Source organism: Trichosurus vulpecula, chromosome 7 (genome assembly GCF_011100635.1).
Source record: "Trichosurus vulpecula isolate mTriVul1 chromosome 7, mTriVul1.pri, whole genome shotgun sequence".
NCBI classification, from domain to species: domain Eukaryota; kingdom Metazoa; phylum Chordata; class Mammalia; order Diprotodontia; family Phalangeridae; genus Trichosurus; species Trichosurus vulpecula.
The window spans coordinates 46,853,155-46,906,522 of NC_050579.1; the positions used below are offsets into that span (position 1 = coordinate 46,853,155).

Here is a 53,368-nt window from a genome sequence, read left to right on the forward strand (position 1 = left end):
AAATTACGAATTCATCAGGTGACTCTTGGTGTGGAGTCAGGATGACCTGAATTCAAATTTGGCCTCAGACACTTAACTAGCTGTGGGTGACCCTGGACAAGTCATTTAATCTCTGTTCACCTTAGTCCTCAAGAGTATCTTTCCCAAGATGACAGTATGGTCCACAGGGTCACAAGGAACTGGAAACAACTTAATAACCATGAATTTATTCTTGTTAGAACTGGGAATTTATCCAGCGATTCCCTACAGTATTTTGGAATGCCTGACCCAGCAATGCACGTCAGAGTAAGATATGTAGGAAAAAATATTTATGGGAACACTTTTTTAAAAAAGAACAACCAAATAATTAGAAACAAGGAAGGTGGATGTTCATTGATCCCACAATGGTTGGACAAATGCTACATGAATAAAAAGGAACGCTATTGTGCTGGAAGAAATGGCAAAAAGGATAGATTCAGAGAATCCTTGGGAAGACTTGTAGGTGCTGATGCAGAGTCAGTGAGCAAAATCAGGAGAGGAAGTTACACAATGACTACAGTATTGGAAAGAAAAACCAGTTTCGCAGATTTCTGAAAGGTGGCCACTGCATTGGCATCAGGTCTCCAGAATCTGATCATAAACGTTGCTTTCCACATCTTTGAACAGAGGCAGTGAATTAGAGGCTAATGACACATACCTTTTCAGAAGCAGCCAATATGTAAAGTTGTTTTGCTTGACTATATTTAGTTGTTAAAAGGCAGGACTTTTATTTCCTTTTCTTAGCTCCAATGTGAGTTACCAAAGGCCCAAAATCACCAACCTAAAGCAGAATCTGATGCTAAGGTTTTCTTCAGAGCCTATACTCTCAGTGAATATGTCTTAACCCCATTCTCTTTGCTTTCTTTGTCCTTGGATGATTGACCAGGGGAAAGGTGTGATAGAAATAGAGATAGAAAGAGAAATCCCATTCAAAACAACTACAAAAAGTATAAAATAGTTGGTAGAGTATCTAGCAAGATAGCCCCAGGAACTATATTGCAACTCTTGGCAGAAATGGAGGCAGACCTAAATAATTGTAAGAATATTAATTACTCATGGGTAGATCAAAACAATATAATAAAAATGACGATAACACCAAAATTAATTTGCTTATGCATTGCCATACCAGTCAAATTATAAAAGTGTATTTTATAGAGATAAAAATAATAAAATTCATATAGGGGAACAAAAAGTCAAGAACATATATATATAAAGGGTATTAATGAAAAAAAGTGGGAAGAATGTACGTCTGGTACTGATAAGTATCAAATCTCAAATTATAATAATAAGCAGTTCTGTAATCATTAAAATGACTTGATTAAAATGGAATAAAAATATGAAGTCTAACAGTGCAACAGATTAGGTATATAACACAGTCCTTTAGTGCTCCACAAATCCAAGTAAGCCAGTTACTGGGCTAAGGGCTCACTACTTGAAAAGACTGCCGGGAAAACTAGAAAACAGTCTCAAAGTTTCTCTAAGAATCAGAGAAACGCAAACTCAAGTAACTCTGAGGTGCTACTCCATACTTATCACACTGAAACATATAATAAAAGAGCAAAATGACAAATGTTGAAGGTAGTGTGCAAAACAGGCAGTGTAGTGTACTCTTGGTGGGGCTGCCAATTGGTCCAGCCATTCTGGAAAGCAATTTGGTACTATGCTCCAAAAGTTATCAAATTGTATGTACCCATTGACCCAGCTATACTGCTAGTAGGCCTATACAACAAAAATATCAAAGAAAGTGAAAAGGATCTATATGTACAACACTGTTTACAGCAGCTCTTTTTGTAGGGGTGAAGAACTAGAAATGAGTGAACCCACCTATTGGGGATGCCTAAAGAAATTATGATATATGAACTTAATGGAATATTACTGTGCCATAAGAAAACACCAAATGGGCAGTTTCAGAGAAAGCTGGGAGGACCTTTACAAATTGATGCTAACTGAATGAGCATAACTAGGAAAACAAATTATACAATGACAGAAACATTGCAGAGAAAAACAACTTTGAAAGACTTGAGAACTTTGATCAATGCAAGAGCAAAAGACTGCAAAAAAAAAAAAAAGACTGAGGATTTTGGGGATGGGGTGGTAGCCTGGAGAAGAGGGAGAGTGAAACTGGGGTGGTTGTTGTTTGACTTTTGCTGTTGACAGAAATAGATCATAAAATCAAGAACCTGGACCAGCAGAGGGGCAGGATCCCATATGGCTGTGCCTTCTTTGTTTAGTTTTGGTCTTGCTTAAATTCACTTTCATGACAGTCTGAAGAGAGACTTGGAGTGAAATTAGTTTCATAACTCTAGCTTCCATACAATTACTCTGGGGTTTCCTCAGAAGAGTCTCCTAAAGCAAATTTTGTGGGCAAAGGATGTCCACTAGAGGTAAAGTGAAAGTCAAGTTACGGGCATTCCAAACCTGGGGTCACCCCATCTGTCTTTGATAGTTTCCCTTAACTAGGTAGAGTGACTCATAACTATGGACTAAAAGAGCTGTCAGCCTGTCCTTATCATCACCACATTACAGGAGACATCAGGAGCTCTGAAGTACATGTCCTTTCCTTCTTTCTTTGTTCTCTTTGAGGTATAGACCTAGTAGCAGGCCGATCCTACTTAGCTCCTTGCACCCTTTGCATGGAATAGTGCAATATCATTCCAGAACAATCACTGGAGACTAGTAGTTGGTTGTATGCACCAGCCTGGCAGGCCAGTTGTCCCTCCTGGGGGCTCCAGGCTGGGGGTTCCTGCAAGGCAAAGGTTGAGCAGACTTAGAGGGGGCTGGGGCTCCTGCAAGACAAAGGATGGACGGAGTAGAGGGGGCTGGGTAGAGGGGGAGTGTCTCTTTCCAGGCTCGAGTCTGTCCAGGCCCCACCGTCTCCCCTCGTTGCTCTGAGAAGGTTTCTCTTCATTCCCACAGCATCTGGTAACTGTTCTCTGGGTCACTCCAGCCCCTGAAAAGCTAGATAGCTAGCTCTAGGTCTCCATCCAAGTCGGCGCTCTTGCTTGGAGTTAAAGGAGGACTAGAAAAATCCTTGCTGAGTTCCCAATCCTACCAACTTATCCTAAGGATGGTGTTCACTGCTGAGCAACTAGGACAATCCAGTTTCCGCCCATTTCCTAATTCCTTTGTAAAGGATTTCTCTCACTGCCCAGGCAATGCATTTGCGGAAGGATGTCAGCAAACGTGCTTCAGTGGCTACTCGGGGTAAGGAGACTTCCTGTGTTTCAACGAACGAGATGTGGATGCCCGTGGACTGGGAGGAAGAGCTAAACAAATTGTGGTTCGTGAGGGTCATGGGCCACGACGGTGCTGTAAGAAACAACGAAAAAGCACGAACAACTGCAGAGAAGCATGGAATGATTTCCACACTCTGAGGCAGAGCGAAGTAAGCAGAGACAAGAAAACAGTATTCACACGGACTAGCACAATGTCAGTGGAAAGAGTAACCGCAAGTGAATGTTGCAAAATTACAAAGAATGTGGCCCCAAAGAAGAGATCTAAGAAGACATCTTGGCCTTCACTCTTTTTGCGGAAGTGTCGGAGGTCCACGAGTATGGAACGTTGCACGTATTTTCAGAGTTCTTCAATGTATGTTCAATTTTGCTAGTGTTTTCCCATTCCTCCTCTTTTTTTTCTGTAATGACTACTGCACGTTTAATGGGTTGGTTTTGTGGAAGAGTGACTGGGGGGAGGAAAGAGGAAGAAATTCTGGTGACCTGAAAGGTATCAATAAAAAGTGTATTTTAAAAAGTGTAAGTAAGAGGGCGCTCTACGGCTTTTCTCACTCCCGCCCCCGCCCCACCTGCTACAGTGAGAGACACAGGTGATTCAGCAAGATTTGACCCTTACCCACCGTTGTGATTAGCTATCCCAGGTATCAAATTGTGTTGGTTGCGTTGACTCCCACGGGCTGTGGCAGTAGGGGGTTTACAGGTGAGTTCGCTGTGCTTCATTCAGGCCAGTAGAGAGTGGGATTTCTGCGAACGTCCCAGGTAAAAGAAGCTGGCCCGTACGGGGATCGAACCCGCGACCTTGGCGCTATTAGCACCACGCTCTAACCAACTGAGCCAACCGGCCCCTCGTGGCCCTTTTTTTCTTTTCAAATTTTTTTTTATACTGGAAAACTTTTTATTGTAGGTGGGGTGGTATAGCTGGACACAGTTTAGATGATTCCAATTTTGTTGGCAACATGTAAAGCATCGTAGTCTGGAGCAAGTCAGACATAGGCCTTCTTCTCTCCATCAGGCCGGATCAGTGTGTTGACCTTGGCCACATCGATGTCATACAGCTTCTTTACAATCTGCTTTATCTGATGCTTGTTGGCTTTGACGTCCACAATGAAGACTAGGGTGTTGTCCTCAATCCTCTTCATAGCAGACTCAGTGGTCAAGGGGAACTTAATGATGGCATAGTGATCCAGCTTATTTCTCCAAGGGGCACTTTTCCGAGGGTATTTGGGCTACCTTCGAAGTCTTAGTGTCTTGGGTCGCCGAAAGGTGGGGGATGTTCGGATCTTCTTCTTTTTGTGGCTGTGGACACCCTTCAACACCGCCTTCTTGGCCTTCAAGGCTTTGGACTTGGCCTCTGTCTTGGGGGGGACAACGGCTTCCTTCTTCGCCTTCGGCGCCATCTTGGGGGAAAGGGATGGCCCCTCTTTGACGCAAAGTCCCCAGCAACAAGACACCAAAGGCTTCTTGGATTTCTAGGATGGTTATTCCCTTGGCCAGATAAATCCACTGAAGCCGGCTTCAGACTGCTTGAGGACTCCTCCTCTACTTTTTGGCACTCCAGAACGTGCCTCCCATTAATTGATTGTTTTTTCAAAGCGCAGAGGCTGTGCAGAAAGGCGAAATTACGTATTCTCTTGGTATGGCGTCAGGATGACCTGAATTCAAATTTGGCCTCAGACACTCAACTGTGGCAGTAGGGGGTTTATAAGTGCGTTCCCTGTGTTTTATTCAGTCCAGTAGAGAGTGGGATTTCTGCGAACGTCCCAGGTAAAAGAAGCCGGCCCGTACGGGGATCGAACCCGCGACCTTGGCGTTATTAGCACCACGCTCTAACCAACTGAGCTAACCGGCCCGCAACGATACAACTTTTCGTCAAAGCATTCACGAGAACTACCATAAAGTCCTGTCCTGACTCTAAGATTGCTGTTTATTTTTAGTCGATAAGTTCACTACTTCAACATTTATGAAAAGGACTACTACAGGCCAATCATTCTCCTAAGCCTTGAGTATACAAAACAAGGCAAAAGACAAATAAACTCACAATCTAACAGAGCCGACAACAAGCAAACAAACATGCGCAACAAGTCCTATATGTTATAAATTAGAAATAATTAAGACGGGGAAAGTCCTAGAATTAAGAAGGATTGGGAAAGGCTTCCTGTACAATATGCGATTTTCGTTGGGAATGAAAGCCAGGGAAGCCAGTAGTCATACAGGAGGAGGGAAAGCATTCCAGGCATGGGGGCAGTTTGGTGGGAATTATCCAGTAGTGAGGCTTGAAAGGGCGAAATCTGCGATATGAGAAGGGGGTAGGGACTCAAGAGAAGAAGATAGTGAAGAGTAATATTGGTTCACCAAGGCAGTAAGATGGTCTGGAGAGGAGAGTGTAGCTAGAGCCAACAAGATCCCTGGGAGAAAACTGAGGAGTTGAAGGATTGAAGTGTGTAGAAACACCAGGGTTGTTAAGGGAAGGCAGAGGAAGAAGTGAAAAGCCAAGGGAGTGAGTTTAGATTAGGAATTTTAGAATTCGTGGAATCCAGAGGTGGTGCATTTGTGACTGATTACAAGATCAAGGGTATGAACATCTTTGTGCGTGGGTAAGGTAAGATGGAGGAGTAAGTCGTCAGAAGTGAGTAGATTCATGAACTGAGTGGTTAGAGTATTTGAAAGAGAAATGATATGTATTTTGAAGCCCACCCCTATCCCCCTCCAAGTATGAGGGCAGGAGTGGAAGAGGAAAGGAAAATTCACACCAGGTACCAAACTCATTGATGAAGACAAGTGAACAGGAGATCTATAAACAAGAGCTACCAGTATTTTGATTAGGTAGTAGGCATGAAATACATAACCCTCAAAGAAGGAGATGTTACTGAGTGGTAGAGACTGGGGGAGAATGTGGAAGTAGCAAAGAGGAAAACATAGTATTCTAACTCTGCTGTCTCAATCAGTGAGTCAAGGGAAATGAATAAAGATGTAGTCACTACTGAAAGGAAGGGGAGCCAGGTTTCAGTAACAGCTAGAACATTGAAAAAGTGGGAGAGGATTGTGCTTGATAACGCTACTTCTGCAGCCAGTTACCATTTGAGGACTTCTCTTGCCTGGCTCTTAACAACAGAAGCCTTTTCATTAACAGTTTTTCTTCCTGAGTGAATTGCCTTTTGAAATGCAGTGTGTGGGAGGACAGGCACAATCTTGAACTGATTTTTGGTGGTGCAAGGGAATAGTATTTGGGAACTTTGCACCAAAAATCAATAAAGTAACTGACCACTACTACCCACATACCTTAAAGTGGTCCAAGACAGAGAGACAATGGCACACATATGTAGGCAAATATTTATAGAAACACCTTTTGCAGTAATAAATAACTGGAAACAAAGAGGAAGGAACATCCATTGATTGCAGAACATGCTGAATGAGTAGAAGGGAATATTATTTTGCTATAAGAAATGGTGAAGGGGAAGAAATAATATACACATTCAATTGGGTATCTTACCCCACAGGAAAGAAGGAGGAAGGAGATAAAAAAGGGGGGATGATAGAAGGGAGGGCAGATAGGGGGAGGAGGTAATCAAAAGTAAACACTTTTGAAAAGGGACAGGGTGAAGGGAGAAAATTGGGTAAAAGGGGATAGGATAGGAAGGAGCAAAATATAGTTAGTCTTCCACAACATGAGGATTGTGGAAGGGTTTTGCATAATGGTACACATGTCCTATGTTGAATTGCTTGCCTTCTTAGGGAGGGTGGGTGAGGAGGGAAGATGGGAGAGAATTTGGATCTCAAAATTTTAAAAGAAGATGTTCATAAAACAAGTTTTTACATGCAACTAGGAAATAAGGTATACAGGCAATGGGGCATAAACATCTATCTTGCCCCACAAGAAAGTAAGGGAAAAGGGGATGGGGAGGAGTGGGGTGACAGAAGGGAGGGCTGACTGGGGAATGGGGCAATCAGAATATATCTTGGAGTGGGGGAGGGTAGAAATGGGGAGAAAATTTGTAATTCAAACTCTTGTGAAAATTAATGCTAAACATATTAAATAAATAAATAATTATTTAAAAAAAATTAAGAAATGGTGAAGGGGGATGGATTCAAAGAATCCTTGGGAAGACTTAGAGGAAATGAGGCAGAATTAGGGAGCAGAACTAGGAGAACAATTTATACAATGATTTAAATAATGGAAAGAAAAATAACTTTCAAAGATTTCATTAGATGGCCAAGATGCCAGAAGACTGATCATGAACCTTTCTTCCTACATCCTGGAACAGAGGCAGTGAATGACAGCCAGACTGAAACACACATTTTCAGAACCAGCCAAGCTTGTTTTACTATATTTAGTTATTAAAAGGGAGATCCTTTATTTCCTTTTTCTTTGCTGGAGGAAGGAGCTATGGGAGGTTAGGTATGAGGAATGATTTTGAAAAAGAAAAGAAAAAAAAGAGCAACATCGAAAAGGGTTGTTTTTTTTTTAACTCCAGAAGTGAGTAGAAGGAAGTTCAGAAGGGGACACAGACAAGCAGGGCAGTTTTGTTGCCATCATGTTAAATTTAATATACACTTTAAAATAGTAGATGTAATAAAATTCGATTTCATAGGCAATCATCTCTTTATGTCTTCCTCTTGAAATTTTCATGTTGTTAGTGTTTTTAAATTCATAATTTAAAGATAAGACTATGTCAACTTGAATCAATGCTGTATTCTCCATTGTGACTAAGTAATTCTTCTTTTGATAACTGTTCAAGGGACTGGAAGTGTTACATTCCTTTATAAACTCTAACCTGAACCATATTCAACCTACTCTTTGCAGAAACAGAGGCAAACCTAAATAATTAGAGAAATATTACTTACTCATAGGTAGATAAAGCCAATATACTAAAAATGACACTAACACCAAAATTAATTTACTTATTAATTTGGATGGCCTCATCTTTTTAAAACAATCAGATCAGAACATTGCTAGGCATATAACACAAGGAGACTATTTTTTTAATTTAAATTTATTTATTTAACATATTTGGTTTTCAGCATTGATTTTCACAACAGTTTGAATTACAAATTTTCTCCCCATTTCTACCCTCCCCCCCACTCCAAGATGGCTTATATTCTGGTTGCCCTATTCCCCAGTCAGCCCTCCCCTCTATCACCCCCCTCCCCTCTCATCCCCTTTTCCCTTCCTTTCTTGTAGGGCAAGATAAATTTCTACTCTCCATTGCCTGTGTATCTTATTTTTTAGTTGCATACAAAAACTTTTTTTGTTTTTGAACATCTGATTTTAAAACTTTGAGTTTCGGAGACTATTTTTTTTTTAAAAAAAGATTCCGTTTGCACCAAAATATTCATATGATTAAGCAATGCTTTTTTTTAATGATGCATAGAAATTAATCCAACTGTTTGCTTAAATTTTAAGAGACTAAACAATAGCTTTTACTCAGAGAATTCACCTAGTGACAATTTATATTTGTTTTGCTTTTGGTAGGGCAATTGCGGTTAAGTGACTTGCCCAAGGTCACACAGCTAGTACACATGTCAAGTGTCTGAGCCCAAATTTGAACTGAGGTCCCCCTGACTCCAGGGCTGGTGCTGTACTCACTGTGCCACCTAGATGTCCCTTGCACCAAAATATTCATAGTAATCATTTTTGCAGTAACAGGGAACTCTAATCACAGTGGAAGCCCATCCGGCGAATCAAGGTAGGCTATATCAATATCAGGGATTATGTCTGGGCTGTAAGAAATGTGGCCTACAATGACCATACAAAAGAATGAGAAGACATATATAAGCTGCTACAAAGTAAAACAGCAGAACCAAGAAATCAACACACACGATGTCTACAGCAACATAAATGGAACGAAAATAAGAATTTCATCACAAAGACACTTTGGACTGGTATGCTTAGCGTGTGTGTGTGTGTGTGTGAGCCTTTGGCAGTCTGGCAAAGCATAGAAACACTTTTTCAGAGTAGTATTTTAAAATGAATAAAATAAAAATAAATATTATTATCAAGGGAACTAATTAAATTGAAATATTTTCCTCAAAACGTTTTTTAAGTTCAAGAATTCATTAAATTCTGTTTCAAGCTGAATAAATATTCAGGGAATGTCATAGCTGAAATGGATCTTGGAAGTTATCATTTTGTACAGATGAGGAAAGAGACAGTTCTGCCCAAGCAGGGGTCCTAGGAAAGTATATAAAAAGCACAACTAACGAAAGCAATTTGACCAAAAGTAGCGACATTCTGAGCATAGATGACACTGATGCGTTTTGGGGTTGCAGGGACCCCAAAATATCGAGGTTCAGGGCGGAGTTGTCCGGAAAGAATACAAGGACTCAGGCAGTCTTCCGGTCAAATGGCAAAAAGTTGATTATAATGCTAATAAAGGTGGGCAAAGCCCCTTTGGGGAACTCTTATATAGAAAAAGTACAGGGAATGGTGTGCCAAGTATGCTAATTAGATGGTGAACGTACATTTTCTGTACCTTGGGCACAGGTGTCATTCACTACTGGCATGGGTGTGGGGGGGGAGGGTGGGTTCTAAGGGTCTGCAACAAGGTCTGTTACAAGGTAGCTCAGGGAGTTGATGTCTATGCCTTGACATCTGGATTGTGTACAGCAACTATGGGAATCAGTACATGATAGTTCTGCTGGTAAGTCCTGTTCATACAAGGGAAATTCTAGAGAGGTCAGCTTGTTCTTGTAACAGGGAGAGATAGTTTGCCTCAATGGAGCCCACTCATGAGTTATTGCAAGAGATAGGGTCTTTGGGCTGGGCAGAGAGAGACGGTCCTAGGGCTAGGGTCTTAGCACCGCATCAATACTGTGGTGCCTTTTCTTCTCTCCTCCTTCTTTTATGGTTATCTTTTGACTTTACATCACCTAGGTTTTCTCCTGTACTTTTCTCACTTCCCCTTGCAGAGAGCTATCCTTTATAACAAAGACTTGCTTTTTAAAAAAGAGGAGAAAAATGTCGAGATAAAGAATAAAACAACAAAAAAAAGGGAAGACAAGAAGTAAAGAAAAGGAAGAAGGGGGAAACTTCTTTAAGTTCGATGGAGAAGTTGAAAAACAATTTTGAATTGATATCCAATGTTCCACATCGGAACCCTTTATCTCTAAAGAAGCAGTGAGAAAGTGCATTCTTTTGACGCATCACCCCTTCTTAGGAGTTATCTGGTCTTCCTGATGCCTTTGAGGGGAAAGTGCCCGTGGTGCTGTAAGAGATTGAGTGGGGCATGTGAAGAAGAGAGCAGAAAGACTTTTATCTGGAAAGTTTTCGGGTTTCTCCAGAAGGTACCTCAGTTGTACTGGAATTGGCAGAGGGGGCATGAGAGGAGTGCCATAAGCCACATTTGCGAGTGAAGTTTGACTTGAGGGTCGTGGTTTCCAAGACTAGGGTGTGATAGGGTGCGTTCTGAGTTGTGTTAGATCTGAGCCTAAACCTAACCATGAATCACAAGAGAAGAGAGATCCCAAAATAGTAGGAAATGGGTAGAATGGAATCTACTTGAGGTCAACCGTTAAAGGTAGTACCGTGGGGAAGCAGAGTGGCGCAGCGGAAGCGTGCTGGGCCCATAACCCAGAGGTCGATGGATCGAAACCATCCTCTGCTAGTTCCTTTTTCAGAACATTTCTAAATGTATCGAGCTGCCGCAGTTTCACGAAAATATTACATAAATCTTTACTTTTGACAGCTACTGGCTGTGTACTATGAAAATATTCCTGAATCTCTCTTTCTCAGCCTTAGTTTCTCCATCTATAAAATGAAAGAGTTGGACTCCGTGATCTCCAAGGTCATTTCCAGCTCTAAATCTATGAGCCTATGGTCTGGAGGTTTCTCTAAGCCTCAGCTCAGTGTCCCACTCCATGCTCAACCTTTCTGTCCTGGAAATCCTTAATATTAGCTCTCTAGTGCTCTCTGAGCTGACCTTCCAGTTTGACTTGAGAAGGGGACTCCTTGAAAAGTTTCACCATCTCCCCCTCTCAGAAATCCTACTCCTTAATACTCTCAGAGAGGTGGAGGAGATATATAAGACCTCTGGAGACAAGAGCTGCTAAGTCGGTAAGTGATATTTTCTGAGCCAACCCAATGCAGTAGTGTAGGAGGAAGCCTTTGGCTGCTATGCTTCCCACCCACAGGATCAGTGGCATTGGGCATCCTGTTACATAGGGACTGAGCTTATGGGAACCAAATGGTCTGCACCTAAGGCTTAACAGGGCTAAAGGAAGGGCTTTGGGACAGAGGATACCTAGCCCTTCAGAGAATTTAGCAAGGGAGCTTTTAAGTATCCCATGAATGCTTTCAATCATTTCTGATGACTGGGGGTGATAGGCACAATGGAGGTGCTGAATAATTGGTCAAGATGAAAGTAGCTTAGCTAATGAAGCTCCTGTGAAATAGGTACCTCTGTCACCATATATCTTTTAGGACCGCCCCCACACAATAATGGAATGTTTGTTTTTTTTTCTAAAAGCATTTCTATTATCCCAGAAGCTGTGGCAGTATGAGAGAGGAACCCTTCCACCTACTGGGAAAACATACAGATCATAACCCAAACATAACTGTAACCAAGGGCAAGGGGCAATTGATTGAAGTCGATCTGCCAGGATTCAAAGGGTGTATCTGGGAGAGGAAACTGGCCACAAGCAGGTTTCAGAGGCTTGGATGCATTGTGCTTGGGGCAGGTGGGACACATCTCATAGGCAGTGACGGTGGCTCTGTGAAAACTCCCCAACCAATATTTTCAAGCTAGCTCCACTAGTTTGTCAGGTCCCCAAGGGCTGAATGAATGAAGGTCTTCCATCATAGAGAGAAATAAGTTCTTAGGGAGTACTATAAGTCCACTTGGTCCCATAGTCCTATCAAATTTACATGCCTCCTTTTGAAGCTTCTTTTATGTTAATAGGATTTTACTCAGCCAGTCTCTAACCTGAGAATGACAAAACAGCAGGCCAGATGCAAAGTGCCAGTTATCAGGAAGCCTTTTAATTAATTAGTTTCATCATAAGGAACAGGTTTGCAGATCAGGAATTCTCCTGATCAGAATTCCACCTTGCTGAAGTGAAGAAAGAGATTATATACATAAATCACCAGTGGGAAGGGAGGGGGGAAGGTGGATTACAAACAATCCTTCCCAAGGCCAGAGTGGTTTTCCATGACAAATCCACAAATGGAAGACAATACAACAGTTCTGGAGTCCTTATGGAGCAATACCGCTCAAGTCCTTGAGGGCCATTACTTAGTGGGTCACAGGACCAGAGTTCTGTGACGGGAACAGGTTCTACAATCTTTGATTTGCTTCACTTCAGGTACACAGGCAGAAGGATGCCAGTGATTGTGAGCTTTGTCAAGGTTTGACTGATCAGTTCAAGCTGCATTGTGAGTCTGACTCACAAGCTGGAAAAAGGCAATTCTGCAAAATCTAGTCTATTCGTATATTCATTACACATATCACGTTGATTAGTATAAAAATCAGAATTCCGTCTGCATCAATATATAACTTGCTTTCCCTCCACAAGCTGCAGTGAATGTCTATTACCTCTAGAATGCAATATAACATCCTCTATTTTGCATTTAAAATCCATAATTCCATAAGCTGGCCCCTTCTTGCCTTTCCCGATTCCCTTCCATCGCTCTAGGATCCAGCCAGCCACAGTGGTGTACTTGCACTTCCTGAAATAGCACACTCCCTCTCCCATTGCTGAACCCTTGCATTGCTCATCCCTTATGCTTGAAGTGCTCTGTTCCCATGCCCTCCACTTTTTTCCTGGCTTCCTTTGACTCTCCACTGAAAGCCTACCTCCTGTAGGCAGCCTTTCCTGGTCCCACCAGCTGCTGATGTCTTCCTGTTTTAGATAATTTTTCATCTGTTCTGTATCTCTCATATATTTACCTAGTTATGCACATATGGTCTCTACCATTATAATGAATGCTCCTTGATAGTAGAGAACAGTTTTGTTTTGTTTTTCCTTTCTTCCTATCCCCAGAGCCAGTCTCATAGTAAATGTTTAAAAAATGTCTTTTGACTGCCTATGCATATGATTCTCAGATTTATATATCTAGCCCTAGTCTCTAATGAGATGTAGTTGCTGCTATTTGTCCTTGGTTCTTGAAGGAGGACCATGACATCAGGGAGATGACATCATGGCTTGCAAATGACTTGGATTTAAATGAGGAAGAGCTGTGAAAGTCACCAGCCTCCCTTTCGGTGGTGTGGAAAAACTCTTTGCTTAATTTGTAATGAAGTTTTGGCTGAGGAGAGCAGGAAACCAGCCAAACTAAAATGACATCTTAATACCAAGCATGCAGTGTACTGAAATATATCAAAGGAATGTTTCTGTATGACCTTTAAAATATTCAAATAAAGAAAAACATTGTTGTGAGAAATTTGTTAGTCAACACAAAGTATTTACTTGTATCTTATGAAACTTCTTATTTAGTTGCAAAAACTAAAAATCCCTATGCTATAGGAGATCTCAGGTTACCTGCTGCTATTAAAATGTCAGAAATAGTTCATGGGAAAAAGTATGGGGATAAAATTCACAAAATTATTTTATTGAATGATATTTTTTCCAAAAGAATTTCTGAATTTAGTAATGACCAATTCCAGCAGCTTATTGCCAGACTTAAGGGAAGTGTCAGAAGATTTTTTTTCAGATTTTGAGAAATAATACCTTTCCTTGAAAAAAATAGAAAGGAAGCTTTCATTAACAGAAGAGCAGATAAGGAAAAAAAATGCTTATTCCAAGACCAGCTTGGTCTCAAAAGATGGTGAATCTTGGCAATAGAAAGTCATAACAATGTTCTTTATGATTTTCTTGCAGTTGGAATACAACAGCCTGAAATAGAATTGTATTGAAATTGAAACCCAGAAACCAAACTGGATTTCATATATACACAGGGAAAGAATCCACCACCAATTTGCCAGTGACAACCATCCACTGACTTTTTTCTGGAGTCCTTTAGATAAGGTTTCTATCATTTGCTTATACTTCAATGCTCTCACACCATGATCTTCCTAATGAATATGGAGAGCAGGGGGAGATGTCCAGTATAGATGGAGTGATTCTTGCTACTCTCATTTTGCTTTATTTTCAGCTTGTTCTCACAATAATCAGTCTCATCTTCCTCCTACAGGCAACCTTCCATGCCATAAATCCCCATGACCGGAAGGGCCCTTAGGGATCTTGGGAAGCAGCTGGTTGATTACTGTGCTGTGGGGCTGTGCCCCACAAACATCTACTTCTTTCGTACAACTACACTCAGGGAAATACAGATCCAATCTTGAAGCCAGGAAAACCTGAGCTGATGTCCCATTTAACAAATCCTAGTCATGAGATCCTGGGAAAATTACTTAATCTCTCAGTTCCCCAAGCAACTCTCTAAGATTATACATAGTAGAAAAAGGTTCACACTTGTATTGGTAGAGAGAAATAACTTACTTAGGGAATTTTGATTCCTGTGAAATCATAGGCCAAGTATAGATTACCTATATAGAAATCCTATTTCAGATATCTATTTTTAAAAGGCTATGTTCCAATTTTCCCACATCCTCTCCAGCATTTATCATTTTCCTGTTTTGTCATTTTAGCCAATCTGACAGGAGAGATGTGGTACCTAAGAGTTGTTTTGATTTGCATTTCTCTAATCAGTAGTGATTTCGAGCATTTTTTCATATGCCTATAAATACCTTTAATTTCTTCCTCTGAAAACTGCCTGTTCATATCCTTTGACCATTTCTCAATTGAGGAATACTACACAATATTTAAATGCTTCTGCAGGAACAAGATTAGTGCAAGCAGCTTATGAAGGGAGACTGTCAAGGATAGGAAAAAATTATGTCTATTACTTCCAAAAATTGACATACAGGAAATATGATAATTTATTCATCTATATAAGAGTAAGAGCCAATTCACTGGTTGACAAAATATGTCATTACATCAATGAGTAGGAACAGTTTGGTTTGGAAAAGAATTTCAAATGATCACCTACCTAATGAAATAGTGCTACAAATCCTAAACAAGAAGAGAAATACAAGTCAACATAGCTCTGAGAATTTTCCTTACTACCAGCAAATTGATAAAGATGGCAAAAGGTGGGAATAGTCACTATTGGGAAGACATGAACAATAATGCACTGGTGGTGGAACTGGAAATTGCTTGGATCATTCTGGAAAACAATTAGAAATTATGTATCAAAAGTCACTGAAGTATTCATACTCTCATTACATACAATGCAGCCATGGAAATCTTCCAAAACATCATTCCTTTTGGTTGGCTTTTTGAATAACTCTACTAGGGTAAATACACAGCAATATTGGGTTAAAAGACATCCTTTTATTTTTACTGAATACTGAGAGATTGCTCTCCAAAAGGATTCCAAGTTTGCAATTAGATCAGAAATCAATGGATATACCTGTATTTCTGCTATCTCAGCAGTACAGGATTTCATTGATTTTAGTTTTTGTTATTGTTGTGGTTATTATTATTAGCTAATTTAATGAGTGGGAAATCTATATACCTCAAGGTAGTTTTAATTTTCATTTCTTTGATTATGAAATGGATCTGAGCTGTCCCCCCACCCCCATTTATTATGAACGCTTTATATTTCCTTCTTTTAAATTGTGTTCTCATAATGTTGGGCCATTTATCCAGTTTGGACTCAAAATTACCACGGTAACTTTTTAATAGTCCGAGACAGCTAGAGCACTGGGTCTGGAGTCGGAAATATCTGAGTTCAAATTCAGCCTTAGACACTAGCTGTGTGACCCTGGGCAAGTCGGTTAAACTTTTTTGCCTCCATTTCCTCATCTGTAAAATGAGCTGGAGAAGGATATGGCTAACCACTCCAGTATCTTTGCCAAGAAAACCCCAGATAGGGTTGCAAAGAGTCTGAAATGACTGAAAAAACAAAAAGATAGACTAAGAAGTAGAGACCTTTCTTTTCCCAGCCTCTCCACTCAATATTCAGTGCCTCTTCCCTCTTAACCTTTCCCAGTCCATCTTAGACACTGTCTTTTATTCTGGAAAAACAGTATCCACTTTGGTTTGCCATTTTAACTCTAAAGAATGCCATCTCACTAGCTTATGCAGAGTTGCTAGCAGGAGGCACATGATTTAGATTAGACAACATTAGTGTGTAATAAACTCATAGAATAATATCCTCCATCAGTTGATTGGTTTTAGCAAAGTGTGATTGTCAGTAAGACAATTAGGATTCAACCTAAACACAAATCAGGAAATGCAGAAGAGGCTGGGATAAGGTGAGGGGAGGGTGATGTGGTTTGTCAAGGCTTCACTTAGGGTCCAGCACTTTGCTCTCAAAAAAAGAAAGTATTGTGAAAAGGGCAATCCAAGAGGGAAGGTATTTCAGGCACTAAAGAATTTTTGAGACAATGGGTGGACCAACTCTTCATAGAAATTACATTTCTTCATGCCTTGGAACAAAAAATAAAAGCATCTTCCCCACCATCCAAACTACCTCTCCATTAATGTCAAAGAGTAGAAAGCATGGCTGCTCAGATGGATGCAACAATAATAAAAGAAGACAGGAGAGAATTCTTCTGTTTTTCCTAACTGAGGGGAATGATCTTTGAATAGGAAAAGAGGGAGAGAAAATGGTTAACAGACAAGTGAGACCTAAGAGAAGTGAGAAGAGAGAACTTCTCATAACGGTCAACAGCCAAAGTCCATTTCAACGAAGAGAAATTAGGATCTTGCCTAGGAGCAGAGAACATCTTTTCCTTCCAGGGCCCCTGAAATCTACCCGGATTTCCATCACCTCTGGCTCTTATCAGCCTACCCTCATGCAAGGCCAAGCCCACATTGTGCAGCCATTTTGCACCTCCTGAGACTACAATTCTACTGGTCTTGGGCAACCCACAAGTCTTCCCACCCCCAAACTTCCACAGCTCTAGATTCCAGCAATTGGTTACACATCTACACATCCTGATCACAATCCAGCAGCTGACAAAATGATTTCCCCTTTCCATAGTTCCAACTGTCCACCTCCACAGGTCTGGTCTCAAACAGTTGGCAGGCAGGCAGGGCAAACATCTGCATCCAGTTTCCTACCTACAAGATGATCAGCTCTCATAAAAACGCTGCAGTCACCAAATCCCAGCTTCTTTGAAAGAGGAAGGGAACCCAGAGTTGGAGCAGTCTCCAGGTGGATAGTAAGCCCCTTCCTAGGCAATGAGACTATTTGTCTTCTGTAGGAGAGCAGAAACAAAAGGGGAATGTCCCTTGTCACCTGAGGAAGTAATGCGCCCCGGGATTCTGACTCCCAGATGACTCCTCTGGAAGTCACTTGTCCTGAAAGGAAGATCACCAAAGGATCTCCCCCTGGTCTGATGCAAGCAGAACAAAAGACATAACATTGTGTTGAAACACAAGGGGCAGACTATATTGACTTTGATGTTTGCGTTTTGGCAATCCTTCCCCGGGAAAGAATAGCTAAGCCATCTCCCAAGTGAAAGGGTCCAGGCCCCTTTGAGCAGAGGAGAGGGTGAAGACTTCTTACTGTAGCAAATGGAATCGCTGGTCTGTACGTAGTAAAGACAGAGAATGGCGCTGGGGAGGCGGGATGGTGCTGAAGCTAACCCTCTTTGGGTTGTAGCTAGGATCCTTGATTTCAGGACACATCGGAGAGGTCTGGTGACCACAAACGAAGTACTTTCGCTAGTGGGTTCTGCACAGTACTTTTGCAATCCGGTGCCCCCTGAGTCCCGTGGTCTTCAGGTCTGTGGAGTAGATGAATGCAACCTCGGACGGGAAGATCTGGGCATTCCTTGGTAATTTCCAGTATCAAATGCCTTACGACTCTCTTCCCTCTCTTTTAGGACTCAGTTCTTTTTAAAAGCCCTCGATGCTTCGCACTGCAAATTCCAGGTCTGTTTCTCGCTCAGTAGTCTGCCCTTCCCACAGAGACTTGGAGTGTTTCCCTGATATCACAGTGTTTTATTTCAGGAATCAAATATAACTTCAAAAGACTGGAATTACCTTACCCTGCCCCTCCCCACCAAAAGAAGTTGGGGGTGGCAATGAAGGAGGGGAAGAGTGTGTTTGGAAACAAAAGTCTAGCTCTGGGAACTTTCCAGTGGAAAGTGGTCCCACTGATCGTTGGACAGTGAAGCTATGTGACTCCTCAAACTATCCTGGTCCCTGGCCTCCAGGATCCAAGAAGAGTTGAGAGCAGAGGTGACCCCAGCTCATCTGGGCCAGGCTGTTGTTTTCTTTTTAGGATGGGCTTAGAGAGTACCAGCTGTTTTGTCCTGGAAAGTGTCTCCCGCGTTAAGATAAATTGTGTGCTCATCTTCGGCAGGTCGTGAGTTTGGAAATGGAGTTGAACTGAAATGTGAAGAGCGAAATGCGAAATTGCTTTTCCAAAGGTGCCGGGTGGGCCAGGGAAGTAGTAACCAAGTGAGGTCCAAGAGGCTGTCGCTACAGGAGGCACAGATGAAATGGCAAACCTTGAGTCCAGTTGTCTGACTGACTATCAGAAATATCAAAAAATTGCTGTCCCAGGGTACTTTGAGTTTCATGTCAACACTTACCAAAGCTTGATTAGTCAGCACTTTTTGTGTTGGGCCGGTTAGCTCAGTTGGTTAGAGCGTGGTGCTAATAACGCCAAGGTCGCGGGTTCGATCCCCGTACGGGCCACGTTTTGAAAGGAATCACAGAAATTCACGTGCGGCGTTTTGAATCTAGCTATCTAACTAATCCGAGATTGGATCCTAGATAAAAAATAGATGCAAGGTGAATTTGAGGGAGCATCTCCTGTAGAAAGGGGCGGTACAGCTGACTCTGGAAAGAGCTGGAATTCGGCGAGGTGGAGGTGAGGAGCTAGTGCATCCAGGAACAGAGTGACAAGTTCCAAGAAGAGGAGGGAGCCAGCGGCCTTGACTCACTCGCTGGTCAGTACTCACCCCGGCTGAAGCTAAATAAATGATTTTTGATTTGCTGTGCGGTGAATCTCGGGATACATTTAAGTCAACTTTCACTTTAGTTTTGTAACTAGGTTTTATCTTTTTGAGAAAATTGTCTTTGGCAACGCCGAAAACTGTGTGAGGAAATGGCTTTGCCGTTGAGGACTTTCATTGGCTCCCTATTACCTATTAGTCTAGGGTACGAACTCTTCAGCTTGGCTTTTCTATCACTGCCTGCACATTCTGCCCCCATGCGCCGCCCCCCACCCCTCCCCTTTGCAGACTAAGTACATAAGACGCTAAGTACATATGTACTCTATCTTCCGGCCCAGCTGGCCTACTTGCCGATCCCATTTGCCGTTTCCTTGCCTGGAAAGTATCCGACCTCCTCCGACCAGCCTCTTGCAAGCCTTCGTTCCCTTCAAAGCTCAGCTGAGACACTGCATGGCTCGGGAAGATTTTCCTGAGATTGTGCCCGCACCCCTCCTTCCACTTGTCAGGGGCCTCTCCCTCCCTAAATTAACTCGTTTTCACTTCTAGGTGTGTTTGTTCTTGTACGGAAGTTTTGTCTTCAGTGTTTGCATAGCAGTCGGCGCAGTCTCCCGTACCTAGGAGGCGCTTAATAAAAGTTCATCCAATCTTTGCTTTACCCCCCGAAAAGGGCCCAGTCCCCGAGAGTCCCACCCCATTAGCGCCGGCTCCTGCCACTCCGCTGCAGTGAAAGATAAAAACAACAGTTCAGAACGTCTGGGCTTCCTTTTCGCAAACCCTTTGGGGTAAAAAGAAAATGCTCCAGGTGAGGATCGAACTCACAACCTCGGCATTTCTCACACACTAGTACTGCTGTATAAGTACCGCGCGCTAACCGATTGCGCCACTGGAGCTACGAAAAGCTCTCACCTCGTGTCCCACTCCAGCAAGAAGCAGCACAAGCAGCTAGCTCTTCCAAATTAAATGTCGTCTCCTACTCCACGACTCCTGGCCAGAGCCTCAACCGAAGAATCTCCTACAGGATAGCTTCGCGTGACAGCACAACTACAAAGTCTTGAACAAAAGGACAGCCAAAGGGAAAACGGCCCGCATCCCAGGCCTTTAGTACCAACAGCCCCTCTACCGCCTACGCCCACACCGCTGCCACGCCTTGGACACCCAGAAACCCACCAAGAACCACGAAGGGAACGACTTCTCCATCACCAAGGGAAAAGTCTCACTTTCCAGATGGCTTCCACATCCATTGCGTTTGGTTCCTCAGGAAGATCGACGTTTTCCCTCCACGCACCAGACCAAAAGGTGCACTGAGCGCACATGCCGCGGTGTGCGGGGAAAGGGTAATGTCCGAGGGGCTTCTCCCAATCCTTTGCTTCTGAGAACGCCAGCGGCTCCGGGAGGGTAGGAGGATTCACTTGACCACGAATCTTTCCCTGATTTTGCATATTCCCCCCTTTTTTTTTTCTTTCAGAAAACAGAGCAAGCACATGAGGCTTAAAGCAAAAAGGGGTGTGAGCCAAGGCTCCTGACAGAATCAGCGCAATCGTGGGGCCCTTGTTGACAGCAACAACGAGACAAGCATGATTCATAGGGCTTCACGACCAGGACATGCATACAGCAGATGCTCGTCCGAGCTCAGAGAACACCTGGTGCTGACCAAAGCGATGCAATAATTACATGAAACAATTCTGGGATTTTGCTACGGCTAAGTTCATCCAGAGGGTGAGTGCAAAGGATTCTTGTTATGCCAAGCTCAGGGCACAACTGGCTTGCTGGACCTTAGCTCTGGAATACAGGGTGTCTCTCAGTATCTTAACAGGTTCCACCTGTGCCTTTTCTTCCACTAAGCACTAACGGCTGAGTCCCAGTCCCTCTCCCCAAATGATTGGAAGAGCTTCCTACCTGGTCTCCCTTGCTCGCATTATCCTTTCCCCAATTCGCTCCAGTCTCCTCCTCTCCCCACCCCTCATCCCCAATCACAGAATTTTAAAGAAGTGTGCTGTGCCCTGCTGATGAACTTACTTCATCAAAGCCCGATATCTTGGACCTGACTTCGAGCAGCATCCATGATCTGGTCCTACTCCATCTCGAAAACATTCACTTCGATCTACTCGGCTACCCTGGTATCCTGGCTTCCCTACCCCACCCCCAAGTACCCAACAAACGCTCCCTCCATGCACGCCAGGATAATGACATCCATGCCACCAACACCCCTTCCTCCCTTCAGCCTGGATGGATAGTCATCGATATTGTAGTTGGTTCGTTAGTTGGTTAGTTGTTGTCCTTGGTTCTGGAAGAGGTCAAAATGACATCTATGTTGGAGTCACAGTAGAGTGTGTCCCACGGTGGCCGACCAGACCAATTCAGGCTCAAAAGGCTCTACCACAGGTCAGGCACAAATAGTCCAAAGGAACACGAAGTAATTGGAAGCAACTAGGTTCTGGTTTTGGAACTAGGAGTGGAGACTGGGCCCAAGCTAGGCTCCAGAAAGGTGAATCCTTCTCATAGTTCCCTGAAGCTGGGGGGTTCTGGAGAGAAGGGGGCACTGTGAAGGAGATGGAAGGAAGCAATTCAGTTCAGTTCTAGTAAATAAACGTGTTAAGTGCCTATGTGCTAGACACTGTGGTAGGCTCTGGAATATAGAAAGAGGCCAAAGACAGTGCCTGCCCTCAAGAGAGCTTACAGTCGAAAAGGCTTGTGAGCAGAGCCAGGGATGAGGCCTTGATGTGCCAGGGTGTGCCCTCTACCTCTCCCAAGCCCGGAGGCTCAGTGTCCATTGCAGCTGGATGTTCCAGCATCAAATCAAATCAAGGGCAGAGTCCCCTCTTGCCACCTTCCTTTACCTCTTTCCTGGGCCTCCATAAAGAACATTTTCTTCTTTTGGGAATGTGAAGCTCACACTGGCCTATTTGTAGGTTTGTTGGCTTTTCTATAGAAAGGGGCTTTCGAGTTTATCGATTTTCCGTATTGTTACTGGATTCGTTTAAGAAACTTCCCTTTCACTCTTTTTTGTTTCTCAGTTTTTGTTTTTGTTCCTTGTTTTATTCTATTTCACATGCCCGGGACTTGACCCAGGTGCTTTGCACCCACTAAGTGCTTACTGGGCACTTATGAACATGCTGCTTGATACATATTTGTGTGAGTTCTCTTTAAAAATAGTCTTTTAGACAAACTTAAGTTTTGGCATTCGAAACAACGTGGCCAACGCATCTCCTCTCTCTGCAGTAGACTGAACACTTGACCATTCAGCTTAAGAAAAAGAACCTCAGTGTAGGGCAAACTTCTCTTGCCGGGTGATAGTAAATCAGCTTCGGGAAGGTAGTCGTGGCCGAGTGGTTAAGGCGATGGACTTGAAATCCATTGGGGGTTCCCCGCGCAGGTTCGAATCCTGCCGACTACGAAGTATAATTTTAATAATGGCCAAGCCTGTCAGGGTAGAAACATGAGACATAGCCTATAGTTTTCGGGTAGATACACTTAGGAAGCCTAAATCCGTCAAAAAAAGACGCATGCGCCCAACGTGGGGCTCGAACCCACGACCCTGAGATTAAGAGTCTCATGCTCTACCGACTGAGCTAGCCGGGCACTTCTGCTCTGTTTTTTTCCCACTTCATACTTCAAGAAGCTCCAAGAGTACAGGGCAGCAGGGCCACCTCAGCAAGTGAAATCAATCATTCGTTCAGCTGTAATGGGAAGTAAAAGCAAGCGCGCCACTCCGCACCCGCTGGCCCCCTCGCCTCTCCAACCCTAAGCAGGACTGACTCAGAGTTTCCTCCGCCCTGGTCCGCGGGAAAGAAAGACTGAAAGCGCGGTGAATTCTACAGTCTTCGGGGCACTATGATATGCCCACAAACACTCTCGGAGTAGGAGAGGGAAGTCCTTCTCTTTGTTCCAGTTCTTCCTTATTTCTCCCACTTTCCTTCTGGAAGAATTCGCTAATTAAGCTATTATTACCGGTCATTAGAATTGAATTTGAGTTACGTGCAATCATCTGTGACATCTATGTTTCACATTTTAAAACATTTTGCTTCACAAGAATGTTTTAATTATCGAGGATACTTCGAAGGACTCAGTTTCTTCTTCCTTTTCACTTTCTTAGTTTTTGGCAACTCCTCCATTCCCCTCTCTACTGCGAAACCTCCAAGAGTCAATTCAAAAACCAATTCTCTTATTTCGGTCACCTATTTGGGAGGGAAGAGGACAAGGCGATGACGGGAAATAGAGACAGTAATTATTTAATAGATACCAAAGGATTTTGCCTAATTTTTTTCCTTTTTGTGTGTCAAAATATTTTAATTTTTTTATTCATTTTTTTTTCAAATGCAAGTTCCTTCTCCCTCGCGCCGCTGCACCACGAACTGAATAGGGTAACGCTCCACTGCAAAGACCGTGGGGTGAATGGATGTACAGGCAGCCCTAGAGACTAGGTGCAGAGAGACCTTTCCTTTTTGTTTGCGGACATTTGTGGAACTCCTCGCGCTTGAGTCTTTCTTTCCTGTGGGGCAGGCCAAAGGGTGGAGGAAACACTAGGACGACCCTGGCTAAGGTTGGAGAGTAGGGGATAGCGGGTGCGGAGTGGCGTGCTTGGTTTTACTTCCTGTTAGATCTGAATGAATGATTAGTTTCACTTGCTGAGCTAGTCGTGGCACCCTGTATTCCTGTGACTTCTTGAAGTGTGCAGTGAGGGAAAAAATAGACAAATGGCGCCCGGCTAGCTTAGTTGGTAGAGCATGAGACCCTTAATCTCAGGGTCGTGGGTTCGAGCCCCACGTTGGGCGGGATTTTCTTTCTTGGAGACAAAAATCCGGAAGCTGTCTAGATACTACCCTGTCGAGACATTCTAGGAGAATTCGTATTTTCCGTCGTCACTCTATCACAACATGGCTTCATTAAAATTACACTTCGTAGTCAGCAGGACTCGAACCTGCGCGGGGAAACCCCAATGGATTTCAAGTCCATCGCCTTAACCACTCGGCCACGACTACATGTGAGGAAATCGTTGAGCATCACCTGGTAAGATAAGTTTGTCAGACACCGAGGTTCTTCTCATGCTAAACTGACAAGTATTCCTAGATAGAGTATGCAGAGAGAAAGCAACTCCGATGGGCTAGCCACGTTGTTCGAATGCCGAAACGTGTAAGTTTGTCTAAAAGACAATTTTTACAGAGAACCCACGCAAGGCAGACCCACTCGAAATATTCGCAGGGACTATTTGTGCCCGACCTGTGGTAGAGCCTTCGGAGCTCGAATTGGTCTGGTCGGCCACCGTGGGACACACTCTACTGTGACTCCAACATAGATGTCATTTTGACCTCTTCCAGAACCAAGGACAACAACTAACCAACTAACGAACCAACTACAATATCGATGACTATCCATCCAGGCTGAAGGGAGGAAGGGGTGTTGGTGGCATGGATGTCATTATCCTGGCGTGCATGGAGGGAGCGTTTGTTGGGTACTTGGGGGTGGGGTAGGGAAGCCAGGATACCAGGGTAGCCGAGTAGATCGAAGTGAATGTTTTCGAGATGGAGTAGGACCAGATCATGGATGCTGCTCGAAGTCAGGTCCAAGATATCGGGCTTTGATGAAGTAAGTTCATCAGCAGGGCACAGCACACTTCTTTAAAATTCTGTGATTGGGGATGAGGGGTGGGGAGAGGAGGAGACTGGAGCGAATTGGGGAAAGGATAATGCGAGCAAGGGAGACCAGGTAGGAAGCTCTTCCAATCATTTGGGGAGAGGGACTGGGACTCAGCCGTTAGTGCTTAGTGGAAGAAAAGGCACAGGTGGAACCTGTTAAGATACTGAGAGACACCCTGTATTCCAGAGCTAAGGTCCAGCAAGCCAGTTGTGCCCTGAGCTTGGCATAACAAGAATCCTTTGCACTCACCCTCTGGATGAACTTAGCCGTAGCAAAATCCCAGAATTGTTTCATGTAATTATTGCATCGCTTTGGTCAGCACCAGGTGTTCTCTGAGCTCGGACGAGCATCTGCTGTATGCATGTCCTGGTCGTGAAGCCCTATGAATCATGCTTGTCTCGTTGTTGCTGTCAACAAGGGCCCCACGATTGCGCTGATTCTGTCAGGAGCCTTGGCTCACACCCCTTTTTGCTTTAAGCCTCATGTGCTTGCTCTGTTTTCTGAAAGAAAAAAAAAAGGGGGAATATGCAAAATCAGGGAAAGATTCGTGGTCAAGTGAATCCTCCTACCCTCCCGGAGCCGCTGGCGTTCTCAGAAGCAAAGGATTGGGAGAAGCCCCTCGGACATTACCCTTTCCCCGCACACCGCGGCATGTGCGCTCAGTGCACCTTTTGGTCTGGTGCGTGGAGGGAAAACGTCGATCTTCCTGAGGAACCAAACGCAATGGATGTGGAAGCCATCTGGAAAGTGAGACTTTTCCCTTGGTGATGGAGAAGTCGTTCCCTTCGTGGTTCTTGGTGGGTTTCTGGGTGTCCAAGGCGTGGCAGCGGTGTGGGCGTAGGCGGTAGAGGGGCTGTTGGTACTAAAGGCCTGGGATGCGGGCCGTTTTCCCTTTGGCTGTCCTTTTGTTCAAGACTTTGTAGTTGTGCTGTCACGCGAAGCTATCCTGTAGGAGATTCTTCGGTTGAGGCTCTGGCCAGGAGTCGTGGAGTAGGAGACGACATTTAATTTGGAAGAGCTAGCTGCTTGTGCTGCTTCTTGCTGGAGTGGGACACGAGGTGAGAGCTTTCCGTAGCTCCAGTGGCGCAATCGGTTAGCGCGCGGTACTTATACAGCAGTACTAGTGTGTGAGAAATGCCGAGGTTGTGAGTTCGATCCTCACCTGGAGCATTTTCTTTTTACCCCAAAGGGTTTGCGAAAAGGAAGCCCAGACGTTCTGAACTGTTGTTTTTATCTTTCACTGCAGCGGTAGTGGCAGGAACTGGCGTCAATGGGGTACGACTTTCGGGCACTGGGTTTTTTTCGGGGGCGAAACAAAGATTTGACGAGTCTTTTTAAAGCGCCTACTAGGTTCTGGAGGCGGAGCCAACGGGAAGAACAGGTAACAGGCTGCTACGTTACTTTCGGTGAGATGGGTGATGTGGTCTAAACTAACTAGGACAGTCTGCATCCTTGAAAGATTGAGACCACCTCTATGAGGAGTTGGACTGTGTTTGCCAGAGAAATGCTCGTGTTTGATTTCTTTGGGATCGCAAACCTTCTGGAACCCAGCCGTCCCCAGGCAAAGAGAGAACTGAGACCATAGGCCTTGGCAGGAGCTGGTCGAAAGGTGTGGAGCTCAAGGAGCGAAAGGGCTCCCGGGTAAAGGTGGAAGCTTCTGGAAAGTTGAGAGACTTGGATTTTTGGTTGACCATTTTTGAGATGATATTCCTTTCTCAACTAGCTAACGGGCCCCGTTGTGATTCTCCGGGGCACCCTTCCCCCGGAGCAAGAAGGGAAAGCAAAGGTTAGCAGCCCCTGGTGACTCAAAGTGGAGAGGGAAGAGAGCCAGACCCGAGGCTGGAGTCTGGAGTCAACGGGAGATGAGCTGGGGAATTGTGTATCTCCCATTGAGGGAAAAAAAAAAAGACAAGAAAGAGCAGCGGACAACTGGAAAGTGGAGTGGGCTGGCTTCCCGCTATGGAGAAGGGGAAACATCCTCTGTCATCACATCACCACCTGCCCTTTCTTCGGGGTGAAAGCACCATGGCTCCTGACTAGAAGGGCTTCAGTTCTGACCCTTCACATCCTTCCTGGATGGAACGTTTTCCCTTCCCAGATGAAACCTATTGAGAAAGGAGAGGCCCTGGGGCCGAGTGGCAGTCTTCCTCTTTATCAATAATTTAGTGAGCAGGTACTGCTGAGTGCAAAACTAGAGGACTTTGACTCTAGGTGTGGCCACTGCTCAAGGAATTTGCTACGATTTGGCTGGTCAAGGGACACATACATAGGCAATAAAAAAATCTAAATGATCAGCCCACCTCCCAAGGCCTTGTCACTGCTCGGAAATGCACTATCTCCTCACTTCGGCCTGGCTGAACTCCAGCTCTTTCCAGAGTTAGCTCTAGCGCCCCTTTCTACAGGATATATTTCTTGTTTTCGCCTTGTGTCTAATCAGGTTCCCGGTGATCTCTTGGGGACAGCGCGACTGCTTTTCATTGCTACACTTTGTTGGCTTGCTTTGGAACGCCTGCATTTTCGTCCGGATGCTCCAATCGCTGATTTTTCGGCTAGAACGCCTCTGGACCCCCCGAGTTCAGCAGGCACCTATCAACCCTTTTAAAAGTGAAACCAGTGGCCCGTACGGGGATCGAACCCGCGACCTTGGCGTTATTAGCACCACGCTCTAACCAACTGAGCTAACCGGCCGACGAGTGGAAGTTTCTTAAAACCTTCATAAATGTTAAGAAATTTAGGATATCCTGGGATAGTCATTTATTTATTCCTGACAGTCAGCTGGACAACTGCTCTCAGGGTTTGTCATTCCTCCTGCACCTCCTGGAGCAACTGCCTCCTAGACAACACTTGGCTAACACTTCTCTGGTCCACAGACTACCTCTGTAAAAGCCACTTCTCACTTCTCATTTCGTTTCAACTCCATTTCCAGAGTGCTGTGAGGAACCGACCTGGAACTGGGAGTACGAAGCTCTGAGTCCTGAAGAGAAGGGAAAGAGTCCTAAAGGATCAGATACTGGAAATTACCAAGGAATGCCCAGATCCCGTCCGAGGTTGCATTCATCTACTCCAGAGACTTGAAGACCACGGGACTCAGAAGGCACTGGATTGCAAAAGCACTGTGTAGAACTCACAAGCGAAAGGACTTCGTTTGTGGTCACCAGACCTCTCCGATGTGTCCTGAAATCAAGGATCCTAGCAACAGTCCAAAGAAGGTTCGCTTCAGCACCATCCCGCCGCCCCAGGGCCATTCTCTGTCCTTGCTACGTACAGCCCAGAGATTCCATTGTTCAGTAAGAAGCCTTCACCTGCTCAAAGGGGCCCAGACCCTTTCACTTGGGAGATGGCTTAGCTATTCTTTCGCGGGGAAAATTTGCCAAAATGCATCAAAGTCAATAGTCTGCTCGCTGAATTTCAACACAGTGTTACGTCTTTCGCTCCGCTTGCATCAGACCTGAGGTGGAAGATCCTTTGGTGATCTTCCTTTCAGGACAAGTGACTTCCAGAGGAGTCATCTGGGAGTCAGAATCCTGGGGCGCATTACTTCCCCAGGTGACAAAGGGCGTTCCCCTTTTGTTTCTGCTCTCCTACAGACAACAAATAGTCTCATTGCCGAGGAAGGGGCTTATTATCCTCCCGGAGACTGCCGCAACTCTGGGTCCTCTCCCTCTCACAAAGCTGGGATTTGTAGACTGAAGGGTCTTGGGGGAGCTGACCAGCTTGCAGGTAGGAAGCTGTGGATGTGGACACTTGGCCTGCCTGCCTCACAACTGTTTGAGACCAAAGCTGTGGAGGTGGACAGTTAGCCTGGTAGGAGCTCCATTCTGAAGCTGTGGTTTTTGGAGCTATGGAAATGGGAAAGGTCAGAATGTCTTGTACCGTAAGGGAGAGTGGAAGTGGTTTTAAACTTTAGGAAGTGGAGGGCTGCTGGCTATTCGTAGCTTGTATGGAGCTGAGGCTTAAGTGAAGCTAGTCTTTGCTGGCAGTTACGAGGAATGCCTAAGTTAGGGTAAGGTGTGTGACCCCCAAACCCTTCCCTCACCAGCAAGTGGAGTTCAAAGTGGAGAATGAGGCTGAGGAAAAACAGCTGAAGAGGAATGAGTTTAGGCCTTTGGCAAAAAAAGCTCCTGGTGAGGATCAAAAACATTTTCTAGCCAAATACTCAAAGGACCAAACAATGCTTTTTCTGACAAAAAAAAAAGATAGGAAGGTTTTTGCCCCCCAAGATTGACTTTTGGCCCCACATGGCTCCTTTTTGTTTCTTTTTTCTTTTTCAATTAAAACCATGTATCTTCTCTCCCTTCCACTTTCCTGTCCTCCTAGTGAGAAAAGAGAGGGAAAGCAAGACCCTTGTAACAAATATTCAGAGTCAAGGAAAAGAAATTATTGCATTAGTTCTGTCCACAAATGTCTCAGTCTGCACTATGAGTCCATGTCCTCTCTGTCTGGAGATGGGTAGCATGCTTCATTGTCAATCTCCCTGGAATATTCAATGGTCATTAACTTCTGCTTTTCTTTTTTTTTTAAGTGATTTAAGTTTATTATGTTTCTTTTTCTTTTCTTATTATTATTTGTTTTAGTATTTGTCTAAAATAAAAAAAAATTAGAAAAATTAAAATTAAAATGATGATCTGATGCTAGGTGAACCATGCTTAGTTACATCCAGCCATGAACATGGATCCAGTGTAGCACTGTATGGCAAAAATTGTGCATTTAGCAGAGGTGATGGTGTCAGGCAGAGCATCAACATGGGGCGGGGGGGGGGGGGGGAGGAAGCTCAGGTGAGTGTCCATATATCAATATCAGAAGACAATGGGTATGCAATCAAATTAATCACAAAATAGTCGAGAAACATTTATTAAGTATCTACTATTCACCAGGCACTTCACTAAGTGCTAAAGATTCAAATGCAAAGAAAGGAAAGAAAGGAAGGAAGGAAGAAGGAGAGTGAGAGAGAGAGAGAGAGAGAGAGAGAGAGAGAGAGAGTGAGAGAGAAAGGAAGGAAGGAAGGAAGGAAGGAAGGAAGGAAGGAAGGAAGGAAGGAAGGAAGGAAGAAAAGGAACTGGAAAGTAGAGAGGGGAGGGAAGGCAAAGTAGTGCAGCCAGGTGAGAAATGAAGTCAGCTTTAGTCTTTTCCTACCCAAGGAGCTAGTTCACCTGACTGAGTGACTTGTACCTACTTGAGAACTGTTAGATTGTCTCCTACTATATCCTTGTTTCTCTTGAGTTTCAATTCCTTATTAATCATTTTTGTTCTAACTTCCCCAACTCTCTTACAAAAACAGAAGGATTCTCCCTTGTCTTCTATTCTCATCGTTCTATCCATCTGCACATCCTGCCCCCAACATAGTTAAGGAAATAAATGGATGGGTGAACAAATGAAGTCCCTTTTGTTGTTTTTAGCATTCATCACCAATGTTAGCTCTTTCGGAGCTTAAGCAATCTTGGCACTATTTTAAAAGGAGTACTCCCCAGACACTATTCTTACATAGCCATCATGTGGTTTGGTGGGAATGATGGGGGTGTCTGGGTGCCTGTGCCTGGACCCCAATTCCAAAACCACATCCAGCTCTGAAATCACATCTCTCCCTAGCCTCAAAATACTGTCTCAGGCAGTTCCTCTCCAGTTCAAGGGCAGCATGCCTTAGCAAAACACTTATCTCTCCTTCTGATACTGCGGCCAGCTGCACTGGTAGAATTTATTAGTTTGGACTCACTGCATACGTGCTAATTGGCTGTGCACTGGGCCATAATGATATTTACTACTTACTGACCTTACTGATATGTATCCTAGACATAGTCAAATGTATACTCCCTTACATTCATCTTGTCTAACAAGATATTTGATGGAAGCGACCTGGATATTTCCAGTCAGCTGTGATAGTCAGTTGACTTAGTGACATTTCAAAGCAAAAACCACACCTCCATGTTCCCCCCTTGGGCTATTTCCCAGTGAACTCTGGGTAAGATACCTACACAGTAGATACAAAAAGTGCTTGTTTCTTTAAGAACTGCCCAGCCCTTAACCACTCCCTAATCCCACCCCAAAACACCTAATTGACATGTTTTACCCCCAAATCTCCTATAAAAACTTTACTTGCACCCCTGTAAGGTTACAGGTTCCCTAAGAACTCCCTTACCTGCTGTAAAGTGTAATAAATCTTTGCCACCTTGACTTAAAGAATGCTTGGGTCCATGAATTCATTCCAGTCAGTCCCAACCCTCTCCAGTACTTGGGTCCTTGAGGGGTACTTCCCCTCAACTACTCTGTCTGGGAACTCCAGTCTTGGGATTCCTGGACCTCATCTCCCCAACCCTCAACAGGAAGACCAAGAGAACAGGATTCATACTCTCTGGGTTAGACACCTGCCTTCAACATTTACTACCTCTATGACTTTGGCAAGCCATTGAATCTCTCTATGCCTCACTTTTTTTCATCTGTGACACGAGGATAATAATACTTCTAGAACTTATCTCTCTGGATCTGGATGAGGATCAAATAAAGTTAATGTGTTGTACAAAGTGCTTTGCAACTTTGCTATATATGTAAGTGCAAGCTCTTGTGGTAATCACAGAAATATGGCACTTTTTTTGTATTCTTTCTCTATTTTCTGCCCTTGTCCCCATAATCAACACAAGTTCCAAGACACACACACACACACACACACACACACACACACATACACACACCCCTACACCCTTAAGCTGGTCCTGGTCAATATGGCTAGAGGAAAAGATCTTAATTAACAAGGTAAAGAAATGATCACAAAAAGTAAAATAGATAATATTAATTACATGAAATTCAAAAGCTTTTGTACCAACATAATCAATGCAACCAGGGTAATGATCTGAAATCCAAAATATTGGGTTGCATTGGTTTTGTGAGATTTTTTTCCCTCATCTTCATTATCTTTTCTTGATTTTTATTAGTTTTTGTCTTAGTTCCAACAAATAAATAGTACACAAAAAATGATTCAGGAATATAACTCTCACACCAGAGGATTCAGGCTCAGCACCAGGACCCCTATGGCCTCCAGCAGCAGACACGAGGCTCCCCACCATGAGTCTTACGGCAACCTTAGTAGAGCACTAGGTAATTATCCAGGGCTGCAACCACTAGCACGAGAAGTGGGAGACCATGCCTCTTCCACTCTTGGAGCAGAGCTCAAATTTGAAAGAAAGGAAAAAGGCCCCCCAAAGGGAGGGGATGAGAAGAAAACAACCAAAAAATAATCTAACCATAGAAAGTTATTGTGGTAACAGGGAGGACCAAGATGCATACTCAGAAGAGGACAATAATGTCTAGACACCTATGGGCAAAACCCCAAAGAAAAATGGGAAGTCATCTCAAGTCCAGAAAGAATTCATGGAAGAGCCCAAAAAGGAATTTAAAAATCATATAAGTGAGGTAGAAGAAGGAAGATGGCAGAGTAGGTCAGAAAATTCCAAGCTCTCAAGATTTTCCCCCACAAAAGAGTTAAAATAGCACCTTAGGGTGAACAGTGTGGATGGTGACAAAGAAGAATAGGGGCACAACAAGGATCTTCCTGGGACAGTTTGAGAAGATCTAAAGAAAAATCCCAAGGCCAGGTTTGGTCCCTGCAAAGAGTAAACACTTCCAGGCTAGGTTCCATTTTAACAACAAGCAGGGAAGCCGCTTAAACAACTAGAGGCAAGTCCCTGGGTAAGTTGGTTTGGGAGGCTGCCTCGGCCCAGCCACTGGAACTCCCCACCCCGGGATAGTGAGGGGAATCGTGCGTTTGAGCCAAGGAATATTTCAGTAACTTGTGCTGACGTGGAACGCCAGTCCCAGCTGTGCTGCAAAGAGCTGTGAGGGCAAGAAGGAACCAGCACACGCCAGGTGATGCAGAAGCAGTGGGGCAGAAAGCCCCAGCTGTGGGCACTTTCAGGCAGTTGGAGGTTTGGCTTTGGTTCCAGGCTAGAGGGAAGAACTGAAGATCTGGGGCAAGAGGCACCATTTCCCATACCCCAAAGCTAGAGGTGATTACAAAAATCAAGTTATTACCACACAAAAAAATGCACAGGCAAAGGAGAAAGAATCCAACCATAGAAACCTATTACGGGAATAGAGATGACTGGACTTCATCTTCAGAGGAGGATATTGAAGTAAAGAAACCCTCAAAGAGGAACGTCAAGTGGTCACTTGCCCAAAAAGAATTTGTAGAAGATCTTCAAAAAGAGTTTAAAAATCAAATGACAGAGATGGAGGAAAAACTAACAAAACTAAAAAAAAACGAGAAAAAGAAGGTCATGAAAGGAAAGTCAAGCAATTAGAAAAGGAGATCCAGAATCTCAAGGAGGAAAATGACAACTTGAAAATTAGAACTGGGCAAAGTGAAGCCAATGAAATTATAAGAGATCAAGAAATAATTAAACAAAACATGAATAATGAAAAAAAGAAGAGAAAGTGAAACATCTTATAAGAAAAATAACAGATTTGGGGAACAGATCAAGAAGAGGAAATATAAAAATAATTGGAATTACTGAAAGTTATGATCCAACAAAAATCTTGATACAATAATACAAGAAACAATTAAAGAAAATTGTCACGAAGCATTAGAACAAGGCAGGGAAGTAGAAATAGAAAAAATCCATCAAACATCACTTAAAAGAGATCCTGTGAGGAAAATTCATAGGAATATCACAGTCAAATTCTGAACCCCCCAGCTCAAGGATAAAATATTAAAAGCATCAAGATTAAAACAATTTAAATATGATGGTGCCACAATGAGAATTACACAAGACCTAGCAGCAAAGATGTTAAAGGACTGCAGTTCTTGGAACACAAATACATCAAAGAGCAAAAGATCTGGGGTTCTGGCTGAAAATATCGTACCCTTCAAATTTCAGTATTATCTTGAATGAAAAAAAATGGACATCTGACAAACCCTCAGACTTTCAAGACTTTGCTCAAAAAAAAAATCCTCAACTTAATAGAAGATTCAACATACAAGAACCAAGAGAAACATAAGGTGCATACCAAAGACTGACTACAAGGGATTCATAAGAACAGACTGCTAACCCTTTATATAATATATGTGGAACATTTTATACCATTTTATATCATTTTTGTAATTTCAATAAGATTCAGAGCCTGAACTAATTAACCAGAAGAAAAACCTGATCCTAGCAGTCTCTTTGTTCTCTGAGTAAGCTCAGAGATATCTCTATCTTATGTCAACAAACCCAGATGGAGCATTCCTTGCTCTGTCCATGGCCATTAAGGGTGAAAACCTTGACCCCAGACACTATCTTGAATTATGGGACTTTTCCTTATCTTAATATTTTATGGGCATATACTATGTTATGGAATGTTAATGGCAAACTAAACACAGAGATCCTGGGTTGTAATTCCAAACTGACACTTTGTCAACTATCTGATTTGCTGTATTTACAATCTATTCCATTAAGGAAAATCCTTATCTTGTATCATAATTAACATACACGGGGGTCATAAAAGTGATGTAATGCAGGCTGCTGTGTTGAGACCAAAAAAATGTATTTAAGCTTACTCATTTCTTTGTTCAGGGAGTCAGACTTAGTCTGGCCCCCATGCATGCATGTATCCGCTAAGTTTAAAGGGAATGAATGAATAAATATAAGTAATATGAATTTTTCTATCACCTAGTTTGTTGTTTCCTTCAACCAACTTTCAGGTTTAACACATAAAATGTAAAATGTATGTCTAACATTCTTATTAATAATTGTCACACTTATAAGAAAGAGGGGGATAAAACCTGACTATGATATGAATTTAAACAGTAAAACCATTTAGAAACAGCTAAAAAGAGTAACTATTTTATGCAAAAGAGATGAAAGAAGAAGAAAGGATACAGAGGATTTAGATGGGGGAGGAGGGCTAGTAGTTCTGGTAACCTACTTTCATCAGGAATGGGTTTAAAAGGGAACAATACATATATATATATATATATAAGAGTATAAAAGTCTTCTAAATTTAGAAGAAATAAAATGATAGGGGTATAGTGAGGGAGGAGAGGACAAGGGAGGAATTAGGACAAGAGAGGGATTTTTAGTGGGGAGAATGAGGGAATAGGTAAAGAGTGTTTAGATCAATGGGAATGGGAGGATAGGGGAGGGATCCTTGGAGAGGGGAAGGCAAGTAATAGGAGGGCAATGTAGTGGGTAGAAGTAAAGTAGAGGAGGCAGGACGGATAGGAAACAAGAGATATGTACAAACACAAAAACAAAGGTGAGGAGTAGAGTATGTTTGGGAAAGTATATGACTATATATGCATGTATATATGTATAAGTGTATGTATATATCTGTATGTGTATGTATGTATCGAGAAACATATCTAAACTATATTGTAGCCTTCTGGGGCTGAGGGAAGGGAAAAAAAGAACAAAGTTAATAAGTGTACAGCAGAGAACAAAAGAAAACACAAGGAAGCAAAGAAAAGATGGGCAATTCTCAACACAAGGTGTTTATCATACAGGCTTTCTTGAAATGAAAATTTATTATTGTATATTTTGAGTCCTCTCTCATGTTCTGCTATGTATATGATATGTTTTTTTCTTTCTTACTTTGTATTTAAGTTTCAATATTTAAGTTTATGATATGTTTTTTTCTTTATTCTGTATTTGTATTCTGATAAAATAAAAAAAATTAGAGAGGTAGAAGAAAAATAGGGAAAATAAATGAGAGTGATGCAAGAGAATTATGAAAAAAAGACTCAACAGCTTGCAAAGTTGCTTAAAAACTAGAACTGGCCCAATGGAAAAGGAGATACAAAAATCCACTGAAGAAAACAACTCCTTAAAGAGTACAATTGGCCAAATAGAAAAGAAAGTAAAAAAGGTAATTGAGAAAAACAACATCTTAAAAGTTAGAACTGGGTATATGGAAGGTAATGACTCTATGAGACATCATGAATCAATCAAATTCGAAAGAATAAGAAAATGGAAGAAAATGTAAATACCTCATGGGAAAAACAACTGACCTGGAAAATAGATCCTGGAGAGACAATATCAGAATCATTGGACCATCTGAAAGCCATAATCAAAAGGAGGACCTGGACAGCATCTTTCAAGAAATTATCAAGGAAAACTGCCCTGATGTCCTGGAAAGAGATCCCAAAATAAAAACCCCAAGGAACATTATAGCCAAATTTCAGAACTATCAGGTCAAGGAAAATATACTACAAGAGGCCAGAAAGAAACAAATATTCAAATACAGGAGAATCACAATCAGAATCACACAGGATTTGGCAGCCGCAGTATTAAAGGATCAGGCATCATGGAACATGGTATTCCAGAGGGCAAAGGAGCTAGGACTACAACCATGAATCACTTGCCTGGCAAAATTAAGCATAATATATTGGGGGTGGGGGGAGAGAAATGGTCATTCAACAAATAGAAGGATTTCAAGCCTTCATAAGGAGAATACCAGAACTAAACCAAAAATTTGACCTCCAATACCTGAGAGAAATAGAAACAGGTAAAAAGGGGGGGGGGCAGGAGGGAGGAGATTCAGTAGAGCTGAACTGTTTACATCCCTACGTGGGAAGATGGTACTTGTAACTCTTAAAAATTGTACCACTAACAGTACAGATAGAAGGAATAAACCTAGACAGAGGGTATGGGTATAAGGTGTATTTGAGGGAATGACATAAAAAATAAGGGATGAGAAAGAGGAATAGAATGGGTGCAGAAGGAAAGGAGAGGCAGAGTGGGGTAAATTATCTCACATGAAGAGTTGAGAAAGACCTATTACAGTGGAAGGGAAGATGAGGAGGGAGGACAATGGGCATTGCTTGAACCTTGCTCTCATCAGTATTGGCTCAAAGAGGGAATAGTATAATGAGATGAATATAGAAATGAATATAGATCAATACAGAAATCTATCTTCAGATGAATACAGAAGCAGATGAATATAAAAATCTATCTTATGTGAGAGGGAAGTTGGAGGGGAGGAGATTAAATAAAGGGTGGGGGGACTGACAGAAAGGAGGATGGATCAGGGGAGGTGGTAGACAGAAGCAAAACATTGTTGATGTGGGAAAGGGTGAAATGAGAGAGAGGACAAAGAGGAGGAAGTATAGGATGGAGAGAAGTACACAGATAGTAGTCATAATGGTGAATGGGAATGGGATGAACTCTCCCATAAAATGGAAGTGGATAGCAGAGTGGATAAAAAAGCAATATCCTACGATATGTTGCTCACAAGAAACACACTTGAAGCAGAGAAATACACACAGAGTAAAGGAAAATCTGGAAAGACTTGTACAAACTGATGCCAAGTGAAATGAGCAGAACCAGGAAAACACTGTACACAGTATCAGCAACATCATGTGATGATCAGCTATGAATGGCTCAGCTTTTCTCAACAACACGATGATCCAAGACAAATACAATGGACTCATGAAGAAAATGCTATCCATATTTAGATAAAGAACTGATGGACTCTGAATGCAGACTGAAGTATGGTTTGTTTTGGGTTTGTTTGGTTTTTTTTTTTGCTTACTTTATTCTTTCTCTTTTTTTTTACTTTTGATTTTTTTTCTTCCCAATTGTGATGAATATAGAAATGTTTTATGTGATTGTATATGTATAAACTACATCAAATGGCCTACCATTTTCAGAAGAAGGAAGAGGAGAGAGAGGGAAAAAATTTTGGAACTCAAAATCTTATAAAAAGGTATGCTAAAATTTTTCTTGATTTGTAATTATGGAAAAAATAAAATACTATTTTAGGCCCAAAATAACTCTCACATCAATTAGAAGTCTTTTCTTGTCTTGTCCTTACCCTATTTATCTAGTGCCTGCAAAATCTAGCAGTTAACAGCACTTACTTTTTTTAGAAGAAAGTGTTCATGATAAAAGCTAGAGGCTTTTGAGTAATTTACAAGAATTTGTTCCTGCCCTTGTACCTTCTCCATGAACTATGCTTTCCCATACAATGTCTCTCTATCCCCAACTTTGCATTGAAATCACCAAATATCATGGTGTGTGATTGATTTTGTTTGTAAGCTTTTACTGTGTTCTTCATAGAATTTGTCTATCTCTTCAGCCCCAACAATTAATGTTGATGCATAAGCTGCAAAGATTTCCATGATGCCTTTTTACAAATACATATTTTTGCAGCACATGAGAACCAAATATCCCATGAAGTAATGTCTCTTTTTACCTTTGAGTGTGTGATTAAATCCACTCTTCCCATTTCTTTCTTTTACCAACCCTCTCTCAAGCAAACATATGGAGCAATGGATAGAGCCAATCAGGAAAACCTGCATTCAAAACCTGTCTCAGATGCTTAACTAGCTATATAACCCTAGGTGTCTGACCTGCTAACCTTAACCTGCCTGAACCTAAGTTGGATTCAGTGGGCACTTTTCATCCCTTGTACCTCTAAACCCATGATCTTATATTCTTTCAGCAATACAGCCACCCATTTGTCATTGAATAAGAATTACACATGGGAACAATTCAATTCAGAATGATTTTTAACATGTAATTGATGCTCAGAATGAGAATTGAAAAATGAGATTGATACCCACTGAAAATAATCTTGTGGAGAAGTCTAACCAATGAAAGTCAGTTGCCACAGTCAGGAGGCCAGAAGATCTGAGAAAGCAAAAGAGCTTGCAAAAATCTGGTCTGACTTGCCAAATAAAGAGAATCAGCTATGAAAATCCACTCCTGGTTAGATATCAAATAAAAGCAGTGCATCCCTCACTCCTCTCATTCTCCCTGTCCCCCCCCCCACCCTCAATTCATGTACTCTCCCATGTTATAATGTAGTCCCACAACAGAAGCATTTACCTGTAGACAGAGTGTCATCAGGATTTGTCCATGATGTCCACTGTCTGCCTCTTCACTGTTACCTCAAGCATAGCCCCATATTCACCCTTGTCTCCTTGTGTTGTTGGAAAAATGATTCATTATAGTTTTCAGAAAAAAAAATACTTATACCATTTAAATCCATCCTTACGTGATTAAAGGTTGTCCACACCCAGAATGTCTCTTGACCCCAGTAACTCTCTAGGAATTCCAGAGATGGCTACAAGGTGTTTCCAATTCCTCCAGGCCCCAGATTCGCCCAAAGCATTCTTGTTTTGAATTATCACATCCAGGAACTCCTTAGCAGCCTACCCCAAGCCTCTGTTTTGGATTCCCTTGTGTTTTGGCTTCATCCAAACTTTATTGAATGTTTACAGTTGCTCATATCTATCTCAATCTATCTTCCCTTCAGGCTGCCCCCTTGACAAAATTGCTTAACTATGTACATGGGAATTTGTGTCTCTACACTGGTGGTCCCCCATGCCTGGAATTCAATCCCTCTTTACTTCTGCCTCTTAAAAATTCCTGAACTCAGCTCAAGCTCTTCCTTCTACATAAGGCCTTCCTTGATCCATCCTTCACTCCCCCAAGCCTCCAAGAGTCCTACCCTACCCAATATCAACTTGTATGTATTTTGTATCTACTTACTTAAAGCTGTGCATGATGTCTCTCTAGACTGATGTTAAACTCTTTAAGAGCTGAGAGTGTTTGTATTTTCAGTGCCTACCACAGAGCCTGCCACATTGTAGATTGATTTTTTTTTAATTATAGGCATGTTACAATCACCTACAAAACGTAGTTCTAGAAAGAAGCCTCTTTATAGGGTAAAACAGTAGTGGGGTACCTGTGTACCATAACCTGTAGGCATCTATTTCAAAAGAGAAGTGTACCAGAATGTGCAAATGAGAGTCAGGGAAGCTTCATTCAGCTGAATCATTTTGGAATGTCCTCTATGAAACCTTTGTTCAATGTCCTTTTCTTGTCATTGCTGAGGAAACTCCCTTTTTTAAACCTTTGAATGACCTATGGATGTCTTGTTTCATTCTAATAGTCAACGTAAACTATCAGGAGATGGGCTTGAATTAGGTTCAGTCCAGAACAAGGCTGTTAATACATACATTTCCTTACCATATAAACACTCCTCAGCTCTGCTATCTTCTTTACTTTGTTTAATCAACTAGCTAGGGGAGTTAGGAGGAAATGGGAAGATGCTAATTAAATACTCTTCCCCTTTTGTCCCATTTGGTGCACTAATGAATAAGAATACAGAAGATACTGTTCTAGGGTTATTTAATTAATTAGTAGCGACACACTGTTTCTTATAGATCTACAAGCTGTAGGTAGCAATAGGAACAGGCTGCTCTTGCTTAGACAAAAGCCAAAGCATCATGTGAGAAAACGATCAAGCATATAACATGTATGCACCAATCCTTACTCATTTTATATGTATTTTTAGGAGCCATCGCCACTCGTCCTAATCTAAATCTTGCCACTGGACCCAGATGTCTCCAGAGGAGAAAGTGAGGCTGGTGACTTTGCACAGCCAAGTCATGACATAACCTTCCTGATGTCATGGTCCTCTTTGAGAATGAAGGACAAACAATAACAGCAAAAACAACATTAACTTATTTTGTGTTGCCTGTTCTGTGTTTGCAGCCAATACAGTGTAAACACATCCATGGCGGGGTCTGTTTTGATTTCCTATTCATCTCCCCAGACCTAGCCCTGGATATCAAGAGTTGCATGGAGAAGAGTAGCAGGCCCTAGAAGCCCAGCTGAAGTGAGTTGAGGATTTACAAGAACTCCAGTGGGAGAAATGAGACTTGAATTCCCTATAATTCCAGAAGTGTGAATTGCCTTGGCCACATGTTCCCTACATGTCTGCCTCACTACTATTACTCTAAATGTATGCTCTCTCTGACTACAGACATGGCATATATTTGTGGAAGTATATTTGTGCCCCAGATTGGGCAAGGGAACAAGAGGAAGAGAAAATATTTAATAGCTACTGTCCTTACCTTACCTCGGTAAAGGCCTTTTTTGAGAATGAATTATGTCTGCTCACTGATTAAGGAAAGAAGGAAACATGCATTTATTAAAGTACCTACTATGTGCCACCTCATTTGATAAATAAAACAAGCTTAAGAGATAGGTACTATCACTATTCCCATTTTACAGTTAAGGGATTTACCTAGAGCCACACAGCTGGTGTCTGAGAGATTTTAACTTAGGTCATTCTAGCTTAGACAAGAGCCCAGTCCTCTATTCAAAGTGCCACCAAGCTGCCCAACAGGCCTTGTGGGAAAGTACAAAGAGATAGCGAACCAAAGTAGCAGAAGCTCAGACGCACAGAACATATAACCCTAATACCTTGTGGAGCCCTAACTTGCAGCCTGGGGGAGAAACTTGGAAGCATAGACCAGGAGGATACAATGAATACTGGGTACCATGTTCCTCAGGCTGATAATGTAAGTTATACGTCTAGAATTCAGAAGGGACCTTAAAGACCATATAATCCAACCCCACTCCTTTTACCCATAAGAAAACCTAGGGCCAGAGAGGATAAGTGAAATCCTTGACAGAGATCTCACAGGTACTAAGCATTGGATATGAGATTTAGACACAGGATGACATTACCTGATATTCTGACAACAACAGCAACTCTGCAAACAATGATTCCCCCAAATGAAAGTGGAACCTAAAATAAAGACACAGGTCCCCATAGTGAATACGTATGTGTGTGTGTGTGTGTGTGTGTGTGTGTATGCACACCTATACATATACACACACACATATGTTTATTCTCAAAGCAAAGATTGCAATGGGATTTCTTTTTAGGACACTGGAAAAAGAAGGATGAAGTGACTGTGGAGATGGGGTCTATATAAATCAATCCGCCCAGGATGCTACACTACAAATTGACACTCATTTTGGATTTTTATTCTTGGCTGGGCTCTTTTTCCCTTCTTACTGAATCTTACAGTCATCACTATCCCCTCACCCCTCTCCCTTCACGGTTAGTGAACCGTGCAGCTTCTTGGCTCCGGTACTTGTTCTTGGGAGAAGGGAAGCTGTATTGTGGTGTCTGACCTTGTTTGGGCTGTGGAAGATCTTCCCTGGGTGAGGGGTTCTAGACTCATCTGGACTCGGGGCATTCACTTCTCCCCTTTCTCCTAAATTCGCATTTATCTTCAACTCCAGTCAGAAGGAAGAAGAGGGAGTTGGGGATAATCGACAAGAAGAGATCTTTGACTTTTGGCTTGTTTCGAAAAGGACTTCACTTTCACGACTGTTGCCTTCTCTGGGGACACTAGGACTGGGACCTTCTTGGAGTGTCTCTCTGGCATTTATCCCAAACTGAATAATGGTGCCAGACCTCTCAGGTGGAAGCCTTGGAGGCGATGGATTTTGACTGCAGTTTCCGTGGTGCGGGTGATGCAAAAACTCTCATACTGCCGTGACTCGGATTCGAACCGAGGTTGCTGCGGCCACAACGCAGAGTACTAACCACTATACGATCACGGCTCGCCACGAAATGAGACGATGCAACCTTTCCACTCAACACTTATAACACCATTTAAACCCTCCTTCCCAAGGAAATTGTTTCTTTTTTACCTATTGTTCTTCACTTCCTTTTCTGATGGCACCTATTTCTGCTCTAATCCAAACTCGCTTCCCAAGAGAGCAGTTCATTATAGAGAGTGCACTGTGAAACCAGTCCTAAAGGTACAATCAGAGCATGGCCTCTTCTCTCTCTCCCTCTCTCCCTCTCTCTCTGTTCCCCCACCCCCACCCCCTCAGGTCAGTGGCAAATCCTCTGGGGACTTGACTGGTTTGGATTTTTGTGGTTTGTGAAATTTTCCTCTTCCCTAAAAAGCAGCAGTCAGGGTCCAGGGAAAATGCTTTGGGAAGATGGGAAGGCGGTGACAGGTGCACAAGAGCTGGTTTCTCCCTTCCTCTCTCTTACTTTTTGCCGGGGAACTTGACTCCTGTGTGCCAGGAGATGAAATAAAACAGGAGGATAACATCCCAGGGGATTGAGAGAAGAAGCTTCCTCCTCACTTGCACCTTCACGAATCTCCACACCCCCTCCCTCCACCTCTCCTTGCCACCCGCCTCAGCATCCCCCAGCTCTGGTGAAGGCACGACCTTAGTCCTAAAAGAAGTAATTGAGAAGACCCTTCTTCCACATATCCCGAGGATCTGGAAGGCCGAAGGAAACCAGGGCATCTTAAGGGTAAGAAGAGACAGCCCACCATGCCCACCACTCCCATCACCCTTCCCCTCACCCCCAGCAGGTCAGCTAAACCAACTAAAACAACTAAACTTGATTTTAAATGAACAATTTCACCTAAAACTAAATGAAGAAAGGAGACACACCCTACCCGAGGGGGAGGGGGGTTGCTGTATGTGGGGAAGAAGATACTAGAAGGTGTCATACATATCCAATAAGCACTACCTAAGTTTCGGGAGAGCCTCGGTTTTATCCCGTGGAATTAATAGCCAAGTCAATGAATTGGGCAACGTAGCACGTTATAGAGTGGTTGCTCATTCGTTGCCTTCTATTGACTATAGAGCACCTTGGAAATCTATTGGTGTTTGTTCGGCTCAGCAATACTCTCTGTAAGAATTATGCCAGAGAAGGTAGTTTTCTCCTTTCGTACTTCGAGTCACGCCGCCTCCTCTCCCACAAAAGGGAGCAGGAAAGACCACTTGATTTTTTTTCCTACCTCTGAGTTCCCTGGCACAGGAAAAAAAAAAAAAAAGACAGTGAAAGATTCCTGGTCAAGTTGTTGTTCAGTCGTTTAAAAAGCGAGACCTGCCCCAGAGCTTGGGGGTCAAGGCAATTGTTTGTCTCCTTTCCGTAAGTCGATGGCTTTAAATTGCCAGTTGCCTCTATTCTCACTGAGAGAGGTGAGGATAAATTTTTCTTCTGCGATGCCAACGTCTCCGATCCCAGATGAAACATCCAGGCCCTTCCTCCCAGTTTCCAGCTGAACGAGGGAACCTTGTCACTTGTGAGGATAGATACGAAATACGTGATAGACACTAGGGAAAACAAACTGAGTTTATCCCAGACGGGAAGACAAATTCATTCTTCGCATTTTAACTCAGTGAATAAGGCAATCGGAATGTTCAGATGGTCTCTTCTTCTCTCCCCCCCCGCCCCAACATACATGCATGTTTACATTGAGTGTTTGATATACGGGGTTCCTGTTCATTGGGAGTTGCCCTATCTATCCCCTCCTTTTCTCTTACAAAACATAAGAGGAATTTATTGAGAAAGGCATTTCCCCAGCGTTCTATATTTCAGTCCTTGAAGGATCTGAGATTTCCTCCTTGTAGCTTTTCCCTCTGGCCAGAAATGGTGCCTTGCATAGTTAAGAGTGCTGTACAAATTTCTATAGGACTTTAAATCTCCCCCTTTGTTTGCAGAGTTGCTTCCACATTGATCGCCGGACTACCAACTTGTCTGCATACATTAGCCAAGTGGGTCTGAGGTGAATCACAGTTCGCCAAACAATATGGTTTCTAGCAGTCTGTCTTCCCAAAAGTGCAATAGCCAGTACAGGGTTAGAAGACCACCTTGGCGTTAGTTGTAGCATGACATAGCGACATGAGCTAACCGGTTCCTAGGGGAAAATACAATTAAAAAACAAAACAAAAATCGAAGGAACTGAAAGGTACATACGGACCCACCCAGAGTAATAAGCAGAGAAAGGAAAATAATACACTCAATGACCAAAAGTGTGTCGATGAAAATTTGAACCTTCAGATGAAACCAGTCTTGGCCTCGGGAAGAGGTGGGGAAGGTCTTTCCTACTGGCCCTACACACATAGATCGATGTTTCACTAGGGATGTGGAACGTGTCCTAGTCACTGTCAGGACACAATTTACTGAACCATTCCTTTACGGTTGAACATGCAGGCTCTTACCAGTTGTTATTGTTGCTTTTGCAAATACATAGCATGCGACTATGAAAGTCTTCAAACAGCTCCTTTTTATAGTTGTTGTCGACTTGGTTAACGCTTTCAAGTTGCACCGGGCAATACCTACCACTCCAAGGCGATGTACGCCTGAGAAGGAAGCTTCAGAGGAAGCCACCAGAGAAGCGGCGCAGAGGGCTGTGCCGGACAGCGGGACCTCCCTATAAGGGAGTTAGAAGTGCCGGACTTCTCCTCGGGGAGGCTGTCACTGGGTTACTGGAGAATCCTCTGTTCTGCCACAGAGTTCGAGGCCCTGAGGAAAAGCGTCCCTAGCCGAAAGATCTCACCGAGGAGCCAAAGTCGGCAAAGGATTTTCCGGAGCAAAGAATGAAGGGTGGGGGTGCATATGCGTGTGGTTTCCGTAGTGTAGTGGTTATCACGTTCGCCTCACACGCGAAAGGTCCCCGGTTCGAAACCGGGCGGAAACAACTCTTTGACGCCTTTCCTTTCCCTTTTTGACCAACTCGACTCACTTCGTCTCTCTCGGAACCTCTGGATGTCACCCTTCTCTCAACTGTTCCTTGCTGCTGCGGCTGCAGTCTATGTTGTTGACCTGGAGTGTGTCAGTCAGTCAACTAGCATTTATTAGAAGGCTGGTCCGCTAGAGGTGCCCAGCTGGACGTTGAGGACACAAAGGCAAAGGAGAGGGCCAGGCCTCAAGGAGCTCACAATATGGATGTGTGCATCTAGGGGCTGTGTGTTTGCTTCCACATAGCCTTTCCTCGTGTCAGGAACTCGCCGTAGATGCCGGGATGCACGGTCCCGCTTCGGGCTCGGAGAGTCCAGAGAGGACCCACTCGGCCTCAGCCCAGCCGATTAAGCATTCCGCTTCTGACCCTTTCCTGGATGGCCCAAGGGCGAAGGATGGGGCGGGGTACCCGTCTGTGATCCTAGGCGCAGGAAAAAACTCGCACTTTCAACTGTGGTGCGACAACCAGAAGCGCGCCAAAGAATTTGTTTCCGCCCGGTCTCGAACCGGGGACCTTTCGCGTGTGAGGCGAACGTGATAACCGCTACACTACGGAAACCGCACGCGCGATTCTTAGAGATGACTGGCATGTTGAGTTGGTCTTCGATGACTGGAAGAGAGCAAGGCTGATGACTGTGTAACTCTGCCTCACTTCAGTACACTTCACTCCAGAGTCAAGACATCACCCCGTGATATCACTTGGTCATCTTCGAAGACAAAGAACAATTATTACGTATGGAAAAGCTGCTACTGGTCTCGCAGGCAGAGATTTGGTCACTGGCAGATGCGCGCCTGGTTCTCCTGGCTCAGTTTACCTTTCCAACACCCTATCCTCCCCCCTCCCCCCACCACTGTCTCTCTGTCTCCTATCTGTCTCTGTTTCTGTCTCCGTCAGTCTCTTTCTTCCCCTCTCCCTGCCCCAGCTTAGGGTCTGAGTAAATGATTGAGTGTGTTGAGTGACTATTTCTTCAAAGAAAGTGGAGAGAAAAAAAACCCACAACTGCGCCCAACGTGGGGCTCGAACCCACGACCCTGAGATTAAGAGTCTCATGCTCTACCGACTGAGCTAGCCGGGCGAGACATCAAATAGTTTTCTTACCCTTCCCCCCACCTTAATCCCTCGTTCCCATTCCTGGAATACAGTCTCTCGTAGATTGTCCTTCTTAGAATCTTTTTGTTCTTTCCAGGGTCAGCACTCTCTCTCTCTCTCTCTCTCTCTCTCTCTCTGCTTAGTGTCTCTCTCTCAGTTTAGTCTCTGTCCCTCTGTCTCTCAGTTTAGCGCCAATGTCTGAGAAAATGATTAAGCCTGTTGTGACTGGTTCTTCAAAGAAAATGGAGAGGAGAAAAAAACTTACCGCTGCACCCAACGTGGGGCTCAGAACCCACGACCCTGAGATTAAGAGTCTCATGCTCTACCGACTGAGCTAGCCGGGCGACGCTTCGAATTCCCTTCTTACCCTTCCCCCCACCTTAACCCCTCCTTCACATTCCTGGAACACAGCCTCTCCTGGATTGTCCTTTTGAGAAGCATTTTGTTCTTTCTACAGGGTCAGTTCAGGGGCCAAGTCCTTCCTGAAGTCGCTCAGATTGTCTCTCGGTCTCTCCCTCTCTTCGTTCCCCTCCCCCAGGCCCTAGCTTAGGGTCTGAGTAAATGATTGAGGGTGTTGAGTGGCTGTTTCTTCAAAGAAAATGGAGAGGGAAAAAAAAAAATGAAAACGCAACTGCGCCCAACGTGGGGCTCGAACCCACGACCCTGAGATTAAGAGTCTCATGCTCTACCGACTGAGCTAGCCGGGCGACAGGGGAAATGCTTTCTTTACTCTTTCTTCCATGTTAACCCCTTCTTCTCCTTCCTGGAATACAGTCTCTCATAGATTGTCCTTCTTAGAATCCTTTTGTTCTTTCCAGGGTCAGCTCTGCTGCGCCCCCCCCCCCCCTCCCCAGCGTCTCTCTCTGTTTAGTGTCTCTCTCTGCTTAGTGTCTGTCTCTCAGCTTAACGCCAGTGTCCGAGAAAATGACTGAGCGTGTTGAGTGAGTGCTTCTTCAAAGAGAATGGAGAGGGGGAAAAAACCGCACAGCTGAGCCCAACGTGGGGCTGAAACACACGACCCTAAGATTAAGAGTCCCGGGATCTGCCAAATGAGGTAGCCGGGCGACAATTAGTAGTGTTTTTTTCCCCTCTTCTCCATTTTTAGATAGGAAGAAACTTAGAAGCTGCCTTTTAACTTAAGAGAAAGTTAAATTATCGGCCATACCCTTCCAGTTCTGTACCTTCCTAGTGTAAGGGATCATTGCTGTTGGGCTTCCTGAATTTTCGCACCTCTGCCATGAGAATGGTTCATTCGTGCTCAGTGAATGTACGCACCATCTAGAGTCCAGGAAGGTGGAAGGGGCGCTGAATCAAAAAGTATGGAGGGAAAGAGGAAAGAGACACACTCCTTACCAGCATAGTCACCCAGCGTATTTTGTGCACGACATACGGCTCATACTTTGGGTTCGCTGGTGAGATTTTTCACTATAATTCGGGCCATCCCGTGCACCATGCCCAGAGTTGCCAAAAGTAAGAGCTCAGTTTACACTAGACAACATCAATTGCTAGCGAACGCACTCTGCTCGGTCACGTAACTTTCTCGATTGCTTTTAAGCCACAGCTAAATAGGGGCAGAGAAGGTCGAGGGTGGAGCTAACCCATGTTTTGGTTTTGTCAAGGTATGACTGGCATTTGGACAAAAGACGATTGTAAACATATACAAGTTAGTGAAGGAAAGTTGGGGTCAAGAAGGATTCACCGAGCCCTTGGCACCTGAACTGACCCTGTGGAAAGAACAAAAGGATTCTCAAAAGACATCCTACAAGAGTCCAGAAATGGTAGCTACGGGTTAACGTCTGAGAAAGAGTAAAGAAAGCGTTTGCCCTGTCGCCCGGCTAGCTCAGTCGGTAGAGCATGAGACTCTTAATCTCAGGGTCGTGGGTTCGAGCCCCACGTTGGGCGCAGTTGTGGGTTTTTTTTTCTCTCCACTTTCTTTGAAGAAATAGTCACTCAACACACTCAATCATTTACTCAGACCCTAAGCTGGGGCAGGGAGAGGGGAAGAAAGAGACTGACGGAGACAGAAACAGAGACAGATAGGAGACAGAGAGACAGTGGTGGGGGGAGGGGGGAGGATAGGGTGTTGGAAAGGTAAACTGAGCCAGGAGAACCAGGCGCGCATCTGCCAGTGACCAAATCTCTGCCTGCGAGACCAGTAGCAGCTTTTCCATACGTAATAATTGTTCTTTGTCTTCGAAGATGACCAAGTGATATCACGGGGTGATGTCTTGACTCTGGAGTGAAGTGTACTGAAGTGAGGCAGAGTTACACAGTCATCAGCCTTGCTCTCTTCCAGTCATCGAAGACCAACTCAACATGCCAGTCATCTCTAAGAATCGCGCGTGCGGTTTCCGTAGTGTAGCGGTTATCACGTTCGCCTCACACGCGAAAGGTCCCCGGTTCGAAACCGGGCGGAAACAAATTCTTTGGCGCGCTTCTGGTTGTCGCACCACAGTTGAAAGTGCGAGTTTTTTCCTGCGCCTAGGATCACAGACGGGTACCCCGCCCCATCCTTCGCCCTTGGGCCATCCAGGAAAGGGTCAGAAGCGGAATGCTTAATCGGCTGGGCTGAGGCCGAGTGGGTCCTCTCTGGACTCTCCGAGCCCGAAGCGGGACCGTGCATCCCGGCATCTACGGCGAGTTCCTGACACGAGGAAAGGCTATGTGGAAGCAAACACACAGCCCCTAGATGCACACATCCATATTGTGAGCTCCTTGAGGCCTGGCCCTCTCCTTTGCCTTTGTGTCCTCAACGTCCAGCTGGGCACCTCTAGCGGACCAGCCTTCTAATAAATGCTAGTTGACTGACTGACACACTCCAGGTCAACAACATAGACTGCAGCCGCAGCAGCAAGGACAAGTTGAGAGAAGGGTGACATCCAGAGGTTCCGAGAGAGACGAAGTGAGTCGAGTTGGTCAAAAAGGGAAAGGAAAGGCGTCAAAGAGTTGTTTCCGCCCGGTTTCGAACCGGGGACCTTTCGCGTGTGAGGCGAACGTGATAACCACTACACTACGGAAACCACACGCATATGCACCCCCACCCTTCATTCTTTGCTCCGGAAAATCCTTTGCCGACTTTGGCTCCTCGGTGAGATCTTTCGGCTAGGGACGCTTTTCCTCAGGGCCTCGAACTCTGTGGCAGAACAGAGGATTCTCCAGTAACCCAGTGACAGCCTCCCCGAGGAGAAGTCCGGCACTTCTAACTCCCTTATAGGGAGGTCCCGCTGTCCGGCACAGCCCTCTGCGCCGCTTCTCTGGTGGCTTCCTCTGAAGCTTCCTTCTCAGGCGTACATCGCCTTGGAGTGGTAGGTATTGCCCGGTGCAACTTGAAAGCGTTAACCAAGTCGACAACAACTATAAAAAGGAGCTGTTTGAAGACTTTCATAGTCGCATGCTATGTATTTGCAAAAGCAACAATAACAACTGGTAAGAGCCTGCATGTTCAACCGTAAAGGAATGGTTCAGTAAATTGTGTCCTGACAGTGACTAGGACACGTTCCACATCCCTAGTGAAACATCGATCTATGTGTGTAGGGCCAGTAGGAAAGACCTTCCCCACCTCTTCCCGAGGCCAAGACTGGTTTCATCTGAAGGTCCAAATTTTCATCGACACACTTTTGGTCATTGAGTGTATTATTTTCCTTTCTCTGATTTTTTTTTTATTCTGGATAGTCCTGTATATGCCTTCTTCCTCAAATTTCTCTTCTCTTACAGAGAAATAAGGCTGTATATTTACGTGCCACAAATTAATTGGCCATTCCTTAATTGTTTGGCGCACTCTTTGTTTCCAGGGTTGGGTTTTTTTTCCTATTACAAAAAGAAATGCTTTGAATATTAAGGTGTGTGTCGTCATTTTCCCTTCTCTCTTGGTTTAGGGAATATATACGCAGAAATGAGATCACTAGATCAAAAGGTACGAACACTTCACCGACCGATCACATAATTCCAAATTGTTTTCCAAAATAGTCGAACCAATCTGTAAGTGAGCTCCACCACCAGTGAATGAGTTTTCCTTTCTTCCGAAGGTCCCTCCAATAGAGACTATTCCCATATTTTGCTATATTTGCCAATTTTCTGGGTTTGAGGTGAAACTTTGGGGTCATTTTGACTTTAGTTATTTTTCTTATTATTTGTGATTTGAAGCAATATTTCCTAAGATTGTTGATCATTTGAAAGTCTCTTAGAAACTGATCATATTCGTTTGAAGCAATGATCTGTTTTGCCAATTGGCCGGTGGTTCTTCGTCTTACATAAATGAGTAAATTTTCAGGCTATCGGACTTCATTCAAGTGGTCTCAGATTTAAGTTTTTCCTGTATGTGAAAGTCTACCTTCTTACGCTACATGTATTGATCCTTTTCCTGCAGAAGCTTTTAAATTTTCCATCGTTTAAAAAAAAACCCCTCTACTTTCTCTTTTAATATCATCTCTATTCCTTATTCTATTAAGAACTTCCACTGAGCTGTAGTTATGAAAGACAACTGCTTCCACTCTCCTTCAATTGTTAATGTGATACTTAGGTGGATCTTCTATTTGGTACTTCTTGTTCATTTGTTGTTTGTCCTTTGTTCAGGAAGGTGATGTCATGACTTGCAAGTGAATTGGATTTAAATAAGGGAGGGCTGTGCAAAGCCACTAGCCTCACTCTCTCCTCTGAAGCTATCTGGGTCCAGTGGCAAGATATAGATCAGGAGGACTGGAGATGGCCCAGGATGCAGTGGGGGTCCTACATCTTTTTAAGTTAAGGTCTTTCCCAGGTCTGAGTTTGACTGAGCCAACTTTTTGCAGCATACAATGGAAGAAGTTGGGCTAAATTTATTTTCTGCCAAAATAAGGTTCATTGTTCCTAGAAGTTTTTTTCTTTTATAAAAACATTTCTTATTAGTATCTCTGCATATATCCCCTAAGACCATCAATAAATCCTTTCCATTATTGGAAAGCCTTTTAATAATACCCAAAAAGAGGAGAAAATAGTTCAGCAAAGCTAAATAACACATATAAAATGTCTGACATTCTATGCAGAGATCTATATCCATAAAAAAACACTCTTCTTTTAGGTCAAGCATGGCATGATTTTGTCGTATTCAGTTTTTAGTCTTTTGTTGTTTTCTTTCCATTTATATTGCTCTGATTACTGTATGTATTGGTTTCCTGGTTCTGCCTACTTCACTTTGCAGCGGTTCAGCTATGTCTTCTCATGCTTTTCTGCATTCATCATAGTCATCAATTCATACAGGAAAAGGTGGACATGACTGAAAAATGACTTAACGATAGGGCATTAATATTTCATTATATTGCTATGCCTTAGCTTGTTTACTCAGTTGATTATTATTACCCCAGTTGATGGTCCTATCTACTTTGGTTCTAGTTCCTTGTTCCTACAAGAAGGGCTGCTATAAAATATTATGTTGTAAGTCAAATTTTTTTTAACATCATACACCTTAGAGCAGATGCTATCCATATGGGTTTATGGATTTAGTGTTATAGCAACCAGATGCTTTACAGGACTAGAAAAATAATCACAAAATTCATTTGAAGGAACAAAAGGTCTATATTGTTAAGTGAAATAATGGGGGAAAGTAGGAACGAAAAGGGAGCAGGATAGTATTTCCAGATGTCAAATTATTTTTATAAAACACTAATCGTTGACCCACCCTCAACCCTCATCGCTGCCTTGTCGAGGCAGATGGGCTTGCATAGCTCAAGCAAATTATGACCTATACCATGCAGGGTTATCTGAGACTGACAGGTGAAGGGTTAATGAAATATTCAAGATCTTCCCTGTACATTTATAGGCCTATGTGAATACATATGTTGCTCTTTCTCCTTAGTACAGGGACCAAGTTCCCAGGACTAAAAAAGTCACCTTGCCCTGGTTCCCAGGACTAATAGGTCAAGCTGCCCTTGGCTGAATCTTCTTCCTGGAAGTGTTGGCTGCCTTCTAGGAACAAATGGAATCCATCTTGTGTCCTTTTGAACACAGATATTTTGCCATATAAATCATGGATGTTTTACTTCTTTGGACTCTGGCCTGGTCCAGAGCTGCAACACATCTAGTGCACTTAGATACTCTAAGTCACAAAGGGCTCTGGCAAAAAGCCAATTAATTGGCCCGATGCCTTTTTTTGTCTAAAACTGGATATAACCTGGAGAGAGCCCTTACTCCTTGGAGTTCACCCATGGGGAGGACACTCTGCCTGGGACATTTTCCCAAAAGGGATTCTACAGGCTGAGCTGGGACTCCCTAGCCTAATGACCCAGATGTAGGTGTTCCCTGATTTGGTGATGTATGTAAATATATCTATTATTCTGCTAGGCTTTATCTTTATATGTATATTCCTATACTTCTTTAATCCTGCTTTATATTGTCCTTGTGTACAGAATAATTGTTATACTGATTCTAATCTAGTCTGAGCATGTTCATTATACTGTGCAATCTGATCCTGAAAATAGTTAAAGCAGCTTCACATATCTCCTTAATGATACAATAGGTCATAAGAGGAAATTCTGACAAAAGATGATCCACTGGAGAAGGAAATGGCAAATAACTCCAGTATCTTTTCAGAGAAAACGTCATGGACAGTTAAAATGATAAAAGAGATGATATCAGAAGATGAGCCCCAGCAAATTTGGAAAACTCAACAGTGGCCACTGGATTGGAAGAAAAATCAGTTTACATCCCAGTTCTAAAGAATGGCAATGCCAAGGAGTATTCAAAGTACTGAACAATTGCTCTCATTTCACATACAAACAGGATTATGCTTAAGACTCTTCAAGTTAAGCTTCAGCAATATGTGAACCAAAAATTATCAGAAAAGCAGGCTTGTTTTTGAAGAGGCAGAGGAACTAGAGACCAAATTGCCAATATTTGCTGGACTATGGAGAAAACAAGGGAGTTTCAGAAAAAACATCTACTTCTGATTCATTAACTGCACTAAAGCTTTTGATTGTGTGGATTACAGCAAAATGTGGTAAATCCTCAGAGATGGGAGTATCATATCATCTTACTTGTCTCCTGAGAAACCTGTATGTGAGCCAAGAAGCAACAGTTAAAACCAAACATGTAACAACTGATTGGTTTAAGATTGGAAAAGGAATATGACAAGGCTATATATTGTCACTTTATTTATTTAATGTATATGCAGAGTGCATCATGTGGAATGCTAGGCTGGATTAACTAAAAGCCAGAATTAAGGTTGTCAGGAGAAATATCAA

At 43.3% G+C, this 53,368-nt stretch overlaps 20 non-coding genes and 1 pseudogene across 20 annotated transcripts; 8 read left to right on the plus strand and 13 right to left on the minus strand.

The window, feature by feature from the left end:
• Window positions 1-4,021: 4,021 nt before the first annotated feature.
• TRNAI-AAU lies at window positions 4,022-4,095 on the minus strand. Its single transcript has one exon. It is a non-coding gene; the product is annotated as a tRNA-Ile (tRNA).
• Window positions 4,096-4,180: 85 nt separating this feature from the next.
• On the minus strand, window positions 4,181-4,651 carry LOC118855976 (annotated as a pseudogene).
• A 375-nt stretch (window positions 4,652-5,026) lies between these two features.
• TRNAI-AAU lies at window positions 5,027-5,100 on the minus strand. The gene has a single exon. It is a non-coding gene; the product is annotated as a tRNA-Ile (tRNA).
• Window positions 5,101-10,780: 5,680 nt separating this feature from the next.
• TRNAM-CAU lies at window positions 10,781-10,852 on the plus strand. Its single transcript has one exon. It is a non-coding gene; the product is annotated as a tRNA-Met (tRNA).
• Window positions 10,853-18,825: 7,973 nt separating this feature from the next.
• Window positions 18,826-18,899, plus strand: TRNAI-AAU. The gene has a single exon. It is a non-coding gene; the product is annotated as a tRNA-Ile (tRNA).
• A 1,054-nt stretch (window positions 18,900-19,953) lies between these two features.
• On the minus strand, window positions 19,954-20,049 carry TRNAI-UAU. The gene is made up of 2 exons: window positions 20,012-20,049; window positions 19,954-19,989 (listed from the first exon to the last, which is right to left on the minus strand). It is a non-coding gene; the product is annotated as a tRNA-Ile (tRNA).
• Window positions 20,050-22,471: 2,422 nt separating this feature from the next.
• Window positions 22,472-22,553, plus strand: TRNAS-UGA. The gene has a single exon. It is a non-coding gene; the product is annotated as a tRNA-Ser (tRNA).
• Window positions 22,554-22,665: 112 nt separating this feature from the next.
• On the minus strand, window positions 22,666-22,738 carry TRNAK-CUU. The gene has a single exon. It is a non-coding gene; the product is annotated as a tRNA-Lys (tRNA).
• Window positions 22,739-23,858: 1,120 nt separating this feature from the next.
• Window positions 23,859-23,931, plus strand: TRNAK-CUU. The gene has a single exon. It is a non-coding gene; the product is annotated as a tRNA-Lys (tRNA).
• A 125-nt stretch (window positions 23,932-24,056) lies between these two features.
• TRNAS-UGA lies at window positions 24,057-24,138 on the minus strand. The gene has a single exon. It is a non-coding gene; the product is annotated as a tRNA-Ser (tRNA).
• Window positions 24,139-25,867: 1,729 nt separating this feature from the next.
• TRNAI-UAU lies at window positions 25,868-25,963 on the plus strand. Its single transcript has 2 exons — window positions 25,868-25,905; window positions 25,928-25,963. It is a non-coding gene; the product is annotated as a tRNA-Ile (tRNA).
• A 1,444-nt stretch (window positions 25,964-27,407) lies between these two features.
• TRNAI-AAU lies at window positions 27,408-27,481 on the minus strand. Its single transcript has one exon. It is a non-coding gene; the product is annotated as a tRNA-Ile (tRNA).
• A 14,579-nt stretch (window positions 27,482-42,060) lies between these two features.
• On the minus strand, window positions 42,061-42,132 carry TRNAH-GUG. The gene has a single exon. It is a non-coding gene; the product is annotated as a tRNA-His (tRNA).
• Window positions 42,133-44,950: 2,818 nt separating this feature from the next.
• On the plus strand, window positions 44,951-45,023 carry TRNAV-CAC. Its single transcript has one exon. It is a non-coding gene; the product is annotated as a tRNA-Val (tRNA).
• Window positions 45,024-45,550: 527 nt separating this feature from the next.
• TRNAV-CAC lies at window positions 45,551-45,623 on the minus strand. Its single transcript has one exon. It is a non-coding gene; the product is annotated as a tRNA-Val (tRNA).
• Window positions 45,624-46,067: 444 nt separating this feature from the next.
• On the minus strand, window positions 46,068-46,140 carry TRNAK-CUU. The gene has a single exon. It is a non-coding gene; the product is annotated as a tRNA-Lys (tRNA).
• A 284-nt stretch (window positions 46,141-46,424) lies between these two features.
• TRNAK-CUU lies at window positions 46,425-46,498 on the minus strand. Its single transcript has one exon. It is a non-coding gene; the product is annotated as a tRNA-Lys (tRNA).
• A 290-nt stretch (window positions 46,499-46,788) lies between these two features.
• TRNAK-CUU lies at window positions 46,789-46,861 on the minus strand. Its single transcript has one exon. It is a non-coding gene; the product is annotated as a tRNA-Lys (tRNA).
• A 1,122-nt stretch (window positions 46,862-47,983) lies between these two features.
• On the plus strand, window positions 47,984-48,056 carry TRNAK-CUU. Its single transcript has one exon. It is a non-coding gene; the product is annotated as a tRNA-Lys (tRNA).
• A 445-nt stretch (window positions 48,057-48,501) lies between these two features.
• On the plus strand, window positions 48,502-48,574 carry TRNAV-CAC. The gene has a single exon. It is a non-coding gene; the product is annotated as a tRNA-Val (tRNA).
• A 527-nt stretch (window positions 48,575-49,101) lies between these two features.
• Window positions 49,102-49,174, minus strand: TRNAV-CAC. The gene has a single exon. It is a non-coding gene; the product is annotated as a tRNA-Val (tRNA).
• Between the last annotated feature and the right edge of the window lie 4,194 nt (window positions 49,175-53,368).